Source organism: Quercus suber, unplaced genomic scaffold, assembly GCF_002906115.3.
Source record: "Quercus suber isolate HL8 unplaced genomic scaffold, Cork oak 2.0 scaffold_878, whole genome shotgun sequence".
Taxonomy (NCBI): domain Eukaryota; kingdom Viridiplantae; phylum Streptophyta; class Magnoliopsida; order Fagales; family Fagaceae; genus Quercus; species Quercus suber.
Genome location: NW_027070307.1, coordinates 41,867 through 113,955, shown reverse-complemented (window position 1 = coordinate 113,955; position 72,089 = coordinate 41,867). Strand labels below are relative to the sequence as shown.

Here is a 72,089-nt window from a genome sequence, read left to right as displayed (position 1 = left end):
GAGTTTAGAATATGAGTATCAACATTTCTTGAACTCAATTATTCCTTACCCTGAATTTCTTGATAGTCACTTTACGGCTATTCCTTGACCTGTTGGTAATTTTCCCTTGTAAACAGTTCCAAATCCCCTCTCAAGCTTGCATTCTAATGAGAATTGTTTGTGGCGGTGGTTTACATTCGTAGCTAAATACACTTACATTATTTGTGGTTCCAAATCCCCCCTCTCCAAGCTTGCGTTATTTTATTATTTGGAATTCCATTTTCTCCAATAGATATCTCTGAACTAAGCAATTTTTTCTTATCATGTGTCATTATTACCTTGAAGTAAGGTAGGAAAAAAAGAAGCTAACTGATTTTTTTAATAAAATACAGTAGAAAAATACTAAGTGCCCGTTTGTTTGGGCGTTTTGAGCCCAAAAGTTGCCTTTTTAAAAAAGTCAGGCCAGTTTAGTGTTTAGTGAGTATAAAACGCCAACTTTTTGGAAAAAGTTGCGTTTTGGACGAAGGCATAAACGCACAAAACAATTATGAACCTCTGGAGGTCCACAAAAAAAAGTTGAATGCGCGTTTAAATGATATCGTTGGGCTCTGTCGAAAATACCAAAATTACCCTCGATAAATGGCTTCAGTTCTCTCACGGTCCTCATTCCTCTCATCTCATCTCATCTCTTTGCTCTGCCCTCTCAATAACATATTTTCGAAAAACACAAAAAAAAAAAAAATCTATAACAAATTCCCAAATCAGCTAAGGGAAAAAAAAAAAATCAATCCCTTGCATGGGTGTTACAGACGATGTGCTAAGAGAAAGGGAAAAAAAAAAAGAGGGGGGGGGGAGAATGACTGAAGGAGAACTCTGTGAGTCTGTGGGTTCTGGGAAAAACAAAGAGCAGAAAAGAGTAAAGGAAAAAAAGGAAAGAAGGAAAAAAAAAGAAAAAAGAAAAAGAGTAAGGGTATATTTTTGTAAAGGGAGAAAGGAAGTGCTAAGAGAAAGGGAGAAAGGAAGAAAGGAAAAAAAAAAAAAAGAGGAAGAAGGAGAGCTGGAAACGTTCTGAACTTGGAGGAAGTGTAGGTTGCAAAAGGAAGAAGTAAAAAAAAGGAAAGTGTAGGGTACTGGGGTGGAGAAAAAAAAAGGAAAAAGGAAAAAGAAAAAGAAAAGAAGCGTGGTACGTGTGTGGAGGATAAAAAGAAGAAAAAAGAAAATTGTATACATATTTCCAATAAATTTTAAGGCGGTAGGGTTATTATTTAATATTGGTGGAAATATTTTTTTGAAGAGAGTTGATTTAAGTATGATGAAGGTAATTGATTTATATGAACCAACTACATAAAAAAAAAGTATGAATAAACTCCCTTATAATACATTTGTCATTTTTTATTTACCTCAAACTGCAATTTATAAGTGTTCAACATCAGTTTTTTTCCAAAAAGAACTTTTTAATAATTTTTTACCACAACAAATTTTTAAACATGTACACTTTTTTGATCTATGTATTGATCTTTTGTCTTCATTATTTTAAGAAGAATAAAAAACATACAATCAAACGGTTAGATTTTTAAAATTCACATCTAATAAAAAGATATAGGGGGCGTTCTAGTTTGGAGAAAACATTTTCAATACATGAGGCACTACAAAGATACCACATTACAAAGAATTACTACTGGACTATTTGAATATAAAAAGCTTCTAGTTCTCGTAAAGATTTTGTTGTTGCTTCAATAAATTTTCAATCCTAGTAAAATAATAACAAAAGATTGAAGTGAAAGGATAAAGCCAATTAGGATATAATTATATATTTAAACTAGTCATAACCCATGCTATGCACAAGAACCTACCTATTTGTGAGGTAGAGTACTAAAATAATTTTATAAAATCTTAAATTGATTAAGAAACTACACCATTGCATGATTTGCTCTTGTATAACTTCAATTTGTGTTACAATTTGATGAAGAAGTCATTGATTGAACGTGCAATGGCTTACAAAAAATTTGTCAAACAGTTTAGATATTGCAAGAAAATAACTCAAAATTTCAGATATTAAAATTTCTGAAAGACAAAAAAAATATTAAAGAATCAGATGATTCACTGCTTATAAATTATTGAAACAAAACAAAATANATATATATATATATATATATATGGGGACAATGTTTTTCTCCAAATTAGTTTGAAGAGAGACCTTCTAAACTTGTCTTTTATATATATATATATATATATATATTGAATGTGAATTTTGAAAATCTATCCATTAGATTACATTTTCTTTATGCTCTTAAAAACATGTCAAATTTCGTTCAAATCAGATATTATTTACTACTCGATCAATAAACTTATTTTTTGTGCATAATTTTTTACCACAAAACTTGAAATTTAAACATGTCATTGATGACATAGCTATTGATTTTTGGTCTTCATGAATTTTGTAAGCATAGAGAATATAATAAAAACATACAATCAAACGGTTAGATTTTAAAATTCACATCTAATAAAAAGATATAGGAGGCGTTCTAGTTTGGAGAGAAACATTTTTCAATACATGAGGCACTACAAAGATACCATTACAAAGAATTACTACTGGACTATTTGAATATAAAAAGCTTCTAGTTCTCGTAAAGATTTTGTTGTTGCTTCAATAAATTTTCAATCCTAGTAAAATAATAACAAAAGATTGAAGTGAAAGGATAAAGCCAATTAGGATATAATTATATATTTAAACTAGTCATAACCCATGCTATGCACAAGAACCTACCTATTTGTGAGGTAGAGTACTAAAATAATTTTATAAAATCTTAAATTGATTAAGAAACTACACCATTGCATGATTTGCTCTTGTATAACTTCAATTTGTGTTACAATTTGATGAAGAAGTCATTGATTGAACGTGCAATGGCTTACAAAAAATTTGTCAAACAGTTTCAGATATTGCAAGAAAATAACTCAAAATTTCAGATATTAAAATTTCTGAAAGACAAAAAAAATATTAAAGAATCAGATGATTCACTGCTTATAATTTAATATATATGACTAAACAATAGAGAAATATAAGAGAAAGATAGATTACATTCAAAAGAATAATCCATGGCTATAACTATTGAAAGGAATTAAAAGATTCGGAGCCTACAAATTATAGATAAAATATATGTGTGTGTGTGTGTGTGTGTGAGACTACACAAATTTAGATACTAAAACTTCCAAAATGCCAAAAAAGATATATAATTAAAGAATATGTTATTGAAACAATTCAAAAAATATATGACTATTCAAAAAAGAAATTAAAAAAAAGTACACAAACTCATAATTAAAGCAATAAGTTTTAAATTTTAACGGGTCTAAACTTTAAACGAATCTTATCGATATGTGGCTCTCACTAAAAAATGTTGAGCAAGAGCCCATGTTGAAATAATGAAAGTCATACCTCCTTTTAATATATTGTATATAAGTTTTCTGTCCAAGAAATTAACACACTTTCATATTGTGAGATGAAGCAAAGACATACGCAGTAGCAGCAATCTTAAATTTCAATTATTCCAAACTTTTTTATCTTGTAAAAAAGGCTAAAGAGAGTTTGGTGGTTCATGTACGAAAATTACTTTTTAAAAAAATACATGAAAAACCATAAAATAATTTTTTTTTAACAAAGTAGAGGAGAAGAACTCATACCTCTACTTGACATTAAATATATATATATATTGGGGTTTGCACTGCTTTTATAGTGTTCATGATTAACCTTACAAATTTGGAGATAAATTATCAACATATGAGTTTGAGTTTAAGTTAGACTTGTTTGAGAGATAAAGCAGCCGTTTGGTACATGTGTTTAAACACATGTTTTCAGTTTTTAAATAACATTACATGTATTTTCACACATTACTTTTTCATTCACACGTATTACCAAAAAATACAAACAATGTTACTTGAACAACGTTACCAAACGACTCCAGAGTTTCACTTCTTGTTAAGTTTGAACTAAAAAAAATAATTTTATTTAAAAAAAAATAATGATGTGGCAAACTCTGGAGAGGTCAATAAAAAGTGAAAAACTTCAGCTATATATATATATATAGATGAGTTTTAATGCATCGCGTGTTGTCTTTTAATATTTTTTTTAAAAAAGGCATCACATCCCATCAAAATCCGTCGATTAAGTGTGCTAAGTAAAAAATAGCATTAAGATAAATGAAAATCCGACTAAGTCCCCATTTAGGAGTAACCAATTCACACAATAATAGGATATAAGACAAATCCTAGTTGAATTGAAAAATGTTAGAGATATAAATTTTTTTACCAAAAAAAAAAAATATATATATATATATATAAATTACTGATATGTTTTTACCAAAAAAAAAAATATATATATATATATATATAAATTACTGATATGGTAAGTGATTATTGGTAAATGAAAAATAATGTTAGTAGTAAGCTCAAATGAAAACTAGTAAGAAATCGACCATTACAACAGTTTGTAAAAATGTTATAAAATAGCTTGTAACTGCTACATTATTCTGTTGAAATTGGGGCGTACCCCTTTTATTGTTTGTTATTGGTCGTTTGCTTTGGTTGCGTTAGGGATAAGCTTATATTGGGCAGTTTCTTTTATTATTTAGCTTATTTTTACTACTATTTATGTGTCTCATTGCACTTTTGGTACTATTCACGAGTCCTACAATACTATTTCAGCTAACTTTTAGTTTTGTTTACACTACTTTCAGCAAAAAAATTTCAATTTTAGTTAAATAAGCTATTTCCCAACGACTACAATTGAGTTTTCAGCTAATAAGTTTTCAGTCTCACTTACCAAAACAATAAAATAAAATAATGATCGCAGTTCAGTGAATCAATGTAGTATGAATTACTGCAATTGAGTTTTTTTGAGGTAATATAGAATTGAACCAAGAGCTTTAGTAATAGATTATCTATCTGGCTAATTTAGCTAAATTGGTGAACTTTGAATTCACTTGTAGTCACGAATGAGTTTCACTAAACAAGACTTGCCAAGATTTGTCAGACCCGGTTGATTGCTTTTAAAAATCTAAGTAGGTTACATGTTACGTAAAACTAAGCGTGTATAGGCAAAATAGTATTAGGATTAGCGGAAATTTGACTAAGACCCCATTTAGCCGTAACCAGTTCACACAATACGAATCCATGCTGTGTTTGGGGCATGCCCCTTTTATTGTTATTGGTTGTTTGCTCTATTGGTTGTTTGACTAAAAATGTACCATGAATTACTGTCATGGAGTTTTTCTTAAGTGAGATGGAATTGAAATAAGAGTGTTAGTAATAGACTAGCCATCTGATTAATTTAGCTAAGTTGGGCTGGCTAATTAACCCAAAAAAGGGAACCAACATTAGACTATCTTGTAGTTAGCCAAACAACTGTTAGCTAGCTAGCTAGCTATAGTGCATAGATATAGTCATTTCTAGACCATAGAATCATGCTTGATTTGGGTTTGTGACTAGGTCAATGTGGAAGCTTTTGGTTATGAAAAATATGGGCCATGGATGATGGTTGCTCGACCAATATAGGCTTTATGACTTTTTAATGGACAAAGTTGGATTTATTTGGATTTTGGGATGGGGTTTTGGTTGAGGAATTGCTTGGGTTTCTGGTTTGGTTAAGTGGGGTTTCAAATGTGGTAAGATTTTTTTTTGGGGGCGCCCCGCCCGCCCCGGGGGGGGGGGGGGGGGTGTGGTTGGTGATTTGGCCGCAATTTATGGTGGTTGAGAGTGGTTTTGGGTTTATGGGTTTGCCACTTTGCATGGGTGGTGGTGGTGGTGGTTATGGATTTCTGAGTTTGAGTGAATGGTTGGCTGGGTGGCATGGACAATTGGTGGTGGCTTTGAGTTGTGTGGTTGTCATTGATGGCGGTGAGTCTATGTAATTAATAATGTAAATGCTCTAAAAGTACTAAAAATATGAATAGGATTATAGAAAGTCTTATATTTTCTAGTATTATGGATGTTGCTTTTGAATGATATTGGTGTGTGTGTGTGTAGAGGGACGGATCCAAGTGGGGCTCTGGCACCCGGCCCAATCTTATTATTTTTACTTATTATATTTTCATTTTTGTGAGATTATCTTTTTTTCCTTTATTTAAAAAAAAAAAAAACTTAAATTATTTCTCTTCCTTTATTATTTTAATGAGTTGTTTATAAAAATAGTCAAAAAATAGAACATTTGATGCTGGATATATTGTAAAGTGAGGTGATAAATAGATAAAATAGCTTAATGAGTTGTTTATATTAGTTTAATGAATTGTTTATATAGATGCCTATTTGGATGTCTACATCAAGTATTTATTTACTTACTTTTTTTGCTTATTCTTTAGCTCTCTTTAACTTGAAATCCTGAGTCCGTCTATTTTTTGTGTGTGTGTGTGTGTGTGGGGGGGGGGGGGGGGTTAGCATGGCTTGCACATTAATATTCTTGCCGAATTTTTGACAATAACGTTATGTTATGTTGTACACGATATTTTCAAAATTTTTGGTGTAAACATACTTGCGCAGGGCGGGGCGGGCGGGGCAGGGCGCGGGGGGGGGGGGGTGTTAGCATGGCTTGCGCATTAATATTCTTGTCGAATTTTTGACAATAATATTATGTTATGTTGTACACGATATTTTCAAAATTTTTGGTGTAAACATACCCTTTTTTTTTTATATTAATTTATTAGGGTTATAAATTGTGATGAGACCAAACATGATCACTTTTTCATTCATTAACGGCAACTTGTTAGGTAAAAAAGTATGCAAGAAAATGTTTATATGAAAATTCTAAATGGCTCATAATTGCCCAACCATGAAACTGAACATAAACTTTCTCAAAAAAGAAAAAAGAAAAAAGAAACTGAACATATATTATTAGAAATAATTATTTAATATTCTAAGAATAATGTTTACTTTATTTAGCAAAAAAAAAAAAAAAAAAAGAAAAGAAGAAGAAGAAGAAGAAGAATAATGTTTATTTTTCTCGCATATTAGTGAAATTACAAATAAGATAATTTATGATAGAATTCACTGAATAATTATTGCTTCAAAATATTGAATAATTTTGTTGACATTTGGTTGAGAGAAAGTTCATCGTAAAGAAATGGGTTCAAAAGTTTAGGAAGGTCTAACAATCTAGCAATGAGGTTTGAATAAAGTGGTCCAATTCATGTTACTTTGCATGTCAATATGAGCCCATATTCTCCAATAAAAAGGCACCATGTGTTCACCAACTTTTATTTTTATTATCATCAATACAACCGACTTTTATTTTTAAAAATGCTGTGTTTAAGTGATTACCAAATCTTGATCAATGGAAAAGCAAGCATCACGTCCCCTACAGATATATCCATCAATAAAGACAAAATTGGATTCGCTCAATTGGAGAATGTTTTCTCTGCTTCAACTTATTTTATGTAATTCAATAATAATTAATACGTATATTAATAGTAAGCATGATTAAAATATATGTGGTCTTAAATGTTTTAATTGAAGGAGTGATTAAAATATAAGCCGTCATTTGAATTGTTAGTACACATATATAATAATAATAATATGTGGATGACCCTTAATCATATAATTTCAATGAAAGATAAGGCTTTCCTAAACGGTCTTCTTTTTTTAATCTTAGAGGAAGACCAGGATATTCTAGTGGATGATCATCCACATATTATTATTATTATATAAAAAGAAAAAAGAAAAAACAATTACCATAACAGCACTGTTAGTATGACCTATTAAAAAAATGACAAAATTTAGTTACAAAATTGATTGTAATCTTAGACTATAACTTTACTCAATATCTTTTTATTGGAAATAAATTTTGACAAATTTACCATTAGATTACATCTTCTTCTTATATCTTCCACCACTTACAAAATTTCTAGAAATATAAAGAATTAATAGTTATGTCATCAAAAAATTGTTTAAACTCTAAGTTTTTGTAGTTTAAAATTATATACCAAATATAAGTTTATAGATCATATAGAAAATAATATCCGATTGATACAAAATTTGACATATATATTAAGAGCGTAAAAAATATGCAATTCAAAGATTAGATTTTCAAAATATATAATAATGTTTATTTTATTAAATAAGATAGTAACCTTAGATTACAACTAATTGTGTATCTAAATTTTATCTTTAAAAAAAATAATTGTACTCACAATTTTTACAACATGCATAAAAGAATCATTTAATGCAATATTAAATATAACTTAACATCATTTAGCCCATGTTACTTGTTAACAAAAGCAATCATATGCCAGATAGAGGATGAAGAAATATGGATGGAAATGGTTCCTCTTTCTCTCTATCTTATCTCTCATAAAATATCTCTAAAATTTCACTAATAATATAGTAAACTCTAAATGCTAGAGACATTCAATCCAATTTACAGCATGTCCTTCAACTCCATCCAACACAATGGGGGTTCTCTTTGTTTGACCAGATACAAACAAATACCATTATGTGAAACCAAGGATTCCTATATTAATTTCGCTTAAAGAAAAGTATTATCACTATATTAATAAAATATAATCTGCTTTGATTTTTATTATTATTTTAAAGAAGGCAAAGGCAAACAGAACTAGGAAGAACAGAGAGAGGTCCTAGTAAATTCCATGGTTTGGCTTTTGGGCCCACAGAAGAATTGAATTGAGAACTGAGATAGCCGAAGATCATGCTTGCTTTTTTTTTTTTTTTTCCTTTGAATTAAACTAAAGATCATGCTCGCTAGGAATACGGTTTTTATTGATTAACAGAACATGGTAATGTCATCACCAGATGGCAACTGCAACTCTTCCTCCTCCTTCTCCTCCTCCTCGGAACAAGAATCTTCTTCACTGCATAACTCCCATCATCTTCTTCTCTTTCCTCCTCTTCACCATTTTCATCTTCAGCAAACGAGCTCTCGAGCCCTCTTTCTCCCTCTACACAGATCTCTTTTCTCAACCCCCTCCTCTCTCTTCTCCTTCTTCTTCACCAGCCAATTCCCACATGTCCTTAGCCTCTGCACCACCAACTCCCACACCCATTTCTCAAAACAAGAGCTCTGCACCTAAGAACATCAATGGCGAGCTCTCTGTTGAAAATGGGGAAGACCCAGATGACAAAAACCGATCTTTTGGCGAAATGGATGGTAATGGAAGTGATTCATCCTTAGCCTCTGCACCAACTCACACACCCATTTCTCAAAACAACAACAGCTCTGCGCCAAACAGCATCAATGGCCAGCTCTCTGTTGAAAATGGGGAAGACCCAGATGACAAAAACCAATCTTTTGGCGAACTGGGTGGTGATGGCAGTGATTCATCCTTGGAGGGAGAGAAAACGTTAGAGTGTGACTTGTATATGGGTACTTGGGTGAAAGATGAAGGGTACCCAATTTACAAACAGGGTTCTTGTCCTTATGTTGATGAAGGTTATGATTGCCAAAACAATGGTAGGGGTGACTCCAACTATCTCAACTGGCGGTGGAAGCCTGAAAGCTGTGATCTTCCCAGGTATCTGTGCCACTTTCTTATTTCACTGTTGTTTGTGTTATGGTTCTGTTACAACCAGTTTTAATTTTTAACTCTATTGGTGGCAAATGTTTCTTGAACAATTACCATTTACGCTTATTGATGTTAATGATATGACAAAGCTGGTTACATTGGTCTTTCATTTTTTGGTAACATGCTTAAATTTTACATCAGAATTTCTAATTTTAGACATACATATGGTTTAAAGACGATGCAAGTTGTAGTTTTTAGTCATATTACATTCATTAGGCCTTTGAGACTAATTTGATATTTCGCTTAATTGAATATTGCAATGCTTTATATGCTTCATAAAAATTTACATTGTATCAAAGGAAAATCATCTTGAGTTTGTGCACAAAAATTTCAAAATGTTTAAATCTCTATAAAGATAATCTGGTTTTCTAGTGTGGCTTGGCTTGGCAAGTTTAGTGGCATGTTATTGATGCATAGGTTGAAGGGAATTTCCTTAGACTACTTGATGCTTTTATATGAACTGCAAAAGGATATCAATAATTTTGCATGTATATTTGGATAATGTCTTTGCAGGAAAGGATATGAATCATTATTAAAAAAAAACATTTCCATGAAAAATTTCTCATCAATTTGACTTTTGCTTAGCATTAAAGTGACATAGTCAGGTAATTTATTTGTTTCCAATCAATAAAGTTTTTGTTCATTGTTTTTGGATGTTACTGGTGGGAAGGGGAAAAAACACATTTACTCTTCGAAGAAACCTATTTTCTCAATGTTCTATCAATTGATTGCTTCGCTGATTCTTGGGTCTTGAAGAATGTCTTGTAACTTGGTTAACTGTTCCCATTTGATTGTTGAGAAAAGCTAAGAGTGATTTATTCATATATTTTTACTCTTTGTTATAAATTTCTTGTCATGGTTTTGTCATGTTGCTCATGCGATTCTTCATTAGTTGACATCTTCTTTATGTTGCTAGGGAAAATTCATGTAAACAACAAGAACAGTAGCGTCCATAAGTAGGAAGTGCAAATAAAATAATAACATACTCCTGCACATTTCTGAAAATTGAAAACCAAAAACAGGTGAAGGTTTCTTTCAAAGACAGCTGAGGGGTAATAGCCTTTTCAACTGTCATACCATAGAGAGCTAGCTGTCTCATTAGGGAACTCTTATAGCTTACTTGTATTCACTTGAAATATAATGTGTTGTCCGCAAATGTCCCCATTAGTCTCTTTTATGACATGCTTACTATGGACCTATGTACAATGTTTCTCATAGCAGTCTGCACTGTCAAGGAAGTTTTCAGAAGATTTTTTTTTCTGTTTTGCTTTTATTATATTTACTGTCAACTGAAGGGTAATGTAGCAGAAGGTTGCAAGACCTCGTCTTTAATTATGATTGTCATTGTAATTCTTGAATGGAATCATGGATGAATACTGATTGGTAAAGAGATAACTACCTAGAAGCAACTGAAGTGTAAAAATACTTATCATGCCTTGACAAATTTATTTCCAAATTTATCTACATAGACACATGGATTTCAAACATTTTCCTTCAAAATAAGCTAACTGAAGCAGTTCTAGAAAGTGGAATTATTATAAAGCATTGAAATAAATGCTGCACAAACAAGAATCAAAGGGGTGACCATTTCTGGTGCAAATGGTTCTACCTATGGTTCCATTATGCGATTGACTATATTCTAATCCAAATGTTATATATCAGCATGTCAAGTCTGAAGATTCTTTTTGTCCATATGCAGCTGACATTGACTTTTTTATAACAAGCTCTGAGGTAAATAGAGAATTAGATCATATGAAAGAACTTATGCTCCATTTGACTGCTGCTGGAGAGAATAGAATTCTAACATCTTGTTGTTTTAGGATAAGTAATTTCTTTTCTTTCAGCCCACAATTGTGCATTGTGAGAATATGATTTAGATTGGCATTATAAACTTAACTGCTGGTCTTAAGTGATGGGATGTGTATGGAGCCTGATCTATTGTGTTGGTTATGCCAGGGGTTTGAGGGCTGTACAAGTATTGAGTGTATATCCTGCATTTGAGTACACTTTCGATGCCCCAGGTCCTTTATTGTAATTTCCCACTTGCTTGTAGCATGAGAAATAGGGTGGTATATAAGCTATGTACCCCGTAACTTCTGTTGTAGTCTTCATAATAAAATTGTACCAACCCCATGGACATTACCTTGTTTTGGATGAACCATGTAAATCCAAGAGTTTGTGTGTGTGCATTGAGCTTTTTCATCTAATTTCTGTTGTTCACATCCATAGATCTTAGATTAGGTCTTCTGTAATCTGTTCCCTAACATTAAAATTCCAGCCTCTTCTTAATGAGGGGCATTTTTCATTCTGCTCTTGGAAGTGACACTGAAAATGATTTGTCAGTGTATGTTTACTGCAGTTTTTCATTGTTTCCCTGTTCTTGATAATTCGTCAGATTAATTAGAGGTACGTATCTTTTCTGCATTCATTTTTCACTCGTAGGTTTAATGCAGCAGACTTCTTGATGAGGCTGAGAGGCAAAAGGCTGATGCTGGTTGGAGATTCCATGAACCGGAACCAATTTGAGTCAATGCTGTGTCTCCTCCGAGAAGGGCTGCCTAATAAGAGCAGAATGTATGAGGTCCATGGCCACAAAATATCGAAAGGAAGAGGTTACTTTGTCTTCAAATTTGAGGTAGCTAAAACCTATTGCATTCTCATATTGCTTCTTTATGAGTTAAAAAGACATTTTGCTTTTTTCATTATAGATGTGTTTCTTCTCAAGTATGTTCATATTTCTTAGCTTATTTTCTTAAAAATAATAATAATAAATAAAAAAAGTTACTATCCTCTCTCCCCCTCCCCCTCCAAAAAAAAAAAAGAAAAAAGAAAAAAGAAAAGCATATCTCTGTGCGTGTCTTTGTGTTTTTTTGATCCTTTAGCTCTGCAACTGAGAGTGCTCTTAAAAGTGAATGCAACTTTCTTAATCCTTGGATCAGGAACCACGTAGAGATTTATGCAAACTGAGGGTTTAAAGTGTAAGCACATATTGAATGAAAACAACAAAAGGAACAAACTCCCATAAATTAAAGTGCCATAAATAACATCCACTGCCCTCTCCCCTTGGGGCCAAAAAAAAAAAAAAAAAAAAAAAAAAAAATTTCAAGTGCCATAAATGGCCTCCTCTTACTATGTCTCTCTTCTCTCCTTGCTTCTGAAAGCAAGATCCGTCATTTTCCAAAAAACAGTTTTTCAAGTCCTAACTATTAGAGAGTAAGATGGGCCAGAGTCTTAAAGCCTTATTTGGAGCCATACCCACTATGAACATTTCATTAAAATCAGCTGTATTATCAGGATAATGTCCCTAAATTACTTCTCTTCAATAGTAATTTGTACAAAATTTCAGCGATTTCAACTAATGAAACCTCCATTATATCTGTATCTGTCCCAATGTAAGTTGGAATAAATTGAAACTTCTCAGATCAATAAATGAAAAATTGCTAATGTAACCATTAGGGGAAAAGGTATTGAAGCTTATGGGTTATTAGAAGGAAACGGTTATAAGAAAATGTACAAAGGAAGAACCTTAGTCTGAATAGGGAAGGGAGAATGAACACCCATGTCTTGGACATCTCCTCCTCCTATATATAAGTGATGGAGGGAGAGTTTTCCAAGTTAAAGCCATAGCTAGCATAGATTCCAGCATAACATGTATGTGTTGATCACCAAAGCTCTCTCAGCTCTAGTGCTGTTGAGAATGAAATCCATGCGTCATGCAACAGTGTTGAAATCAGAGATATGTTAGAGACAAAAGTTTGAGAGAGAGAGTGAGAGAGAAGGAGATATTGCAAGCCTTGTAGGGCTTTATTTGAAAGTTTATATTGTCTAAACTACACTCTACCCATTTGTGGTATAGTTGAATTTGATTTTCCAACTTATAGTTTAGAAAAATGGCACTTTACTGACTTGAGATTCACTTTGTCAGCATCCATTAAGTTACAATGTTTAAGGATGCAACCAATAATCTTAAAAAACATAGGTTTATAAAGTATAAATTTTCTAAATCACAGGTTGGTGGACTGTTGCCTTTTCCCGAAGCACGTTTTCTGCCCACTCAAGTTTTGATAGCAGATTTTGACAATACTGACAGGGTGGACATTAATAAGTGAGTAAAGTGTCATTTTTTAAAACCATAGGTTGGTAAACTTTACTCACCCATAGAACAAGTGGGCTAAGTGTAAATTATATCATTGCTCACTTTTTCGTTTTCTATAAGTAAAAATGCTCAGCTTTTCTGTGTCTTTTTAACCAAATTTCCATGTGGTCTGATGCAATGGTTGAAGAGAGAGTTCATGCATCGACCAATTAGAGCACGCTCTTAATAGTTTTACTCTTGTTCTACAGGATCTTCTACCACATATTAATTGACTTATTTCCAGGAAATGCAACATTTACCAGATTAGTTGACCTGGTTTTATTAGTATTTGAGCTTTTAATCTTAGCTAGAATTAATTTATATTTACAACGAAGTGTTACTTTCAAAGGAATCAATATTGCTTAATGGTCATTGTTTAGTCAATTTAGTTGTATGGACTACTGTTGATTGACTGGCACCATTAGGTAATTTACTAGTTTATGAAAATACTCTGACAGGACTACAACTGTACATTGGAATTTGTGAGGTCGCATTTCCTTGTGAAGGAAGGTGTTCGTATTAATGGGCAAGGGAACTCAAATCCAACTCTCTCAATAGATCAAATTGACAAGACAGCTAAACGGTGGAAGCATGCTGACATTCTTGTATTTAATACTGGCCATTGGTGGACTCATGGAAAGACTGCTCGTGGGTATGGCTGCAATCTTAATTGACATATTTTGAGATATATATTTTTTGAAATATGTATATTGACATTTGCTCTCTTAGTTCATTCAATTTTGAACCACGTTAAGGGTATGTTTAGGGTATGTTTAGATACTGTTTATTTTGTTAAAAACTAAAAACTGAAAACAATTTAAAAAAAAAAAAAAAAATTTAGCCACTGTTCATTACTGTTTACTACTGTTTAGCACTGTTTATTTGCCTATTTACATTGTTCAATAGGCACTGGTTTTAAAAAAAAAATGGCTGAAACGTCCAAACGCAAAATGTGGACGTGATCCACACGGTACCTAAATCTTTTGGAATTTGCAAAAGTGTATTTCAGATATAAGATGTGTTTTTCTCATTGATTCTGGTAAAAGGGCATCTGTGGCATATGCTTTAATTTATTATTACAATATTTTGTTACATTTGATCTGCACATAGAAAATGGTTTCCTCTTGTTTTTAACTTGATTTTTTGAACCATTTTGACTCCTTTTTATATGTTTAGAGTATAGTATATCTGAGAAATGAGGGGTAAAGAAAAGGCTTACTTTTGAGCTTGTAGCATAAAAATATAATTTGTTTAGTTACAATTGTATACTTCAAAATATAGAAAGGGTTGTTTATGAAAGCCTTATGTAATTTATTACAGAAGTCCTTTAGCCATAGAGACATTTAATCACATATTCGCACAAATTCCAATTGATTAGTATAGACTCACTTCTTCCTCTAGTATGTTTTTCATGTAAAACGAAAGGAAATTTGTTTGGTTGATGCAGGAAAAATTACTATAAAGAAGGTGATTATATCTATCCAAAGTTTGATTCAGTTGAGGCCTATAGAAGGGCTTTGAAGACCTGGGCAAATTGGATTGACAAAAATGTGAATCCAAAGAAGCAGTTGGTTTTCTATCGTGGATACTCTTCGGCTCATTTCAGGTACATTTTTCTTATTTACTTTCTTCCAACTTGGTTTTTCTGTTGTCTTTGGAACTCCTACAAATGCAATAAATAAATAAATGAAGAATGAAGCACTCATGAGACCTTGAACCGGAACTGAGGAACAGGAAAAAAAAAATCAACTTGACTTTAGGAAATAGGAATACCAATTTATTGCGGCCATTGCTCCATCCGGGGCCACTGATTAATTCCATCAGAATAGTTGTGGCAACTAGGAAAATTGGACATGCCATGATGCACGTCTTGGCGTTTCCAACAGAGACGTCTTGAGGTGGTGATTGGATAATACATTAGTTTTTAGCGAAAAAGCTAATCATTAGTTAAAAAATTCTTCATGTACAGAGGAGGTGACTGGGACTCAGGTGGCTCATGTAATGGGGAGACTGAACCAGTCTTGAGTGGGGCCATTCTCAATAACTATCCTTTGAAAATGAAGATAGTGGAGGAGGTGGTAAAGGAGATGAAAGTTCCAGTGAGACTATTAAATGTGACAAAGTTGACCAATTTTCGCAAGGATGGCCACCCATCAGTCTATGGCAAGAAGGTGATTGCTGGGCAGAAAGTTTCCACAAGGAGGCAAGACTGCAGCCATTGGTGTCTTCCAGGGGTCCCCGATGCATGGAATGAGCTTATTTATGCCACTATGGTTTTCCAACAGATAGGTTCCAAGACTAAAATCCAATGATTACGTTTCCCTTTTATTTTTTATTTTTATTTTTATATAGCTAGAAAAGCTTATTGTAACTTATTGTACACCAGCCAAAAAGTAAGTAAAGAATCGTGCATTACTTTTCTTTATAATATATTAATATTCTTTTATTTTTTTCAAATAATCTTTTGACTTAGAATTTGTTTTGCGTGATTAGCTAGATATTTTCTGAAGAACTATTGGGCATTTAAAAAAAATTATTTTGATAATAATAATATCACAATATTAATTAGTGAAAAAATAATATTACTATAAGTTACTTAATGGAAGTACCATTGTAGAATCAAGATTATATTATTAATGATGGGAGATTAAAATAATTTCAAATAGATGGTCAATATATATATATATTTTTTAAATTTCTTTTTAAAAAATTTTCAATACAAAGTTTAGTCAAAATAATATTTTAATTTTTTGAAACTTTGTTAAAAAAGGATTTTACAAGTAGAAAAATATAATAATAATTTTAGTATATTTATAGTGTTGTATTATGTATAATGTATTGTATTACAACAATACCACCACTAACAACATCAAAGTTTTGGTCTCAAATTTTGAGGTCGGCTATAAATCCTTAATAGATTGACTAGGGTTGGTTACATGTATAATGTATTGTATTATGTATAATATTTACATTCAATAATGTGATGAAAAATACACACAAAAATATGTAAAATTTAACTATTTTGCATTTAATTAACTTATTTGTTGTTAGTTTATTTGTTTAAAGGTGAGACAATTGATTTTAAGCAAATAAGTCGGCTTATTTGGAAAAAGTTTGATTATTTGCATACAAGCCAACTTATTTGTGTAAGGTCACTTTTTATCTTACATTTAAGCAAATTAGTTAGTCAAATGCACATTATTCAATGATTTTTATATTATGTCAATGATTGATACTGTTTTGAATATTTATTCTTTTACTAAACTTAGGTGTGTATGGGTTGGTTGAAGATATTTTTCAACTCGAACCCAACCATTGGTATTTCTAAAATCCAACCCAATCCAATTGGTAGGGATAGGGTTGGATTGAGCTTGGTCATTGGGTGGGGCCATTTATTACACTTAATTTATATATATATATATATATATAAAAGGTTTTCACTTTTCATTCAAAAACTTTTAAGTTTAGTATTCTACAAATGATTGCAAATTACACAATTGAGCTTAATATTCAAACTTCACTAAAACAAAGTTTTGATATACCATAATAAATCAAGCTAATAAATTTAAATTAAGTCCCACAATCCAAAATGAATCAAACTAATGAATCTATAATATATGCATTTGTTAACTATTAATAGCGTAGGTTGGGTTAGATTAGTCGAATTGAAAAATTTGTCAAGTCAAACCCAAACCGAGTCGAACTTATAATAATACTAATAATAGTTCCCAACTCAACCCATCAACTCACAAAAACTAACAGGCATCATGTTGGATTATGTTAAACCAGTTTTGACAAGTTGGTAGGTTAAATACATATCCTTATATTAACGTGTTTTTTGGGTTTTGTTGTCTGGCAGACTAATTTTTCGACCTTGCCTTAAGTCTCAATATATTTGCTCCCTCTTTTTTAAAATAAAAACCTTTTTTCCCCACAAGTATGAAAGGGGAATCAAAATCCAAAATTCTGCTCTTTAGAAAAGTTGGGTGATGGAATTGAGCTCGAAAGCTCTTGACCTTCAACTCTATCCGTACCTCAAAAGATGATAAAATAATGCCTTTGCTTCGTCTTTAAGATATTAAAACTTTCGACTTGAACCATTAAACACGGGTCCACCGGATAATCATGAGTGAAGAATTTATCTTGAACCGTTTAGCCATACTCTTCAAAAACAAAATTAATTAATCAATTAAAAACGGTTTAGTCAAACTGACTTTTGAGTCATTGATAGGTATTTGTGCTTGTGGAAAGGTCCAAAAGTTAATTAAAAAAAATGATTATTATTGTTATTAATTGACTTGGTTTTGTTGCTATACGAGAATCCTGCAATTGCTGTAATTGTCCTATTGTTTCTATTTTAGGTGCAAACTAAAATAGAATCAAAATAACAAAAGTATGAAATGAATACCAGGTGTTAATCATCACATCACATTTCCCACTCATTTTAGATTATAGGCATATATGGTTAATGGGTGCTTTTAGGACATTTATTAATGGACAATTTGAAAAAAGTTTAAATACTAATTTAATGAAAAAAAAATGTCCAAAATATTAGTTGCTGTTCTTTTTTTTTTTTTTTTTTTTCTTCTCTATAAAAGTTTCTAAAAATAATTGTTAAATTAAACTAATACCCTTAGATTATCTATCTCTAGTAAGAAATAGCAAAGAATCTTTTGTTAACTTTTCCCTTATCTTATCTATCCATCATAAAGAAATGAGTGAAAGATTCAAACATGATATAGGAGAGTTTAGAAACTTCAAAATGAATAACGAAGAGCCTTATAACTCAATGCCATAGTCTGGTATTTTCAATAGAAACGTCTAATATTTGAATCCCCTTTGCCCATGTATACCTATTACTTTGAAACTTATAGAAAATTTAAGCCTAAGTTTACCCTTTCATATAATATAAACCAGTACACCTCAAAAAAAAAAAATTATACAAAATAACAAATTAAAAAGGAGAAAAAAGATAACAAAAGAAAATAAGGTAAGGAAGAAGCTTCCTTGCACCACTAGGGTGGAAGGTTGGCCTCTCTTCTTTCTTGGTTGGAGCCTTGAAGCCTCCACTATGGAAAAGATTATGGATAGAAAAATAACTAAAAGTTTCACAATTTAGACCGTTCCCTTATGCCATGATTACCAAGGCAATCATTTCTCATATATATATATATATATATTGTTTGGGTAAGTATATGTGCCATTGGATTTGGAAGAAAGCTTTGAAAAACTATCATTTTTAAACAGCAAAATATTGACTTAACTGTTCACTCATAAATGGTCAAATAAGATGTTGAAACTTGAAACTGCATCCATCACCTTATCCTTATTTCTGACCCCGCGGGGGGGGGGGGGGGGGGGGGTGAAACATTTTCCATATTTTATTTCATTCGTTAAAACTCTATTTACTATGAGTCTTATTAAGGTATGTTTAAATGTTTAACTAGGAGTTATAATTTACATTTTTTTTGAGAGAAAAACATTATACCACACTAAAAAAAGAGTAATACTATAGACACAAACTATTTTATAATATTTTTACAAATTGCTGATGTGACAAATTTTTATTAGTTATAATATGGGCCTATCATTAATATCACATTTTTACTTGCAATAACTATTTGAAAAATACTAAAGTTATATTAACAGTTTGTAAAAATATTTTAAAATAATTTGTGTTTATAGCATTACTTCCAATATATATATATATATGGCTCTCAAAAAAAATTATATATATTGAATTGACTTTAACCTACAAATTAATGAACACTCATTAATAAAATCGTTTAGTATTTAAAGCAGAAGATAGAAAGTTAAAAGATATTCATTATGGTCGCCGTTATGATACCTATTACCTACCACACTATTTACGCGTAGACTTTGCATAATGCTTTGGAGTTTGGAGGCTACATTGAGCAGTCAATCCTTTTTAGGACAGTTGAATAAATGCTCGAGTCAAATTTCACAACTTTAGTAAAGAGACATCTGTGAGTCAAACCTATGGTGCATATGTTAATTTTGTTTTTACTATATGTCTTTCTCAAAAGGGTGCTTGGGGTTATTGCCTTCCATAAATTTAAATAATCACTGCCTCTATAACCGAAAATCTCTAATGGAGAGTACTTTGATTATTTAACAAATGGATTCAAATATTTGAGTAAATTATATTTCTATTCTTTCATTATAAGACCATTAATTAGTAATATTTCTCTAAATTTGAGTAATCATTCTTTTTAAATTATAGAATTAGTTGCAATTGTATAAAAATAAAAAAAAGAATTAGAGTTGCAATTTTTTTCACCATTGGAATGTGAAAAGCTCCAAGTCCACCAATACAAGATATTGTAAGCCTTAACTAGTATAATGTCCTACTCCAAATTAGGGGTGTGCATGATGTATCCAACCCATCAACCTAACAAAACCGACCTAACTCTGACTTTGAAGCACTCTTAATTAATACTAGTAATTTGTTTAAATTTCTTTAGCATCCATCATGTTTAACCTTAATTTACATGTACTTACCACGCAGCCTTGGACAAAATAATTATAAAAATAGAAAATAAAAAGAAAAATTCTCATTTGTTTGTAAATTCACATTTTGTTTTGAGAATATGCAAGTGAGGAGTTCTGATTTCCTTTATTTTTTATCTTATTGTTTCTTTTACTTTTCTATATGATCATTATATAATTTTTCATCATAAATTGACACCATTTATCATCATAGATCGATTTCATAACTCGGGCCCTGATTAAAAAAAAAAGGCATAAATGAAAAATTCCTTAATTACTTTTAATATTTTATTCTCTGGGTATGCTTTTGTACCGAGTTGTCCTCTTGAAAATAGATAAAGGGTCATACAAGGTTGTCCCTTCAAAACTTCCTTTGCTCAAAACCAAGAGTATCATGAGTCAATTTAACATATTCTGACTGTGGATCTAATGCAGTTAGACATTTCACTCTTGTTCTTTTGAACCTGATTGCGAATTGTTCAACAATTTTCTCTGGCCTTAGTTTCAATTTGCCATATTTTCTAGAGAACTTGGAGAAATCTAGGACCTTAAATCCTTTAGAAAGCTTGACTTCCCTATCCACTTAGGGTATGACACTGTTCTTAATACCTAAAGGCTTTGGAAACCATTCAAGACCAACTAATTGATTTGATTAAGCAAACGTATGGTCAAGGGATAAGGAGAAGCACTGTTCTTCATTCCTCGATTATTGTTGCAGCTGTTACCCATGTTAATTTTTGGTTATTTGTAATTGTTTGGTTAACAAATACTTGGTTACCACGTAATATATGCATATATTTTATGTATGCCAGATTGACTATTTGATTGTCGGACACGTGTTATGTCCTTATTTTTCCACACGTCACTTAGCAATAAAATTACCTATAAAATAATTTGGAAAATCATATTACAAGCTTGTCTTTGTATATTTTATACATAGTACTCCCTTCTAAAATTATGTTTTAAAACACCATTTCAATTAAAACTATAAAATTATGTTTTAAAAACTCTATTTCAGTCTATGTGACAGCTTGCGTATGGTGAGTGTGCAATACATGTGTGGCTATCATTAGTTAGAATAATTAGTTGTCTTGCTTTATAGATTAGATAATTGTGGTGGTCACTCAAATCATTTTTGTTGAAATAAAGATATTAAGGTAGCAAAATAGCCTTGACTAGTAAGAGATGAATTTCTAAGAGTGGGTACTAATTGGATCAACATATATCTTTTGTCGTTGAATAAGAAATATTGGATTGAATTCAGCCTAAGACCAAGGAAGGGAAGAGTTAAGGGAAGGGAGAGGGCCACCTCCTCTTGTTATATGACACATAGCTTATTTAATGGATCTGGAATGGACTAAAAAAAAAAAAGATTGGTTAAAATGTCCTGGTCATATGTAATTAGGGTAAATTTTATTTTTAAAGTAACAAATTTGGATAATTTGAGAGCAATACAAATGATTGGTTAGGCTCAAAGTGAATGAGCTAATATTATATGCATCAGGTGGAAGCCAAGAAGAATCACTGAGAATCACATCACAAAATTATGGAGAAAGATACGGGCCATATGGATGGTGATTTCTTAAGAAATATGTTACTATAATTTGTTAAGAAAAAAGATGGCTGCACGGCCAAATTACAAGTAAATGGCTTGTGTAACCTAACCTTAAGTAAATTACATGTATATATACACACACACACACACACACAAACACACACTTTCTTTATAAATCTTCTGTTCAATTATTGATTTTTTTATTTTAAAATATTTTTATAGATAATAGAATTGTTTTTTTTTTCAAGAATTTGCATGATGATGATGATAATGATGATGAAGATATTATAACCATTACAATAATGCAATTAAAGTCACAAAAGTACCGCCGGTGATAGCAAAGAACGAAAACTCCCTTAGCCCATTTGACTTTTAAAAAAAATGAAAAAGACAATCACTTAGTGAAAATACATAAATGACACACAAACACACACACATATATATATAAAGTAAGAATATAATTGGTGCTATTTAAACAAAATAATAAATAAATATTTAAAATACTTTATTTTATGATTTGCGAAATGATGTCACCTTAATTTGTATAATGAAATTTGTAATCCTTAACGTCACATATTTAATATATTCAAAGTTGATTTCACAAATGACATATTTTTTGTGACTTTCTCATGACGACTTTGAGAATTAATGACACCTCAGTTTAGTTATACTAGTCAAACTTCTCTTATGTTAACGGAAATCATGGTCCAATCAATGGTGGAAAGAAATTGTTACTCGAATGTATCAAATGGGAATGATTGGAAAAAAAACAAATGACCAAACAAAAATTATATTTGCTTCTAGTTTAGCTTTCAACTTCAAAGTCTCCATCATTCTCAAAAAAAAAAAAAAAAAAAACTTCAAAGTCTCCATGAAAGTATTTGATATTGTGCCTAACCATCCATTAAACTTTCAACAATTTATTCTACCCTAGTTTCTTATAAGTTAAAAACTTAGGGTACCTCTTGAGGTACTAACCATTCAAGAAATACTTGGTTTGAATCTAAATGACTACGTTTCATTTTGAGTATTCAATTTTATATTTCACCAATTACTGCTTGTCAGATGTCACTTTTTAAAAAAAAAAAATAAAGTAACCAATATTAAAATGGAAAAAACAAAAAAAAAATTAGACACGTGACATTTTATAATTGGTGGAGTATAATGTGAAACGCTCATAATAATGAATATTCAACTTTATACTTCACAAATTATTGTCAGCTAAACGTCATTTTTTAGTTTCCTAAAAAAGTAAACCAAAAAATAAAATGAAAGAAGAAAAATTAGACATATAACATTGTAATTGGTGAAACATAAAATGAAACGCTCAAGGTAATGATCTTTCAACTTTAAGCTCCATCAATTACTGTTTGTCAAGCGTCATTTTTTGTTTTCCTTAAAAAGTAGCAAAATTTTAAAATTAAAAAGAAAAAAAAATCAGAAACATGACATTGCAATGGGTGAAACATAAAGCGAAACGCTCATAAATAAATTGATTTGTAACTGTCTGTATTACACATCGACAAGTATTGTTAAGTTGTTGTTGCTGGAGTCGCACCTATATGGCTATGGCTATGAATGAAGTAATTAGAATCTCTCAGTTTGAGCCATCCAAGCCGCTCTGCAATTTATCATTATTCTTCCGGACCACATCAAAGACGGCCTCATTACCCTTCACTTCATTAGCTTTTATGCTTTTCTCACACGATGTGCACATTGTAAGTGTTGCAGCCTTTTGGATCTGAATGTATAATGGTGATGGTCCAACTTTTAATGATCGTAGCTCCTGTAGTTCTTTCTTCAATCTTTTATTCTCTTCACTTAAACTTTCACAGCATTTCTTCAAGAATTCACAGTCTACTTCTGTTTGCTTCAGCTTGGTTCTGCAACATGAATTTGTCTTTCTTGTTAACATAATTACAAACAAAAAAAATACAAGAATGAACAACATAAAAAATTCATTTATGAAGCAAAATTACCTTGCTCTTCGGTTTTGAAACCAAACTTCCACTTGTCTAGGCTTCAGATTCAATTGCTGAGAAAGTGCCTGTTTCTGTGCCTGCATGTTTTTTCCAATACCCATTAATGCAGACTCTTGAACGCATAAATATATAAATGTAAATTAAATATATATACAATAAATAACACATATGATATGTGCACCCAAGGCAGAAAATTTCATGCACTGAACTTATTGTGCCTCTAGAAATTATGTTAAATCCTAACACAAACTAGCATCCATATGGGATATTTGCAATGCCCGAGGAAATTTCTCTGTGCATCAATATATATATATATATATATATTATAAATATAATAGGATTGAAGCCTATAACATCAACCGTATAATAATTACTCTTGGTTAGCAACAAAAAAAAAAAGTATAATAATTACTCTTTATAATCAGTTAAAACATCATTCGGTTTCTCTTTGGTTTAGTGAGATTTGAATCAAATCATTTTATTGTTTGAGTTAATTGGAATCCACTGTGAATCAATATGTGGGCGCTTAGATTAATTTTCTTTATAATAAAAAAAGACTAATCTTTCAAAAGAAAAATGAAGAAATTCATTGAAAAAAGTACCGGAGTAAGGGTGCTGTGAATTTTGAAGCTATCTTCAAGCAAGGAAGATTGCTCTTTTGAGAGCCTCAGTTTCTTTCTCCCTCCATCCTTCTTGTTGTTAATGGAACCATTTTCCTTACTTGGGTAGTCATGGTCTCTCTCCATTTTCTTGAAACTTGATCTATCTGCCTTATGATCAACGTTCATAGCTTCTTGTTTTGGGCGCAGAGCAAACGCTAAGTCCAAGGAAACCACAGGCTTAGCCTTCTCATCATGTCTCTTTTTCCTCGGAACATAGTCACCCAAGCCAAGTCCGAGACGGAGCTTTGTGTTGCATGCTTCATCATCTTCCATGGTTGAAAGAGATAGATACAAAGAAAAAGAAAAAGAAAAAGAGAGAGAGAGAGAGAGAGAGAGGTGTGAATATAATTTTATCAAATGGGAAAGTTGGAAGGAAATAAAAAGGAGAGGATTTGATAGAGATTTTAAAGAGGGAGGGTATTAAATATCAATCAGTTATTAGTGGGAATTTGATTTTATGAATATTTATGTAATATTGAGTAATTAGTACTAATGACAACTATTAGATGTGAAAAAGAGTAAAAGCATGCGTTAGAATTATGACTCCCTTTAGGAAACCAAAACTACCTTAATGCCATGGCTGCGGCTTTGACTTTATACACGAATTCCACGGGATATTTTTTTGAGCCAACTTTGTCTTTGAGTCCACCATAACATATCTTTCCAAACACTTTCCTATCATAGTGCTTTGTCATACATATATATCTAATTTATAACTTTAAAAAAGAAATTATAAATAGGACAGAATTTTAGTCTATTGCATTTGTTTTGATATGATTATTTTTTATCATTAGTCTAATATACTAATTAATTTTTGGTGTAGTAAGAGTTCAAATCTAAATCTTTTTAATTGATGACAAAATATTTTATTTGTTGAGCTTATTGGAATCTATTATTTAAGTAAGAACTAATATTCTTCTCACCTAAATTCCATCTTTTATAATAGGAAAAATTTAACCGATATCCTAAGAGTATTGGTTTAACAAATGCCCTAATTAAGGGCACCTATTAACAAAACCATTTTTATATATTTGGTTGCCAATCACATTTTCTTGATATTTTAGCTCATGAATTAAAGAGTGTTTACAAATAATCCACAATTATTTCATAAATCAGATATATATATTTTCTTCGATGATGAGTCGGTTCCATGGCTAAGTGAGACTCACATTGTGTAAAAGGGAATACATAAGATGCATTTTTCCAAACAGTCATTTTCAAAAACGAAAATGAATTAAAAAATTTATTAATATGGAGGTGTTTTAATCAAGACTTTTGTTAATGGATACACTTACATACGTTAAAGAAGCATTTAATGGGTCCCTCCCATATTGATAGGTAACAAAATGAACAAAAAAATTAATAAAAATAAAGAGTATTATAATATTGAAAGTGTACGTGGTTTTAGGGACGGAACCACGTACAAACAGAGGGGGCTATGGTCCTCCCAAATTTTTTTAAAATATTAAATAATAGGTATATATTTGAGATTTTAGAAAATAAGCGCATGAGTTTTTCAAAAAAAGAAAAGAAAATAAGCCCATGAAAAATTATATTTGCCCTCCTCGACTTCGAATTCTAGTTCCATCCCTGCATGGTTTGACTGTCCATAAAAAAATAACTCAATTGTAGTGTTTTCCATCCTTATCGTTAACTAGACCCTTTAATCAATAGTTTGGTTTTGGAGAATAATATTAATGGATTGGAAAAAAGGTGTGAAATTAGTGATGATTGTGCGTGAAGACTACTCTTTTTAGAATTCCTACGTGAATGCACGCGAAGCTCTTGTCCCTATTCATGCAGTTGTAGTTGGACCAAAGAAATAACGTTTTGTTGTAATTTTGAAGAAGATTCAACTAGAAACGGCAGAAGATGATGAATGATCATTTTGTAAACTGCCCAGTCTTCTTAGCATTCAATTCCTTCTTCTCCTTTTTATTTTTATTTTTATTTTTTTGAGAGTCCCTTCTTCTCTTGAATATGTCATTCTTGTTCCTCTTCTTTTTTTGGTCCTATATGGTATTTATTTATGGAGAGAAATTTATACAAAGTAGCATCTTATTTATAAAACCTCATGGTCCATTCCCATACTTCTCATATACTAGTGAAAGTTTGTAACAAGTATAGATATTTTGATAACCCAAAAATTTCCTATCACATCAATAGTTTTGTAATCCAATTGGTTGGAATCTCTTAGTGTTTTCAACCGAAATATTCAATGTTTAAATTTCCTCTTCCCCAACTATATATCGATGTATAAAAAAAAAAAAAAATTCCTATCATTGTTTGAGAAAAGTGCAAACTATGACCCGGTTTGGATTAGCACTACTTTTCACTCAAAGTAAAGTTGCGTTTTCAGTTTTATTTTTATTTTTATTTTTATTTTTATTATTTTATAGCAGCCGGACTTATTGACTTTTAGGAGACAAAAAACACTGTGCGTATACTGTACGTGCACTGTTCACACAATATTTAATATTAAAAGTAGGCTCCACAATACTATTCACACATTTAAAAATTATTTTGCTACAGTGTTTTCAGCAACAATCAGTTTTTAGCAACTTTCAACAACAATAAGTGCTATCCAAACGGACCCTATATGTGTCTTATATCCCCATAAATTATTCAAGTTATAAAACAATAAAAAGTTCAATATTATAACTTATATAGCTGAAATCTACCTTGTATATGCCTGATATATGACTCACAACGCAAATTCAAGGGTGGATAAAAACTTAATCTTTGGCTACTAAAATATTAAATTCGAACAATATATCTTTTAAATTTTAAGAATAAAAACAATAATAAGATTCAAGGCCAACTCTTAGGCTAGGCCATTGTCTAAGAGCCCCAATCAAGGCCAACATATCATAATATATAATTTCATATATAAACATATATAATCATAATAAATATTTAATGGTAAAATATATAGTTCCATGTACAATAGAAACGATACAAAAATACAATAAAAATAAATATCTATTATTAATAATTACCAATTTACCATTATATTCAAATTTCATAGAAAAAAAGAGGAAAAAAAATCATATTATGTTAAGCTATATGGTAAATAACCAAATTAATTTAAGAAATGTGTCAAGCATTTATATCTGTCACTCCAAAAGAGGAACATTATTTAAACCTCTTAAAAATCCAAAGACATTTCAATTCCAATAAAGTCAGAATGTGTGTTATATGGGGTTTCCAAATAAGGAAGCTGTATCAGTATTTATTATGTTGCTTACACCAGATACTATGTTCACACTAATAATTATTAGTATTAATAGAGAATCGGGAACTCTGTATATTAAACTTAATAAAACTCTCACATTTTTTTACAATACTTGGAGTCTTGGACAGTAAATTTTGCCACTTTCTTCTATAGAATAAAATATTTTTTTTTGGAAAATTGAAACTAGAAGTGTGAATTTAAGAAAATAATAAGTGGACCGCAAGATTTGAAACTTGTGACCTCGAAGGTCCAATGGTGGAAACATAATATTTTTTGTTTTTTCTATATTCTTCAAATGCAACTTTTTCTTACTATTTGTTTTCAAAATTTGCAGTCAGAGCAGTGGTCATCTCTGCCATCAATAACACGTTTGAAGCTGATTGGGATTTCTCCAATATTATCATCACTATTAAACCGAACCATTTCTCAGTTTGATTTTTGTGACTTTTTTATTTTATTTTATTCTGTTTAAGACAGGCCGACTCTTTGGCCCACTTTGTTGCAATTTGGGTTACCTCTTGCAATACCGAAAGGCCCACTCTCTTCTGTCATTCTCTTCTTGTTATAGATGGGCTTGTACCTTTGGTTTTTTTTATTTTTTGTTTTTTTTTTATTTTTTTATTTTATTAATATGACAAGATATTTTAAAACCACACAATTTTTCACAACTATCTTATTTAGCAAATTGTGGCTAGTTGTATGTCTCTTTTTCGTATGGATCCATTATTTTTTCTATATTATTCACAGTCAACCACATAAAAAAGTTGTAAAAAGAGGTGTGTAAAAAGGTGCAACCTTAGATTTATTGTAATATAATCTCATTCTTTTACTTAGGAAAAAAAGAAGCCTCCTAAGCATTATAGAACCAATTTGGAAAACAAATCGCATAGGAAAAATACTTGTATGTTTGGGTCAATCTTTATGTGACATGTTTTTTACTTCTTAGTTCTTACTTCTAGTGAAAAATTGAAACTTCTGCACATTAGTTAGTAGTGACTGGCTCTCTCAGGATATTAAAAAAAAAGATAGTAGTGACAGGAAAACAAATTAACTTATTTACTTATTTCTCAGAAGTGTGAATTTAAAAAAAAATAAATTAATAAATAATTAGGAATGTCAATTAATAAATAGAATTTTGAGGGAAATTATGTCATTGGCCCCGATGAGATGAATATAACTGCTTACGGAATAAACAAGTAGAACTTTCATTTATAAAACATTAAAACGCGAAAAATAACAATATTCTATAATATATATATATATATATATATTTTTAATTTTTAACATATGCCCACCATTGACACTATTTATTTTTTTTATCATTCACAATTTATCACTTTCATTGTTATGAAAAAAAAAAATGTGTACCTACGCTAATTGTTGAAAAATCAGCGTCTTCATACTCTTGCACCCATTCCAGAAATGGGCCACTTGAAATCTACCAATTAAATCGTGTGAACATCGAGGTGCCTTCATAGGGTACCAATTAGTGTTTGGCCCTTTCTTCTTAAGCTTTGATGTAAGACGCCCACAAATGTAGGTACGTTAAAAGTGTTATTTGATTGACAAGAAAGAATTTTGCGGTAGCTTTGTCTTTAAAGAATTGGTTAAATTATACTAAAACCAGATACAAAATACAGACGGTACAAACCACAACACAAACACTCAACAGAATAACTGCAGAACGCAACCAACACGGACAAAAACAAAACATAGCACAAAATCCTAAAGACACAGAACAAACTACTGTTCCTTCGACATAGAAAAGAAATATTCCACCAATGTTACTGAGGGAATTAAGAATTTTTTTTTTCTTTTTTCCCAGTAGCAAACTCTATGATTTTAATGCAAAATGGCCTATCTGATAAGATTTTGCATTTTAACACCTTTGCATTTCTTGAATAGAAAGTTGGTAACAGAAGCAACCTTGACTAGCTTAGATGAAGAATTGGGTAATTGTAGAGTACTTCATGGGACTCACTATTTATGGCTAGATTAAGTAAATTTATGGTGAGACTCACTGTTTATGTGAAATATGGAGTATGCATTTATTTTACTCCCAAAATATTATATAATTTTTCAAAGAATTAAAAAGCTCCTATATAGGTTATTAACGTTTGTATTGAAATAAAATTACAAGGTGTCATACTGTCATCATATGGACACAACACACATAGAGAGGCCTAACTACTTAAAAGGCTTGGAAAAATCAATAATTAGCACGTGACAATACGTACTTATTCTTCTCACATAATAGTGAGTTCGACTAAATAAATTAATAGTAACATTCAATTTTCATGTGAGATGAAGAGTATATATTCATTTTATTCCCAGAATTCTATAATTTTCCAAGAAATTAAAGCTCCTATGTAAATTATTAATGTTAGTACTAAAATAAAAATACAAGTGTCATCATTGACGGGGACACAACACGTGGAGGGAGGCCTAACTAATTTAAAGGCTCGAAATCATCATGATTAACATGTGGCATTATTCTTTGAAGGATGCAGGTAGCGAAGTAAAATTCAAACAAAGAAGTTAGAACCTAATTTGTAGACCGACAAAGTTTAGCTACAAAATTAGTTACAACTTAAAACTACAAACTCATTTAATAAAATAAATATTATAATATATTTTGAAAATCTAACTGTTGAATTGCATATTTTTTATGCTCTTAATACACATGTTAAATTTTGTGTCAATCGGATATTATTTACTATATGATTTATAAGTTTATATTTTGTGTATAATTTTAAATTACAAAAACTTGCAATTAAAAAAATTTATTGATAACATAACTCTTGATCTTTAATTTTCTTGAAATTTTGCAAACATTAAGGATATAAGAAGAAGATGTAATCCAATTGTGGATTTGTCCAACTTTACCTTCAATAAAAAGATATTAAGTAAGTTTGTAAACTAAGGTTACAACTAATTTTGTAACTAAATTTTGTTCTTTGTAGACATGGCAAAACAAGTAGGTCGAGTCGGGTTCGGGTTGCAGGTCAAACAGGTTACATGTCAAATCGGGTCATTTTAAGCGGGTTAAAAACATGTTCGAGTAAATCAGGTTGTGGGTTGGGTTGGGTTGGGTCAGGTTGACCCGTATTTTTCACATGAATTTATTTTATTTTATTTTATTTTTTATTTTTTTTATAAAGAAAACAATATGTATTTGCCATTTGAAAAGTTATGCAACAAATTACTTGATATAAAATGTATTATTTTGAATTCACCACTTATATTAAGAATGAACTCAGTTAAACTTATTAATACTTATTTAATAATTTTAATATTATACATATTCTAACATTGCTATCTAAAACAAAATAACACAAAGATAAGTAAAACAAATACACAAGTTTTATTTTTACACAATATCAACATCCCAAAATATAAAAAAAAATTATAAATGACTTATTAGATAACTCATTTGATAAAGAATAAAAACATATAAGAAATTTACAATCTTGAAAATTAATTTTATAATCTATTATTAATTGTGTTTGACACTCTATTTTAATTTGAGATATACATTAAAGTTTGATTGCTTACTTATTTATACATGGTCTTTTTTATGAATATCATATCATTGTTAAGCAACACATACTCTAAGAAATATTATAATTTATTTTGGACATAAATTGTTAAAAAATAGGTCTAAGTATTCATAATTTATGCTAATTTGATACTTTAACTTCACTAGTTTCACACTTGTGGATGTTTCTCACACATATCTACAATTTTAAATTTATGTTTTTAACTTTACAGATATCTAAAAATCTTTATACATTACAGAATGCTCAACCACATGCATTTATCTTTCAATTAATTTGCATGCAGTTATGTAAATGCATCAATTGTTTCCTTAAATCTCACAATAAACAATTAAATCAATATTGTCTTAATTTTACTTTTTTTTTTTTTTTTTACCAAAAAAATAAAGTTTTAAAAAACTAGTTCGGGTTCAGGTCTGGTAGCGGGTTGGGTTGGGTTGACCCGCAAAAAAACATGGGTCGGGTCACGGGTCAACTCGTTTTTGCTTTAGGTAAAAAAAAATCGGGTTTGGGTCGAGTATTTTTCAGGCCGGATCAAAAAATTCTAACCCGTTTTGCCATGTCTACTAATTTGAATTGGAAGATAGGACGACTAACAAGTTTTCTGATAGATTAAGGATGACATGCCCATGGTCTAAGTAATGAGAAGGTATTTGGTATCAACTGATACCATGTCAACGATATTAAAATCTAATAAGTGTGAGATATGTTAGTAAAAAATAACTAACATGCTCATGTTAGTGGATAGCTATTTTTGCACAAATGTGTTTCATTTATTAGATTTTGATATAGATAACGTGGTATCATTTAATATAAAATATTTTTTCCTAAAAGTAACTAAAGATAATCATCAAAACCTCAAGTATAAATAGAGTCTCTCATTGGCCACTGAGAGAGGTGGCCTAGTGGTCTTAGTGTGAACGCGGGAGCACTAGGTCCCATGTTCCATTCCCAATGGACAAACTATGAGATTTTTGTTTGCAACTATCCCTAACTTCTAGCTCTCTCGTGGGGCTATGATAAGATTTGTGGTCACGTCCAATTATATTAATTATGGCTCAATCTTACACTCTTTAGCAGGGGGTGCCCCTATTGTCATGCCCAATGAGGTGAGTCACAATGGTCGCCCCCGCGCTCCTTTTTCAAAAAAAAAAAAAAAAAAAACTCATTGCAAGCAAAAGACACAAGCACTCACATCTATACTTATTACTCTTGTTATTCTTGGAATAGGATACTTTGTTATCTGATTGGTGTGTTAACGCAAGTTATTTTATTTTAATTATTGTAGTTTAAATGCATCGATGGTAGTTGTTTTATTATAATTTTTGCCTCACAATGTATTAATTTGTTTTCTTTAATTTTGTCTTTTTACTGCACTTTGCATCAACGTACTTGATTTAGTAACGTCCGCTTCATTGAGGCAATTACCGACCTATAACCCTTTGTAACGAAGTTAAATCGTGATATTAGAGTGAATTGAGGCTAATCAAACTTGTTTGTTTGCTAAATCTTAAACTAACCATGAGCTAACTTAAGGTTTTAAAACTTACACAGTTACACTACAAAGTTAGGATTACCTGCAGTCTAAGCAAGATTAGGATTAGTTTTCTTGCACCCAAAAGTAAAATTAATTACAATGAACATATACTAGAATTACACAACAAATTTGAAAGCTTGCTAAAAAAAGAAAAAAGAAAAAAACTTGTCAGTTCAATCTTTTTTAAAGAGCGAATCCGCAATTTTAGACTCTGTTGGGGGAGGATTTGCCTGCTTCAGCTATAGTTCAATAATATTTTCTCCCGTCTCTCATGATGTCATATTATGTTCAATCTATCAGTAATTCCATGCCACTATAGCTGACAATGAAAATGTACAATGGGCCATGGCATCGTTGAAAGAATATTGAAACCAGTCATTTGTACGGCTAGCACATAAGATTAAGCACACGACATAGGGAAATCTCATACTCCTTTCATATGATATAACAACATTATTAGAAAGAGAAATTCTCAAAATATGTAAAGATTGATAATAATTGCCAAAAAAAAAAAAAGTCCCGATTAACAAGTTTCAAAGTGCATTGTGGTTAAGGTTGAGTTTTATTATTGCATTTGACCAACTTTTCTAGGGAGTTGAGCCACTTTCAATTAAAGAAGTATTTGTTTATTAGTTTTTGTTACTTCCCAATGTAATGTGACTCATTAAATTCTTCGTTAATGAGTGCACTTTGCCAGATTGTCAAGGGCCAATACTTGAATTGAAATGTGATATTCTATATATTATCAGATTCATAAAATAAATCTTAACTATGAAATGAATTCATTTCAAACAAAATGGAGAGAGAGAGAGAGAGAGAGAGAGAGAGAGAGAGAGAGAGAGAGAGAGAGAGAGAGAGAGGGAGGCTGCCAAAAGATGACATAACCCGATGGAGTCCATACTGATGAGGACAAAACATTGATCAATGATTTAATCGTGACCGGTTTTGTTTGTCGTGGAACATGCACATGAAATCAATTTTTTCAATTTACCTGGCCAAACAATGCCCAAAGGTGAATATGAATTGGTCCACTTTAATACATCAAGAGTCCCCCAAGAGAGTTGATTTGGAAAGAGCATGGGACATTGCTTGTGTTCAGTAGGGCTCAGAGTTTTGGGTTGGCCTTGTTTCTCTCTCATTTTCATTAGCATCAGAATCATAGGCATGGGCTCAGACATGTTTCCCCAGCCCCTTTAAGCAATAATAGACTCTCTCTCTCTCTCCCTCTCTCACATGTTTTGCTCTTCTATATATACTCGGCTAAGATTTCTGCCTATTTTACTCACAAAGTATTAGGAAGTTTATATTTTAGCTATATAAATAATGAAATCTTCTTCTTATATAATTTTCTTGTGCGTCCTTACCACCATTTTGTACCTCTTCCCTCTGACTATCAGCACCTCCTCTTCCACCGTTTTACTCCAAGAAAGGCAGCCCATGAGGAAATTGAGCATGTTTATGACTCATGACAAGCACAAATACCACAAAATCAAGGCAAGTTATATATTCCCTTTTGATGTTTAGTGTTTCAAATGGTTTGTCAAAAGAAGCACGATGAAATTATTTGATGTAGATATGGTTCTAATTGTTTTCACAAACATGATCATCTCCACTTCAAAAGGAAATGGTTCATTTCATGGTTAAGATTTTATTTACAGGATCTAATAGTATATAGAATGTCACATCATTTAAAATTTAAAATAATAACACTCAATACAATTTTAGAAAATTCAACATTGACAAGTTAATAATACCATTCAATTCAGCATAATGGAGGATGATTTAGTAGTAGTGGTTTTGAAACTATGAAAAGCATAACCAAAATTTTGTTTAGATTCATTGGAATGGAAACATTGGAAGATAATGTTTCCAATTTTAATATTTAATTAAAATGAATTGAATGAAATATATGAAAAGTATCAATTTTTGAACTGATAAATTTATTGTCTGATTTCAACCTTACTAACATATCGATTTGAATTATTTATGTGTCATATGTTGCAAAGTCATAACACAAATGATTTATTGAAACAACCATTTTATTTTTCTTATGGACATGACTTGGATTGAATGCTCCATTGTATTGGACCTAAACCTTGCCCTTTTCTTATTGCTCAAAGGAACCATGTATTAACAAGCAAATTACACTTAAAAATTGCTACTTAGATCCCTTGATTTTAAATTCTTACATCAAATGCAATCTTCAGCTTTTCATTCCACTACTCTTCCCTGATTTGTTTACATTTGAATCATAGTACAAGAAGCATTAATGGTCTTTGAAATGCAGAATGTTGAAAAGATGAAAGGATCTACCATCCAAGAAGGTTCCATAGCAAAGAAAAGTACAAGCAGCGGGTACAATTTGGATGAGCTTGTCTACCAAGTTGATTACCATGGGGTGACAACACATCCAACTCCAACGCCTAGACACCCTAAACCTTAAGACTGCTTATTCTCTTTTATGAGGAAGTTGTGTAATATGTCTGGATAGATTAAAAAAGTAAAGACAAAGTATTTACTATTGATATTGTTTTTTTCCCCCACCTTGAAATAGGATATTGTTTTGTGCACTTTATCTATGCAAGTTTGTAAATTAAAGTCGTGTTATGAATTTAAAATGACATCTTACATTTAATAATTTCTTATCTACACGTTAATATCAATAAGGTTTGAATCCTTCCAAGAAATTTATCAATGGAAAAAATTGTACCCATGAGACTTTATTCAAAACCAATAAAACTAAGGACTGCTCTTCAAATCCTTTTTCTTCAAAAGTTCAAATACTACTATAGTTCCATTCAAATGAACCATTATGATATTTGAATATAGATTTAGATACTTGAAAATCCCAACTTCAAAAACCTACAAATTTTATGAAACAGCTGTATTATTAATCCAAACAAGGAAAATCAATATTGAAAAATTCTCAAACGACAACTTTGCATATAATCTCACTTAAAAATCTTCTCATCCAAACATTGCACAAGTGCCCTTGCAAAAATATAACATTGTCCAAAGCAGACAAACTTGAATATTACATCTTCTTTAAGTTCAATGAATCAATGTAACGTTGCCATTTTTCTCAAGTGACAGAATTAGTGCAGCCATAAGTCAATGAATTTTGTGTCCAGTAGCTTACAAAAACAACTTTCAACAGAAATAAACGTCCTAATACCATTTTCAAAATTTCAATAGGGAAGTGTCCTACCATCAGAATAATCAGATATCAGATCATAAGAAGTTAATAAGGAGGGCAAGAACATTCTGTTTTTATTTTGGCCAGAGAGGTAATAAACTACCTTTGCCAACGGCATTGGCTGCCTTTGGACACACTCCTTTGCCTAAGGATAGCAGCGAAACCTGTTGAGAGAGGAAAAAAGAAGAAGAAAAAAGTGCACAACATCAAAGAAGAAAGTTTGAAACATAGGTAAAAGAAATCAAGATGTGCATTGCAGTGAAATCATTCCATTCATATATTGCTTTCTGGCCTTCCTGTACTTGTCAAGCAGCAATTTATAGCAATCTAATACATCCCCAAATAACACCTCATCACAAAACCTAGACTTTACATGCATAAATGCTTCTTCTGCCTTGTCTTTGTGTTCAACGCATAAAGGGAATAACTTAGAGGCCTCCATTAAAGAAAAATTCCAATCATGTCCAGTAGTTTCTCCATCTGCATTGAGAAGCCGGAGCCATCTGATCCGTTGAAAGGGGTCTTCATTTTTCTGCATTGCAACTTCTATAGTCCTCAGAGAATCCAAAAACCCGGACTCTGTATCGATCTTATTAATCAAGTGACTGAAAATGGTTTTCTGATTCTGATCAAGCCTATAACTGGTGTCTGATGGCAAAGACATTGCACCAACCAAACAAGCCTTCCGGAAGTTAGGATCAGAATCTCCTATTTGCCCAATTGCAACATGCAAGAGATTCACAGAAATAACATCAAGAAATTCTAACAGAGACTCAGAAGAAGGGGCATCCTGAGGTTGCCTTTGGTTCCAGCAACAAAGTGCAACATGAGCAAATCCTTCCCACCTAGGTTAAATAAAAGAATCAATATAGGGATGATAAAGCACAGTTATATTTTACAGCACATTCAAGTTCAATGTTAATAAACTACAATTTTTCCAAAAAGCTTAAGCCTATTGGAAAGGGTGCACACTTAACCATTATTCTAACACTTCCCGTGGGCTCAAAGTCCCCCTCCATAAGTGGGACCCAACTCAGAATTTTTTAAGTTTTAAATAGGAGGTAGAGTGGATATGGATTCAAAGCTTACAACCTCCCACTCAAATACCATAATAAACTACCACTTGCCCCAAAACATTCAGCTGATAGGATAGGATAAATTAATTTTTTACTTTTATTCTAAGAAATGTAATCTTACAAACCCCTTAAATGTAAAATCAAATCCAGCTCTTAATCATATCAAGACCTACACTTTTATTTTGCTTCACATGTTTAAATTTTTATTTTTAATAAATAGTAGCCGTAAGTCTGTTTTGATCTTTATCGTGGTTGAAAGTGATATCATAGCAAACTTTCTATGAACAAATCATTTGTGGGCACAAGTATAAACGATTTCACATTGTCAAGCACAGTTGACCTCTAAATTCACTTATGTCAATCCTTTAAATAATATAATCATAAGTGAATTAGCCTATACTAAAATAATTCAAATCCCATCACTTTACGCAAATAAACTCACATGTCACATGTACACAGGTAAACAGACAAATAATGCAGACCATTTCAATATACCATGTAAAGTAGATCACTATAACATCTTGGAGATGATTGGTATATGCTTGATTATTACCCTATTATATTTTAAAGGCAGACCATAATTCAGCTTTCCAAAGACATTGGGTCCTAAACCCTGTCTCTATGTCTCATAGAGATATAAATGTCTATATGACAGAACTTGGTCAAGGACATGTGTCAGCCCACATGCACTGTTCTCAGCTTTTTACTCTATCATTATAATCATTAAGAAGACACCAAGATCAGTATAAAGAATTTGAGAAAAAAACATTGAAATGAATAATGATGTGCATCAATGAACATTCAAAAGCAACCTCTAGATGGATGTTTCTGAGAAGTAGTTGAATAATGAGATACTTATAAAGCAGAAAGTAAAATTAAAAATGGTCCCACAAACATACACTCAGCAAAGAGTTTTTTTTTTCTTCTTCTTTTTCCTTTATTTTTCTTGGAAGAGATGGTGGGGGAGGGGAGTGCATTTGGTAACGAGGACACTAAGACTTGGGGCGCATTTTATTTATTTATTGGGAAGTAGTCCTTTAATATTGTCATTCATGAGAGTGTTGGTGGTTCATAGTGTTTGGATTGCAATAGATGGGCTAACCCATGTGTTAAAAAGAGCCTAGATCCATGAATTGACTGACTGACCAATCCAATTGAATCCTTTTTTGTGGAGTGGACCAATGGACATGGCAATGCTAATCAGTCAAAGATGACTGTTGATATCTAAATGGATAGGGATACCGACATCCAGGCTCAAGCAATTCAATCATTGATTGATTATTTTGGAATCCAAGCATGGTCACCAAACAGAGTGACCCAATATGATGTAATGACCAGAGATATCTAATGAATCATGTATAATGTCTACCAGGAGAAAAATATAAGCATGTGACCGTGGCAAAGTAACCAAGGGTCACTTTTGCCCCCACAACATCAATAGTTATTGAATCATAAATCACATAAGAGCATAAATTCCTGTTCATTGAAATCATTTATTGTCATATCATATATCATTTCACCTTTTTTTTAATAAAAAATTAATTAATAGAACAGTATATAGAAAACAAAACACTAACTTTATTATGAAAGAGGCAGGAATTGTGTTTATTTACCCAAAAATAATGGGTAGACCATCATCTTTTTCATACTTTGCAGTTAGTAAATAAATTAGGATTTGTATAAGATATGCATAAATTGATATCAATAAGTAGATTGTTGTTTCTCAAAAAAAAAAAAAAAAAAAAAAAATTAAACTGATAAAGATTTTTTTTTTTTTTTTAAAGAGAAGAAACGTGAAATGTCTAAGAAACTTTTTTTTTAGAAGAACCGTCTAAGAAACTTAAAGATGAAAAAAAAAAAAAAGGTGGTCCATTGATGCCTATATAAGGCGAATTTAATTGAACAATTTCCCTAAAAAAAAAAGTGAAAAGAAAATTCACAAAGAGAAAGTTATCAGAAAATTCAAGCAGCAAAAAAGAAAGTTCTCAGAAAAGAAAAAACTAAAAATGGCGGGTCCCCCAGGATTCCCAACTGCTCCACTTCGAATGCCACCCAAAACTCAAAACACTTTGCTTTGAGTCCGATGCATTGCAGTTGCAGAAGAACAACAAAGGTGAGTTCTCCTTCTCAGCTAGCCTTCACTTTTCGTGTATTCTTGTTTTTGTTTTTGTTTTCTCTTCTTCTATTATGGTTATAAACTTTTCCATGCATATTAATTGAAAGCTATGGTGAAACCGATGAAAAACGGCCTTATCTTTAATGGGTTTCTTTGTTTACAAAAGAAAGAGCAACCCCAATTGAAAAGGGGATTGCTTTTGCTTTGATTTGCATATGCTCACTGCTTACAGATTGTGGTGATTACTGATTCAGATGTGTTTTATTGGGTTTTCTTAGAATCTTGTTGACAAAAATATGGCATGGAATGGAAAACGAATCTTCTTTTTGAATAAAAAGTGAAGATGGGAAAGCCCTTTTGCTTCCAATTCTATTTCCTAAGATGTTATCTTGGGTTTTGTATTGTTGATTGGATTCTTATTAATAATTAGTCCGGATAAGTGTCGATTGTGAAAAATCAATAAATATTTGAAAGGCAAACTAAGGAAGTTTGTTCTTTCAACTTGGATGATTGATACGGTTTTTTTTTTTTTTTTTTTTTAGGAGTAGTTTCTTACTGGGTTTTCTTTACACGCTACTGAAGGAATTTCTTTTTTGGCTAAATCTCACAAGTTTTTATGAATCTTAATTAGATTATAGGCAATTGCCCATGTGTGATTTTGCAAAATTGGATTTGGATTGGAATTTCAGTATTTAAAGCTCTGTCTTTTTCTCTGAAACTGCTATGGTGAAAATTCAAATCAAATCCAAAGTCATTGGCATGTAAAGCAACCAAATATGATCTTGGAACTACGGATTCCCTTTCCATGCATCCAAATGAAGTCTTACGATTGTTCTTAATGGCATTTGCTTGCATTTGTTTGGATTTATCCTTTACAACGAAAACATGGTTGCAGGTAAACAGGAACTACAGGGGAAAATTCTCATTGCTCATATCAATATTTGGCCAATGTGAGTCCTTCCACTTTCTATATAACCTATTTCATGAATGCTAATATGCTTTAGGAGTGATTGCAAACAACAAGAATTTTATATGTTCATGAAGTTTCCAATTATGCTAGGTTTGCATTGTCCATATCTTGCTTTGTCTCCCTGTCAAAGATAATTGCTAGTTTGTACACAAATTGGGTCAATTTTTTTCTATTAGTAAGTTACACTTGCATCCAGTGGGTCTTGAACCCACGACTTCACACTCCACCTTCCTCTTACAAGGGAAAGATGTGACATTTGAGTTAGAACTCATTAATTATTTTTGCCTTTAGTGTATTGATTTTTTTTTTTTTTTTTGCATGGTTGACTATCCCTCTCTATGTTGCTGGGAGATTGAACCATCATCTGATCCCCTCCCAATCAAATGATCATGCTCAATCTAACTTCTGTTTTGTAGACTTGAGTTCTTTTTACAAATTTGAAGAAAAATTCTAAAGGTTCAATTGGTTTTATAAGTCCATTAGATGGAATTTTTTATGTCCTTGATTTGTTGGGGTCATAAGGTTAACAATGTGTTTGGAGAAGGTTTACACATGTAACCAAGAAAATATTTCCTTATTAAGAAGAAGAAAATGCAAAAGTTTCTAGGGTTAATCTACCTTTTTGATATATGGGAAAATAGAAAAATTACAGTTCATGGGCAGGATTTATATTGTTGATAAGATCAAATTTTAGAAGAAGAAATTGTAACTACATGTGCATAGCAACCTCATGAAACTGAATCCAAGACTGGATTTGAGTCTGAAAACCGAAGTGTTTGGACTAGAAATTCTTCCAAGTTTTTCCCCATATGAGAGCTGAACATCTAAAACCAGAACAATGCTAAGGAGCATAAAATATGCTCACTTATGAGCCCAGTGGTGGATCCTACATAATGATTAACCAAGAGAATAATACGCCACTTAATGGCGTTATACCATTTGGTCAGCTACACAAATCCTTTAATTGTCAATTTCATCTTTATCAGTGGTTCATTAAACATGATGTGTTAATTTATCTATCATCCTAGAGCCTTTTCAAGTGGTAAGTTATTCAAACATATATTCTGTCACCAAGATTTATGCTGGTGGTCAACCTAGGGCATGGGCCAGTTGTGTAAAAAGTTAGGACATTAAGCATACATGTGGGCTAGTAGCATTCTTCAAGTGGCTCAGGAGAGATGCTATCACAGATTCTTTAATTTTTTAAAATTTATCTTGGTAATGAAAAAACTGAGTAATATAATTAAAATTAAATATAAAGTGCATGAGAGCCATTATATATATGCTTACTAACCTTGCTAGGATAGTATAAGTTACACCTATAGACCTATAGTATAAAAGTACAAGGCAGTGTGGTACTCAATTGTATGGGCCTACTTGATATATTCCAACAATCAACTTGAACTCAAGATGGGTTAAGAGATACCGAGTTGGATATATAATTGCGAAAGCAGCCTAGTGGAAGTGGTTTAGTAAAATGTTGGTGAGCTGATCAAGAGAAGCAATTGAGTGAATCTGTAGAGTGTCCTAAAGGATATGATGATAGACAAAGTGATAGGTCATTATTGTTGTGCAATAAAACTGCGGATTCAAACCAATAACAATAAAGACATAGATAAATCAACAAGCATACACACAAAAAGTACAAGAATCTATGTGGTTTGGCATATTGCCTACATCCACAAGGGGGTGACAAGGAGAAAGTTCTGCTAAGATATTAGGGAACTATAATAGTGGTACAAAGACTCTCTCAATAAACTTGAAGCTTAGATACACTCAAAGATCTTTCTTACACACAACAAATACTAGAGAAACACTATTTTGTGCCATGACACGGCACTCTTTCACACAAAACAAACATGACAAGTGGATTGATTTATGTCGTGACTTTCACTCACACTTCTTAGAACAATGAGAGGTTGAAAATAATATGGACTGCTTTTGCAAGTTGAATTTAATCGTAATTTGACTGACTTGATGGTAATTCAAGCCACACCCATTGGCAATGCTCAATATGTTTAGTTTGGTTATGAAAGATATCATTATGGACTATCTAAATAGCACTTTGGTTGTCACGGTGCAACAACCATCGCAACCAAAGAAGCGCATAACGAGCGTCATGCAGGGCACAATATGTTATGAACCTAAATAAGGTAAATGGGATATCTGGGTGGCTAATTTGAGGTAGCCAGGCCTCCTTGAGAAAGAGAGAGAAAAGAGAGATTCAAGAGACTAAAATGTGCTTAACATTTCATGATGCCTGATTACAATGAATGGAAGCCATTTATATTAAGGCCTAGTTGAGTACAACGGCCAAGATTGGCCTAACAACCTCTCTAACTAACTGGCCATTTGGCACTAACTAACTAACAAACTTCTAATTACATACATGCTTAATTGTTTTAACACACATGACTAATTGACTGAGCACATGCTCACATTAGAAGGCTAAGGTTGAACAACAATAAGTAAGGCCATATGCCCAGTCAGCATTAGCGTAAGAACAAAGTAGAAGAGATGATTGTAAAGAGAAGTATAAACTATGTTGTGATTTGGGGCTAGCGGAAGCGCATTCATATGAACAAGAAAATAAAACATCCACACAAGACAACAATATTTAATGTTTGAGCTTGAGCTATAGCTGTCATGAACTTACTACAAAGTGAGCTTGGGCTTGACGAGTAAGATTTATAAAATAACAATTTTCGATAGAGCCACTTAAAAGAAGCAACTTTTCCCATGTTTTACTCAAGGCCTTAATGTTCTCCTACAACCAATTCCAAACCTAGAGGAAGATGCTTGCGTTTGATAGATCAACCTCATAGTCCTCGTAAATACCACTTTTGGTCTTTTGAGGTAATTAAGGAATGGTTTATCTGAGACAGGTATAAACTTTACAATCCAACCAATTGGCCATGATACAGCTGCAATCGCAATGCAAACGCCCCACTGTAACCCATTCAATTTCTCTGTATTTGCAAACTTCTTTAGAAATTCTACCATCACAATTTGAAGAATAATTGTTATCCCCACAATTCCAATAAAAAGTTTGTTCTTGTGAATTCCTTTGAAAACATTCTTCTTCTCCATGCTTCTTGAATTGAACTCATTAAAAACTTGGCAGAGAACAAAAGTGTTGAAAATAATTGTATTGTTTACCTCTTTTGTAGTATTGAAGATAGACTCACCCTTGAACTGTAAAGTCAACAGGACTGATATCTGGAATAAGGCTTGAGCTAAGAGGTTCCTCCACATAATATTTGTTATTAGAGGCCCTGTCCGACCCACGGGCAACTTGTGCATTAGTTCATCAGTAGGACGCTCTGTAGCAAGGGCCAGAGCTCCCAGTGTATCCATGATGAGATTGACCCATAACAACTGGACTGTTGTTAGGGGAACCTCTCCAGCGGAAACTGCTGCAATAAAGTTGATTACAAGAGCTGCAACATTCACAGTTAATTGAAATTGGATAAATTTCTGGATATTATTATAAACACATCGTCCCCATCTTAAAACCGTGGCCACTGAGGTGAAGTTATCATCCAAGATTACAATATCTGAGCTCTCCTTAGCCACTTCAGTTCCTTGAATGCCCATGGAGAGTCCTATGTCAGCTTCTTTTAAAGCAGGTGCATCATTTGTGCCATCTCCAGTGACTGCAACCACATGGCCTTTCCGTTTCAAGCATTGTACCATTAGAAGCTTGTCGAATGGGGATGACCTTGCCATGACACGGATCTTCTCAACTTTCTCCATTCTTTCTTCGTCCGTGTAGTTTCGAAACTCCACGCCTTCTACCACTTCATTTAATTGATGACTCTGCTTTAGTATACCGCATTCTGTAGCTATAGCTTTTGCTGTGAAAACATTGTCTCCCGTGATCATTTTGATCTTCACTCCAGCGATTCTGCAAGCTTCCACAGCTTCGTTGACACCCGGTCGGCATGGATCCTTGAGACCAACTATCCCTAGCAAGGTTAAGCCATTTTCTTTTAGTCGTTGGTTCGTCCTCTTGTCATCATGGCATCCCATTTCTTTTTCTGATATTTGCTTATAAGCGAAAGCAATGCATCGAAGGCTACTAGCTGCCATGCCCTGGATTATTTTCTCGAACTTATTTCTAGCTTCATCTAGGGAATTTGTATTCCCACTACTTTCACAGAAACTTGAACACATTGCTAGGATTAACTCTGCAGCTCCTTTCCAGTGCACATGGATGGTGTTATCATCCTTATTCTTTATTGCAACCCCACTTCTTTTCTTCATGGAGTTGAAGGTTTCAACATGGAGAACTGTATAATCTTGCTTTAACTTTTCCACGTCCATACCCAATCCCAAAACAGCCCAAGATAGAATTGCTTTTTCGGTTGGACTACCAAAAATTTCTGGTTCAGATCCAGATGCAGGTTTGTAGATAGAACCAGTCGTGTTTAAACCAACTCCTTGGTGGAATAGTGTAATAACGTTTGGTGCAATTACAATCGAAGAATCTTCTTCAATGGATTCTTCACCAAGCCAAAACTTGGTCACTTTCATCTGATTCAATGTCAAGGTGCCGGTTTTATCGGTGCAGATAATTGTTGCTGATCCCATTGTTTCACACGCTGAAAGTTTCCTAACCATTGCCTGATCAACCATCATTCTCTTCATGGAGTAGGCAAGTGTGAGTGTGACAGCCAATGGCAGACCTTCAGGGATTGCCACCACCACGATAGTGACTGCAGTAGCAACAATGCGCACAACTCCATTGATTACATTATCTAAATTTGTTTTGCTACCAAGGTACTCTGTCTTCCCATTTTTATCTTTTGTGTTGCCCGTGAAATAGCGAATAAACATGATTACAAGGACTAGTAAAGCAACTGTAAGGCCTACCTTTCCGATAGAAGTGCTTAATTTATCAAGCCTTGCTTGTAAAGGTGTCTTTTCATTGGTGTCATGAGATATTGAGCTCATCATATTACCCCATGCAGTGTTCATGCCCACAGATGTAATGAGCATTCGACCATACCCATCTGCCACCTTTGAACCAGAGAGCAAGAACGGATTCCCAGTAGAATCTACTTCCACATGATCACTCTCTCCTGTCATGCTTGACTCATCTATCAGCAATGAGTGGCCATCTATGAACAATCCGTCAGCTGGTACTTGATCACCTGTACTTAAAAATGCAACATCTCCAACAACAATGTTAAAAATGGAGATTTCTTGGCGGCGCATGTCTCTAAGAACGTCTACTTTGATGTTGTTGGTTAGTTTTGATAACTTGTGGAACTGTCTCTCCTGTCTGAAGTTACTGAAGGCAGAGACTACGATAACTAGAAATACTGCTGCAAAGATACTTCCACCTTCGTACCAGCCTTCTTGCACCCCATTTTGTTTGATGCCAAAACCAAGAGAAATGGCAGCACAAACCAACAGGATAAGGATGGTGGGGTCTTTGAAAGCATCCACCACATGAAATAGGAGCCCTTTTGGAGGCGGCTTGTGGTATGTGTTTGCACCAAACATTGCACGCCGCTGGCTGACTTCTTGATCGTGGCCATGAATCCCATTCTCTAGACTTGTCTTGAGAGCAGATGCGACACCTTCCACACTGCCAAAACTGTGAAGAGCTATAATATCTCTCTCTTTCACAATTTCTGTGAGAGTAGTTTGATCAATGTTGGGGACAAAGGAACATGGAATAGCTATTATGTCCTTTTCCTTCACAATTTCTGTGAGAATATTTTGATCAATTTTGGGGACAATGGAGCAAGGCACGTGTTCAATTTCAACATGGTTGGAGCTGCATGGTTCAATATCAAGAGTGGTGTATAAGTGAGCCTTCAAGATGCTAGAATTATCCTTGTTTCTTTTAGGCCCGATCTCTTTGGTAAGGAAGACCATGAAACGGATAGAAGAGATTGCTAAATAAGCAATGCGCCACCGCTTATGGGCTCTGGTGATGGTGGCAGTAGCTATGGTAAACAATGTGCCACAACCATGGTGCACATCGTGGCTTCCTGTCATGGTTTTTGTCTTTTTGTAAAAAAGTAGAGAAATATAACCCAATTGAAAACGCCAGAGGGTGCTAATTTAGCTACATAGCTACAAGACTTTTGACGTAAAAATTGGTGTTAGAATTTCAAATTGAAATTGGGAAAGGATATGAAATTAGACCAGAGCAGGAAACAGTAAGGAAAGAACTTCTGTCTATATCACAACCTAATTGTGTTTTATAGGCTGAGCTGTGGAGGCACGAAGTTACTAGGTAGCTTCCCAGGGAACCTTGTACACTACTCTCTAGTCTTTTCTTATTCCATTTAGTCAATTAATTTCTGGAGGCCGCCCATGTTAGGCTATTTAGCAATGTGAAAAAAAATAAGTACTTTCATTTATTTTGGTCGCATGGCAACGAGATTGCAGGCTTGTCTTGAAAGTTGTAATCGATGCTAAATCATTTCCGTCAGAGCAATGATAGATACAAAATTTGACAATATTTTTTACAACAATTGAGTTGACAAGCTTGTTATGGTACTCATTGAATTTACCAGTCACATATTTTTTTTAATCTATTGCTAACAATCTATCACATTAAAAAGTGTTAAATTTTCTCTTTTTTTTCTTTTTTTTTTCTTTCTATTATCGACATCATGTAGAGACTTTTCTTTTTAACTTTTCTCTTTTTTTCCTTTTGGTGGTCAGAATTGATGGCTTAATAACTAGTAAAATATCGTGGTGGAATAATAAATTTGAGTTTGAATTTGAATTTTTTTTTTTTGATAAGTAAAATGAGTTCGAAATGCCTACACCAAAAAAATAAAAATCATATTAATGCCTTAACTTTTTTTTTTTTGGGAGAAGATTATAGAATAAAATTTGTATACATTATAAATTCTATTGTATCTATGTTTAAAATAAAAATGAATAATGGTTTTATTATTATAAATTAATAATAAGCGAGTATTATTGTTGAAAGCGGCAAAGGAAAGGAAATGGTCCATAATCATAGGTTATTTTCTTCCATAATTTATTTCATGATCCCGAAATGTGGGAACCACAGCTGTCTCTGCTGACTTTTTTAGTTTTAGACAATGGTCCGGTACCAAAACATCAACACGGCCACGTACGGATCCTTTTCATAATGCAAACTTCCTTCATTGTATAGCCGTTACCGACAAAGTTGCCATATTTGACCACTATAATTTCACACCGGTCGACCATCTAGCATAATTTTTAAGAGAAATGTTAACAAGCACCTTGCTGTATTTGCTAAAAATTCTTTAACGTAGGTCTCATTTAATAAAAAAAATTTAAAAGACATAAAAGTAGCTTCACAGTTTATTTTAATATATTTTTTCTATTATAAAGCTAACTTCTCAGTTTATAAAACTAGAAAAAAATAACACAAAACTTAAAAAAAAAGTCAAAAAAGTTGTTAACGGACACCATTAGGAAAGTTGTTCCATCCCTATGTAATATGTCCGTTAATACTATCCAAATTTTAATAATTTCAGTAAAGTTGTTTAATACTCTCAATAAAGTTTCTTCAACTATACCACTGCACACTCTTGGTGCGAAGGTCACTCTACAAGTATAAATGCTTGTGAGAAATGTGGGAGGTAAGGGCCAGAGTTCAAGTCTCCAGGAGGGAGCTTTACACACATTTACATTTAAATTAGGCTAGAGTAGAATTCTATCTTGTATTAAAAAAAAAAAAAGGTTTTTCAACTGTGACAGTAAAGGATCAACAAAATACATCTAACAGCACTGCCTTTTTATCTAATTTTGGAATGCCACTCTCAAGCTTTTCATTTTTTTTTTTTTTTTTTTTTTTTATTGATTGAATCAATGAGCTGGTTGATTCAGCTCAATATAGTTTGCTTTAATCAAAACGATTTAAAGCTAAGAAGCATGGACACAGACATGACATAACGCCATACACAGACATGGACACTACACAACACTAGACATGACAATCCCTGAAAAATTAGGATTACGACAATTTATTAATTAATATGTATCTTTAGATATATTTTATTTATTTTAGGCACACTTTATATTTATTTTTAGTTTTTATACTAAACAACTATTAAAATCTTTAAGAAGATATCTAAATCAAAGAAAACTTTATGATGAAAAACATATATTTTTTCTCTCTTGACACATTGAGGATACACAAGCAGAATTGTCCCCAACGTGTTCATGGATTTTGGGGTGTCTACTGTCCGCTTCGTAGGTTTACTAATCATACTAGATTCTCAATTGAACCAATTGATATGATTTTAAAACACTGCTTACACTTATGATTGGTTAAGACTTCCATAGCTTGTGCTTTATATGTTGCAAGAATCAACATGTAATTGATACCAATTACCAATTGATATTTTTAAGTTAAGATTCTCAACTAGGTTGATCAATGAAGCCTCATTCCGAATTTGCCTTAATGTGTTTGTCACGTTGTTTAGCGTTTTCAATCCTGTAAGTATAGCTAGTCACAAATATGTACTCCAAGAGTTAACGGGTCAGTCAATATGTTTTGCGGTGTGTGGGCAGATTTGCAGAATAGCTTGCGTCTTCGTCTTTTGGGTTACGTTTTCACCGTGTGGGGCACATTTGCAGAATAACTTGCATTTTCGTCTTTTGGGTTTAGTTTTCACGCTTGTTCAACGTGCTTCATAAAGAAAAATAAACCTAAGAAATATGACAATATACAAAATGGATGTGATGGCTCCCAATTCTACACAAGAAGTGTACGTAAAGGAAGTGTTGCACAGATTCCACAAGGAAGTGTTGCATAGCTATTCCAGATTCAAACATGTGAGTTCATCATGTATGAGTAATGTTACGTATACGAGTGGGTGGATGGATGAGGTAAGTTGGATAGGAAAGTAGAATGGATAGGATGGATAGAAAATTGGGCGGATGGAAGAGGTAAGTAGGATAGAAAAGTAGTAGGAGAAAAATATTATTAATTTTTATTGTTATTATTTAATAAGAATGATAGAGAAATGAGCGGATGGAAAATAAACATCATGTTCCATTGTTTGTTGGAGCCTTGGAGGAGTGATTTGAGAAAGGAAAAACGTCTTGAATGATAATTACAATTAAACCTTTACATAGAAGTAATCTATTATATTTGCTTTGAAAAATCAAATGTTCAATAATGAGCTTTGTTAACATTATATTATTATTTTTAAATAAAAAATAATTAACCATCCATTTTGTTGCCTTACTGAATATATTTGTATGATACAAATGTTTAAAGATTTGTTTAGCTATGTTATCAATATTATAAAAAACCCATATACATCAAATTAACAATTTTACCAACAGTCTTGTAGTTTAATTACACTTTCTAGTATTTTTAATGAAAATATTTTGGATTCAAATTCTCTCACCCTCAACTATTGATGTATATATAAAAATATAAAAATAAAAAAATCGAACCCAACCCAAGGTATTGGACTGAGTTGGGTTGGTTGGATTAGTAGATTAAGAGTAATTCTTATGTTCTTTAGGAGCACGGAGAATAATGCTTTTTTTTTTCTTATTCATAGTGAGATTTACTAATTAAATTCATGGGAAAAATTATTAGGTATTTTTGAAATACCATAAATACGTATTTCTTTCTCTTACATGAATGGTGTGACCTATCATGAATTTAATTAGTGAGACCCATAATTTATGTGAGAGGAGAGAGTAGGTATTTATGGTATTTTGAGAATACACATTAATTTTTTAATTCATGGTAAGATCACCATGAATATGATCTTACCATGAATATGAAAAGGATGACATAATTTTGTTGTACATTCTTATGCGGAATGTGGCTTGTGTCTAGTAAGAGTTTTCATTGGACACGTTGAATGGTGGATATATGTTCACTCTTGAACATGTGTCCGTGTCCAAATCTAGACGCATGAGAATGGATGCACGGAAAAGCGGTGTTTAAACTATCTATTTCTCTGGGTTATGCAACCATGAAGTTTCTGTGTGGTTTCGAGGAACAATTCATTCAAACGGCAATAAATGAATGATTGGCAAGAAAAATGTCACTTTGGCTTGTCAACCTGTGTCCATCGTGATCCTCAAGGCACCACCAACACAATTATCGTTGTCATTACCATTGTCAGTCAGTCAATCATTACTAATTCAAAAAAAAAAAAATTTCTAACATGAATTGCACGCCATATCATACGTCGACATAACGTTATGTCGACATGACACTATTTTGAATTAGCTCCGTTAAAAAAAAAACTACATTAATTTCCATGGAAGGTGCAAGGAAGTTGCAGTGACGGCGGCTCTACTCACGAGCTATCGATCGTTACTATAATGTGGACTTTTAGCTTTAGACGTATTGGACGGGGTCAATGTTCACATGAAATGAAATTACTTGGTATTTTTCTTGGTTACCTAGTGGGCACATTATAATGTTGTCTGTCCAGTCGACAATGAGCTTTTTCTAACTTGTGGTTCACGGTCCATCAAAAAAAAAAACTTGTTGTTCACGGATTTTGACATTTTGGGCCAGAATGATGCATAAGTTAAGGGTCGCACCCATGTGACTTTGTAAATTACGAAGTAGTTGTTTTGGAAAATCAGTTCCTGACAATGTTACAGACTGGGCAATGAATGAGATGGAAGAAAGGACTGGTTAACGGTCGTAATTAAATACTGAAAAGAAAAAGGGAAAGGAAGAAAGAAACTTTGAGAAGAACGAAAGGGAAAGTCCAGTGTTTCACATTATTATTGTTATTATTCATACTTATAGGATAGCACAATGCACAAGCAAACTTTACTTTGTATTTGGTTATCCACTTTCACAATATGGGTCAAAAGGCCAAAAAGAAGTAAACTTTACTTATAAACAACTTTTTTTTTTTTTTTGATGGAACCAAACCCACAAAATAAACAACTTTGATTACCAAAAAGAAGTAAATAAACAACTTTTAAAAAGAATCCCTTTAATAAAAGCTTCTTGCATATCTTGAATGTGAAATCTTGCGTGTGAAGTAGCTTTAGCTTGTATGCAATGTGCATTTTTTTATATGTTTTTCTTATCTCTTAAAGGTCTGTTTAGATATTGTTTATTGCTAAAAATTGTAAATTGAAAAATACTGTAGCAAAATAATTTTTAAATGTGGAAATAGTGCCGTGAGACCTAATTTTAAAGAAAAATTTGTTAAAATTCATACTTGCAGGTCTAGTGAACAGTGCATGGAACCCACACAAAAAACACAGCCCATTCACAAACGTAGATGCATTTTGTATCCAAACTAACACTTATTATATTTTATTTTCAGTCATTAATTTCTATTAAAATCTGCTGGAATTAATAAATCAAGTTATATTATATAATATCATAACTTTCACCTAAAACGCGCATTTAATTTTAAATCTAGTAAAATCGTTTGCATCAACTAGGATGGTCCGGCTCAAATATGAAGGTTCCCTCTTTTTTTTTATTTTTTTTTTTATTTAGGATTTTAAATCTTTGGTAGGGGGAACATCCTTTGCAAAGTGTGAAACCTGCTCATAACTTTGGGCCATATGACTGCCCAACCACACAAGCATATTGAAATCTATGGATTTTGATTCTCTCTATTTCAATTTAAAGACTGTTTAAAGTGAGATAAATCTAAGATTTAGATTGTGTTAACTCATTTAAAATTGGGTCAGAGCCATCAATTTTGGAAAAAAATTTTATGAAAAATTGAAAAAATTGTCAAAATAGTGAATTATTTTTTAGTTTTTCTATAAAATGTTTCTAAAAATAGTTTACTAATATATGCCTTAAAGATAAACATTAGTAAATCTCTTTAAAATTTGATTGTGATTAAAATTTTATAGTTAACAGTATTTAATGTCGGTACAATCTAAACCCTAGATTTACTTTAAATCATATCCAAAAACCATCATTCAACTATTTGACAGAGTGAATGTAGGTTCTCGTTTTTATTTCCTTGCACGAGTTAAATAGTAACAGAGGACTTAGTCAAAATCTATCATTCAAAGATGTGATGGAAATGACATATAGGTCCTTATTTTTATTTACTTACACAAGTTAAATGGTAGAACTGAGCATTTAGTCGGATCATCCATGTTACAGGTTCTTGGAATGAAAAAACAAAAAGGGAAAAAAGCCACCTTAAAAGAAAATTATTTTCCTTTTATTCTCAATGACAAAGAGATTATTCTCAATGACAGATTTAAGAGGACATAAATCATAATATAAGTGCATAGTGGGTGAAGCAAAGAAATGTATTAAGAATATTGTGTGATTGTAAAATACTCTAAATAGAAGTGATCCATTGCATTTTGGTCTCCTAAATTTAGTGTAAAAGAAAAATATGAATTTCTTAACTTTTTGGTTGAGATATGACAAAATTAAGTATTTTATTTTCCCCTTTTTAGAGAAAGAAAATTAAGTCACTTTAGTCTTATTATATTATAATATTTCACTTAACTGAAAAGAAAGAGTTAGAACAAGAGCCTGGGTTGCGACAAAAAATATGCACACATCTAAGGTCTGCCGTTGATGCCAATTAAGGCAGCTAGAGGGATACACGAGAGCAAAGTTTATAGCTTTTTATGGTTTTGTCCTTCAGAGTTAAAAATAAAAAACAAAACAAAAATTAGGTAAAATTCCTTTTCTAATTTGTCCGCTTACCGACCAATAAAATTTTTGCCCATACGTGCACCTAAAAGGCTGCTTTTCAATGTCAAAATCACATCCGTCCCATGCACCGATAGATCTAATGTTCAAGGCGGATAAAGTGCCAATACTAATAATTGAAATATATATATATATATATATATATATGAATTAACTTGATATTTTATTACTAAAAGTAGATTTTAAGATGTACTTTGAATAGATAAGTGGGTTTCATTTAGCTCAATTAGTAAAGTTTTTGATGATTGAATAAGAAATTTAGAGTTCAATTCTCTATCTACATCAGAAACTTATTAGTGTTTTGATATGATGATAAAGAATTATTATCAGAAGTGGACGTTATAAACTAAAACTATCTCNTATGCAAAATGTAACTTATATATGTACACTAGGGTCTAGGGGCAAGGATCCCTTATTTGGGGGGGGGAAAAATCTGCATGAGAGGGGTTCTCATGTTTTAAAGGGAACCAAAATGAAACATAGTAAACTAAAGATTAAATTATTGCGTTATCGTTAAAAGTTTAAGATTGTTTCTATTTTGGCTTTCGAGATTTCAAATTTCCCATTTTGACATTTCATGTTTGATATAATTTTTATGGTAACTATGGCGTTCATTAGTTCATCTTTGTTAGGAGTCTAACCATCATTTGTTAGATAAGTGTTTAGGCATTAAGACATGTCACCCATATTTTGTTAAAGGTTGCTATAAGCCATGTCTCTATTAGTAATCATCAACATCATCACCATGTGCAAAAAACCAAGACGTGGCTTTTGGTGACCATAGCAAAATATGAGTAACATGTCTTAAACTTTTGATAACTAAACATTAATCATCTTTACAGTCAAATTACCAATGAAGATGGATAATAAGAACAATGAAAAAGAAATTAAATGTGAATGACTAAAATAAAAAATTTGAAACCTCAATGACTAATTTAAAAACAAATCCAAACTTTTAAAGGCAAAGTCTAATTTATAGGCTAAATAAAAATAAGGCAAATTACACATTTTAACCTTAAATTGTCACTTCGAACACATTTAATCCCTTAAACTATTAAAAACACACACAATTAATCTCCTAGAGTTATAACTTTGTTTCAATATCCCCTACCATTTATTTCGGTGTTAAGTTTGATAGAAATTAACATTGAAAGAACAATTTGCCACTCTCCAAAATAAACAGTTGAGGGATAAATTGATTTTCAATGTTAAATTTTGTTAAAGTTAACAACAATACAAGCATCAGGGGGTTATGTGTAATGCATTTCTAAAATTGGGTGGATAATTATGTTTTTCAATAGTTAAAAGACTCAAGTGTAATTGGGTTAAAAAATATACAGAGAAAATGGCTAAATACCATTTATTTTTTAAGCATTTTGCAAAATAGTCCTATGTAAAATTTTCAAAAAACAAAATTAAGTGACAAAATATATATATATAACTTCACCTTTGACATTAGCCAAATAGTTTGAAAATAAAAGGACTGCTTGGATAATGTTGAGTTCCATATTAAAAAATATATATATATTTTGCTAAATATTTTTTAAAAATGGCCGTTTGGCTAAATAGTTTGAAAATAAAAGTAAAATAGCCATTTTTCCCAAAAGTATAATACCAGCAAACCCCACGCGGGAAGCACCCTACTTGATTTCTGCAAAAAGGGAAGGGCCCTTTCGGTATTTTGCTTCAAAAAAGCATTAAACCGTTAATAACCAAAACAAAAATCTCAGTGAAGCATAACAAAGCATCACGCAATCTCAACGAAAGCGCCCTCGTCAGCTTTAGCTTAGCATTGAAGGTATTTTGCTATGGTCACCAAAAGCCACGTCTTGGTTTTTTGCACATGGTGATGATGTTGATGATTACTAATAGAGACATGGCTTATAGCAACCTTTAACAAAATATGGGTGACATGTCTTAATGCCTAAACACTTATCTAACAAATGATGGTTAGACTCCTAACAAAGATGAACTAATGAACGCCATAGTTACCATAAAAATTATATCAAACATGAAATGTCAAAATGGGAAATTTGAAATCTCGAAAGCCAAAATAGAAACAATCTTAAACTTTTAACGATAACGCAATAATTTAATCTTTAGTTTACTATGTTTCATTTTGGTTCCCTTTAAAACATGAGAACCCCTCTCATGCAGATTTTTCCCCCCCCCAAATAAGGGATCCTTGCCCCTAGACCCTAGTGTACATATATAAGTTACATTTTGCATAGGTAAAATATTAATTGTCCTCCCTCTCTCATCATTTTCTTCCTTGTCCCTCCCATTTTTCTCTCATCTCTTACTCAAGAATGTTGAAGGCAAAAAGCATCTACTTTGTCTTGCCCAGATCCGCCTTGATCTTGTCTAATGTAGGTTTACCCATGGTTTTAAAATTTGGACCAAACCGGCTGGTCCAACTAGTTCAACCAAAAATCGAGCACTATTCCAATGTGGTAAAAATCCCAAAAACCAGTGAAAACCAACCAAAAATTGGGTTAAACCAAGAATTGGAGGCAAAACTGTTTTTTTGCCCCAGTCCGGTTTTAAAATCATGGGTTTACCTTGACCCAAAAGGACCAAAACAGAACGGGGCAAATTGGGCAATAAAAATTCAACCTTGTACACCATCCCATTGTTACTCAAAACGTAGGTTAGGAACTGGATTCAAGCGCTAATTTGAATTTTTTAATCAACACATTTTTAACAGGCATTCATTAAAAAAGTGAAGTTGTGGATTAAAGAGTTAAGGAGTTTTTAATTAGAATAGTTCGGATGACATAGTCTGATTGATGACTTATAGATCTTTTTTTTTTTTTTTTTTGATAGGAGATGACTTATAGATCTTATTCATGCATCACTTACCAAAAAAAGTTCTTAAATATATATATTATTCAAAGAGTCTTAATATTGTACAGGAATTACAAAATACACAGAAGATGTATACCATATAATCTGTACCGATTTTATTACAAGGTAAAAAAATGAAGCCTAGACTCTAGTAACCCAAAACATGGTTTATTCTAATTTCTAACTTCAAATTTATGTGGACTATCTGGCTAACCAATAACCATGATGGAAATTACCAGCATCTATATTTCGTCATCATCAGTATAATAACACCATATTCTATTTATTTACCCCCCTCCACCCAAAAAAAAAAAAAACTGCACAATGTATTGCAATAAAAAAATGGGAAGGAAGTTGGGACATTGACAAGAATTGGGGAGGTTTTCCATTTTAATTTATTGAATAAGATCAATTAAGCATCATCATCCTTGCAAATTCTTCATAGCTGACTTGACCGTCACCATCTAAATCAGCCTCTCTAATCATTTGTTCAGCCTCTTCCACTGTCAGTCTCTCCCCCAAATTTATCATTACTTGTCTCAACTACATTACAAAAATGTCTTAGTTTAGTTAAGGTATAAGAACTAATCATATTATTTACATTTATATAAAGATAAACTAAGAAAGATATAAAGCCCAGATCAAAAAAAGAACAAAAAAAGAAGAAAGTCTAAGAAAGATATAAAGCAAAAATTATTTTCTAAAAGAATTTGTGATAGCTCCAAAAATGGAAAGGAAAAATAAAAACTTAAAAAGCCAATATATGGAAAATAAAATAGGCAAAACTACAGTTATATTTTTTTAAAAAAAAGTTATACACATATAAAAACAAGCTCTACCACATACATGAAGGTGGGGAGTCTCACCTCATTAGCTGAAATATATCCATCTTGATCCCTGTCAAATACTTTGAATGCTTCTTTTAGCTCATCGGCAACATTTTCCTATTAGAATCACATCCTCGTCAAAATCTTAAAACTACTTAAGAAATTTACTAACAATATAAAATCAAGCCCCAATTACCACTCCCCCACCCCTCTCAAAAAAAAGAAGAAGATCTTATATACCTTCATTTTTCTTGCCATAATATTCAAGAACTCTTCAAAGTCTATTGTCCCACTTCCATCAGCATCAACTTCACCAATCATGTCTTGAACTTCTTCTTTTGTGGGATTTTCGTTCAATGATTGAATTATTGTTGCCAATTCTTCCATAGTGATGTAGCCTTCAAGTGGTGAAGTCAAGATTTTAATTAAGGGAGACAATATTAAAAGATAGTGTTAAACCTTAAAAGCATAAATAATTTAGAAAATGTTAAATAATATAAGTAACAAAATAAAATAAACAATTAACCTTTTTAATTGTCATACAAGAAATATAATTTTCTTTTTCTAAAATACAAGAAATATAATTAATGTAACTGCAAATTGAAATGAGATGGAAAGTTTTTATTTATTTGAGTGGGGGTCTAGGAGATTCAAAGGGTGCAAGGTGATTTAGGACTAAATAATCTAATTATATCCATATTCTTCCTAATAATAATTAACTGTGGGTATATATTTCATGTAGTAAAAAGATATAAAGAAAAATAGTTTATATATATTAATTTGAAAAATTAATATAAATATAAGAAATTTTTAAATAAGTCATTTGAATTCTTAAGAGTAAATTGAAAATTTAAATCAACATAGAAGTATTAAAAAAACTGATGATGTAATTGAAAATTTTCAGAAAGTTCTATATATGTGTTGATTTCTTTTAGGAATTTATACGTTGATTTCTTTTAAGAATTTATACAATGCCTAACCTCTTTTTCTTATGCTCTCAATTCTCTCCCCCCATTATTCCAAATATGGATTTATTGCAGAAAACCCCAATGGTTCATTCGAATCGAAGTATTTGAAGAGATATATTTATATATCGACTTTAGTTTAAATAGATTAAATAAAATAAAAGTATATATAATATAATTTTATTAATGAAATTAAGGGGTAATTTATATATTAATAATGGATTTGAAATGATTGGGATGCAAGATATTATTTCAAAATTAACACACAAGCATTTCTATTGAAGCAAGTTCTCAAAGCTCAAATCCATTATATATGGTTAAAATCCATATAAACTATTTTGTAATAGTAATTCTTTTTTAATCACTTACTTTAAATCCTTAAATTCAAATGCAACACAAAAGAGGTATTGGATTATATAGATTAAAAAAAAAACAACGAAAATATAATATCAGTTTTTATTATTATGTTAATAGTAAAACCAATAAAATTTAGAAGACCTTTTATTATTATTATTATTATTATTATAACAAATTGGCACCCTAGGAGGAAAGGAAATTTCTAGTTTATATAGGAACACATATGGGAGACTATATATATATATATATATATAGGTTTAAGTTACACTTAGTATAACTCTAAGTAATGTTATACCATCCAATTTTAAGAATCCCACCGAAGAATTACATGTTCTATGTGTGCTTAACATGCATGCCAATTTTCATGACAATCGGATGTTATTTATCATGTGATCTATAAAATCATCTTTTATAAATTATTTTAAACTACAAAAACTTAAATTTAAACAATTGATTAATAAACTGACTATTAATCTTTGATTACTATGAAATTTTACAAGTATAGAAAGTATATGAAATAATGTAGTCTAATAGTAGATTTGTCAAAATTCGCATCTGATAATACGTTATTAAATGGTATAATATCGCTTACAATTACACCAAATATAACTTAAATCCAACTTTTATACATACACACGTGTGTGATGGAGACAAAAGTGGCCATTTATTAAGGAAAATATATCTTTCATAGGGATTGGACATTTTTCGTGGGACTGGGGTTAATTAGGGGTCCATTGTCACTATTAATCTTTGATTACCATGAAATTTTACAAGTGTCGAGAATATATGAAATAATGTAGTCTAATAGTAAATTTGTCAAAATTCGCATCTAATAATACATTATTAAATGGTATAATATCGCTTACAATTACACCAAATATAACTTGAATCCAACTTTTATATATACACACGCGTGTGATGGAGACAAAAGTAGCCATTTATTAAGGGAAATATATCTTTCATAGGGATTGGACATTTTTCGTGGGACTGGGGTTAATTAGGGGTCCATTGTCCCTTCTAGACCCCTAAAGCCGTGACTTCACCCATGACTTCGACGTCACCGACAATTCAACAAACTAATAGTCAAATTAGACTAATATAATTACACAAAATATAACTTGAATCCAACTTTTATATATACACACACGTGTGTGATGGAGACAAAAGTGGCCATTTATTAAGGGAAATATATCTTTCATAGGGATTTGACATTTTTCGTGGGACTGGGGTTAATTAGGGGTCCATTATCCCTTCTAGACCCCTAAAGCCATGACTACACCCATGACTCCGACGATACCGACAATTCAACAAACTAATAGTCAAATTAGACTAATAGAACATGTCCCAATTTTACACCCAAACAGAAATATTCAACTGTTTTCTTCTCATTATGCTTGTTTTTGGAAGCATTAAGCCTATTTGATTATGTTTTCAGACATTTGTGTATTCAGAAAAAGGACAAACAAAAAATATTACAAACAATATATTTCTCTGGTTCTTCAGGAAAAAAAAAAAAAAAAAAAAAACTATGGTTTGTTTCTCTGAACTGAAAACATAAATTTTCCTATTTCTACAAAAAATATTACAAACAATATATTTCTCTGGTTCTTCAGGAAAAAAAAAAAAAAAAAAAAAAACTATGGTTTGTTTCTCTGAACTGAAAACATAAATTTTCCTATTTCATCATATTCTTTGAAAAATAGGCTGTTTTAAATATAATTCATTAAAAAACAGATTTCGAAACACATTTGAGAATTGGTACTAGTTTTATATCTCCGTGAATTAAGAAACAAGAACCAAACGGCTTTATTAGTAATCTGGCATAGCAAAACACAAATAAAAAAGATTGGATTCTTAAACTCTCAAAAATAATGTAACACGAAGTTTTATACAACTAGAACCTGAACCACACAACTATTAATTGCAAAGCTCATTTCCTCAACTATATATCCTCTACGACATGAAAGAATTATTATTATTTTAAATCAAACATATATACATCAATTGCTAGGCGCTAAAGTAATTAAGAACAAAGATGCATTAAAAAAAAAAAAGTTTAGCTACAAGAAAACACACCATCGGAGTCCTTGTCGATGAGACAAAAGGCCTCCCGGAACTCGGCAACCTGATTTTCTGTCAATGTATCAGCCATGATGAGTTTGATCTTTGAAACCCTAATCAAAATTGAGAAAAACTGTTTTCCAGGGTGAAGAAACTACAAGGAAGAGTGAATGGCAAGTATGATTAAGTTTTAGGGAAGAATGCCATATAAACAAGTTTTTCATTCAAGTGAGGTGTGCATTAAATTATATTTTTGAAATAGTCAAACACGCATGAGAAAATTTCCATTCAAAAGCTGGAATTTTTCTATAAGTCGGTCTCAACGTTTGAATGGTAACATTTTTCAACTATACAGCTGTTGGCCCGTACTCAACGATAGTCAGCTAGACCATGACTTTCATTTGCTCCTTTTTTGAATTTTTCCAAACGTTTTGCTATAGTCAAAATTCATGGAGTTGAATACACTCTTAATTTTATTTCTTCTCATTCTTTTCATGTATCATTCTTCTTTTGAAGATTGAAAAACATAATATGAACATAAAATAGCCCCCATCTGAAGGAGAATCACGCAGAGACAATGGTGAAGGTTGGTCGTTAATTTAGATCATGTGACGATTTTGTTGGAACAATATTTGACTATGTTCTGTGAAAAGAAAAGGAAAAATGTTTTAAACCGAAAAAGTTCATTATTTTAGAAATCAATAATTGATCATTGTTGATTGTTTAGTTTAGGAACGAGTTTATTTTTCAAAACAAGCATGCTGTGTGAGAAATGTTTCAAAATGCATGTTGTTGATTAAGACGATCCTCTCCATTTGTGAACAATGGGTCACCTCTTCTAGATGATGACTTGAAAGATCTCATTTATCATGAGATTCTCAAAGACAATTCCTCATCTTTCATAGGGATTTTACGTAGGATTGTGGAAGGTAGATCGGATTGCAGATCGTAAGATCAGATCGTGAATCGTAAGATCCTACATTATTTGAGAAAAAAAAACAAAAAATACATATTGTTATGTTAAATAATCACATAAATTATAAATTCATTGATATAATTACCATATATCACTACATCAATTTGTAAGCATTATTTAAATAGGCCAAAACTCTCAAAATGTGACACTCTATTGGGATATTTTTTTTATTTGGATCCAACTAACACTTTCTACATTAGAGTGGAAAGACTTGGTCTATTGGGATTTTATTTTTCACTTGGGTTCAACTGAGCCTTTTATCAAGTTAAAGAATATTACAAGAAACCAAAGTCGTTTGGGATCGTTAGAATTGTATGATCCTATTGATCCTAAATGATCGCAAAAATCCTTAAAAGATCCGGATCATTTTGGACATGTGGGATCATAAAATTGTAGGATCGAAGGATCCAAATTGGAATTTTGACAACCATGCTCTTGAGACAATGTACCCTTTCTATGACAAAGTTAAGTGGTAACCCATCTCCATACTTTGACCACCCACCTTAAGAAAGTCTAGGACAAACTCCTTATGGTCAGTTTGGATAGATGAGCCCAAGCATGTCTAAGCATGAGTAACGAACAACATCAAGATTCCAATTATTACATCTTGCTCACATCTCATTATCAAAGAATTAAATCCCTAAAAACAACCCCCATAAGGACCATAATTAAAGGGAACCATTACAATGAAGCAAGCCATAGATACTATCTTCCTCTTTTTATTGATCCTAACTTAAGCATTGGAGAATTTTAGGTTGACACCATAATCTTCTTACTACACGCCCTAACCACCCTTCCTTCATCGTCTCTGATTAGAACTCCCACCCTGGTGGCATTTTGTGCTGCAAACACTGTACCATCAACATTAATCTTATATCGTCCTTGCTGTAGTGGACGCCATTTTGGTTGCTCCTTTATCTGTGCTATTGCTGGTTTCTCACAAAAAACCTAATATTCCCTCAGGTACTCCAAAGCAGAATCTACCACGACCCCACTGCTTTTCTTTTCCCCTTCATTTCTAATCTTATTCTAGTTAGTCCACATTGCCCATGCTATCATCATTATCTTCTCTACATAATTATTCTCCCATTTCACCACCATTGTCACGTACCATATGAGGTCCATGAATGAAGAAAACTGTAGGATCATCTATCTAGAAAATAGCTTAGACATCCTCTAAACTTCCTTTGCACTAGAGCAGCTCCAGAATAGGTGAACTAAGGATTCCACTTCAGTTTGACACACCTTGCAGTAGCTATCCATCAAAACCTTTCTCCTTTTGAGATTTTCTTTTGTGGGCAATATGTCTTTGCATGCCTTCCACGCAAAATGCCGCACTTTGTGAGGAATATTCATACTCCACAAGTATTTCCAAAATTTCCTTTGGTTACTGTCATTCGAAGCACTTGCTATTCCACCCTTAGGTACCTCCTCCATTGCAGCCCAATAAGCACTTCTAACACTGAATAACCCCGTCGTAGTTAGAGCCCATATTTGCTTGTCATCCTGCGGATTATAGCCAAGACCAATTCCACCTATGATCTCAGCCTCATGGGGTAAGAAAACTTGTCTCAAAACCTCCTGTTTCCATGTTCCACTATTGGCATCAATCAACTCCTTTACCCATGCTTCCTCATGGAGAGTAGATAGAGGAGAGGTGACCCTAAATGATGAAGGAGTAGGAAACCATTTGTCCTTCCATATTCGGATGCTCTTTCCATTCCCCACTTGCCATCGAAGACCCTTCCAAACCACATCCTGTGCAGCCATTATACTCCTCCATGCATAAGAGCGGTTTATTGCCCATACTTGCTTCTACAAAGTCACATGTAGGGAAATACTTCGCCTTGAAAACCTTGTTCAATAATGAATCCCCACCCCTTTGTAATCTCCACCCTTGTTTTGCCAAGAGAGCAAGATTAAACTGCTTCAACTGCTTAAACCTTATGCCACCTTTAGCTTTTGGAGCACAAAGCTTGTCCCAACTCATCCAAGCCATCTTCCTTTCATCCTTACATTGACCCCACCAAAAATTTCTTATTAAACTTGTCATTTCATTACACAGTGAGTCAAGGATTTTAAAACAACTCATGATGTAGCCAACGTCTGTGTTGATCAAGCTTTTGATCTAAATGATTCTGCACATTTATTGCCATATATAGCCAAAGCATAAAATTCATTTGTGAGGACCAACCACCAAGTTTAGGACCAAAAGTTTATTTTAAACCTTCCATCTATATATATATATATATATATTTTTTTTTTTTAAACTTTCATCCCATTTATATGTCCCTCGAAGGCTCAAAGTATTTTTTACTTGCTTGACATTTTTTTTTTTTAATTGTATCAACATATCTCTAGCTGTCTAAATTTAAAGTTAAATTAGATGAAAATTATGGTTTTTCTCATCCAATTCTCTTTTCATATATATATATATATATATTGGACATTTTATCATCCGACTACTTCATGAATTATCATTTTTTCCACTTTCTCAATTAGTTCCATAAAATGATCAAATGAAAGTAGAAAGAAAAAGAAAGGCCTTACTTGAAAAATACCTTGTTTTTCACTTTTTTTTTAATTGGAAAGAATCAAATCAAAATCCTTTTCGGACTCCTATAAAAAAAGAAAAAAAAAAAAAAATCCTTTTCAGACTTATTCTGGCCATAAATGTCGCTTTAATAACTGAAAGTTTCGTTGTATCAAATATCAATACCAAGAACGCGTGGCAAACATAGAACCGATCACCTGTGTAAAAGTCTGCTCCGCAATGTATTGGATTCTTCCTCCAATACTTCTTTCTTAAACATTTATTATATATATATATATTCCCAGAAAATAAAAAATAAAAAATAAAAATCTCTGTGAAATAATGAGCTTAGCTCAGCCAGTTAAACCCTTCACTCTCAAATCTCTATACAAAGCTAATTATTTCGGCCACCGAGTTTGAGTGCGAGATTTCTCCCGAGTTCACTCAGTCCGACTCACTACCCAATCAAGTTAGTCTCTGCAAACGATTTGCTCTTCTTCTTCAATTTTTATTTATATATTTTTTGTGGCTTCTAGGTTTTTAATTCTCTGCAATTTTGTTAATTTTTTTTTTTAGTTTTATTTTTTATTATTGGCTTTCAATTCTGGACTGATTTTGGTCCGATTCGGTGTATCATTATTATGCAAATTGAGCTTGTTTGAGTTGAGGCACAGTTTGATTTGGGCAATTAGGGTTTAGGGTTTTGTGTATTCTGCTGCAATGTGCTTATTAATTGCAAATATTTGAAGATTTTAGCAGTATTTTGAGAAATTCTCGAATCTTAGCGATTTTGTATTCGAATGAGTTGGGGCACAACTTGATTGGGGAGATTAGGGTTTAGGGTTTTGTGGGTTCTGCTGCAATGCGCTTATTAGTGACCTTGATTTGAAGTTTTTAGCTGGATTTTTTTAAATTCTTGCATCTGAATGGAATTTTGTATACAAATGAAGTTTCTTAGAGTATATATACTGCTTCAATGAAGAATTAGGGGTTTTACGGGTTTTCTTCGAATACTTTTATGTTCAAAAAAAATTGCAGTAGTCACCAGTATGTTGAATTCTTTCTTTTTGAATTTAATGAGTGATTTGTGAATAAGCTTGATGAAGTCTGTTAAGCTTGAATGAATATTTACACCATGTATTGGTTTTAAGTAGAATTTCCAAATTTTTGAATGATTCTTTGGGTTGTCTGTTTAATTTGGATTGTGTTAGATAGATATCTGGTGAAAATAGTATTTGCGAAGTTTTAGTTTCAAGGAAATGAAGACCTTTGTTTGCATTAATGTGCTTTCATATTGCCAATAAGCTCCAGCTCAACTGGCACGTCCTCTCCTTATAAGTGCTAGGTGGAGGGTGAGGTCATGGGGTCAAAACCTATCAAGTGTATTTGTAAATTACCAACAACAACAAAAAAGCGTGCTTTCATTTTCTATTTATTCTGTCATTTTCATGTCTCTGAGGCAAATGTGTTGGTTGTTTTGTAAGTGAATGTTATATTTGAAGTGTTACTTGGGTGCTGACTTTTAAATGTCTACCTTTTTGGGAGTTTACCAATGAACCATCTCATGAGATCTGTAAACTTGAAATCTACATGATTAGAATTTGTTGGACCACTTGAATTACAGTTTTTCTTGGGAGTTCTCAACTTCTACTTCCTTCTTTACTTGAAAACAGGTGTTGGTTAAAAATCCTGCTTGAATTTTCTAAAAGGTATCTCATATTAATGATGCATTCCAAATTTTTTGTTTTTGATGACCTGGAACCTCGTCAAGGCAGGGCCCTTTAGATCCACCTCTGGAGATTAGACCCAGGATACCTGCAATCTCCCGCAAACCACAGGTATTGAGTAAGTGAGGGTGTGTTATGGGGGATTGAACCAAGGTACTCTAGCTGGAGTGGGATTTGTCCGCTACCCTAACCAATCGGTCCACACACTCGCGGGACATTCGAAATTAAAAGTACTTGAGTCATTTTTTATTGTTAAGTTACACATGCACTTAGTGGTTCCTGAAGCCACAACCTCTATGGGAGGAGGAAGTGCTAGCTGAGCTGTAGCTCATTGGCACTCATATCCATGTGAAAGGGAAAATTATATTGAATGTATTGTTTGAACTTAGCTATGATATAATAGGTGAAAATATTGGATGATGTGATTTCTGTGTAACAATCTAGTGTGTTTGACATAAAAGAATTAAATGATGGCTAACAAACCCAGAGTAAGAAATGGATTATTTTGGTTATGTAGTGTTGCAATATATATGTTGAATATAGTCTCTCTTCTTTTTTCCCCAGCATCCTTGAAGCAAGTAGATATGAGTGAGAAAAAGAACCCCTTTGTATTCTTAGATGTCTCAGTTGATGGGGATCCTGTGGAAAGAATTGGGATTGAGGTAATAAGATACCACAGAGATCTCTTTTTTGCTTGATGTTTTATCCTTTTTTATTTTATTTAATTAAACGTACATTTAATTTTGAGATAAAGTTCCAATCCTTTATTTTAAATTGTGCAGCTTTTTGCTGATGTTGTTCCTAAGACAGCAGAGAATTTTCGGGCACTCTGTACAGGTATCATTGAGGTTTTCAATTTTTTATTATGATTTTAAGCAGTCATTCCATGGTCATGTATGGAGGTGAACAATCCATCGTCGAAGTCTAATTAGTAGTTACCCCATCTACTAGGGTTGTGCCCTAAAAGAAGTGTTTTGAGTAATATTTTGAATCTTGGTATTGTGCTGTTCTACTGTAGGAGAGAAGGGCATTGGAAAGTCTACTGGGAAACCCTTGCACTTCAAGGGATCATATTTTCATCGAATAATTAAAGGATTCATGGCCCAGGTATGTAATATTTCTTCATTATAGACCATCTTCATCATGAAAAATTACTTGCAATGATGCTTGTTCCTTGACATTTGGTGGTGAAGACTCCGTTTAGTAGTTTCAATCTTATAGAGTTATACAACTTACGGTTAAAATTGAGGTTGTTCATATGCCTTAATTTTTCATGTTACTGTCTCCCCCGATTACTCCTCTTTGAATGTGAGAACAAGATTTCAGATGATGCTTATTGGTTATTCAACAGGAATAGAGAAATTGACCCATATACAAGCTTCGATATGTTTTTAGAAATCACATTTCCTATGAAACAGAAGCATGGCTGGCTCCCCGTTCTCTGATTTTGCAATTTGCTCTGTCTACCTTGTCAGTGTCTAACTAATACACCATGTTTATTTTTGTAAATGGGAGCACGTAGTCTGCATTAAAGTAATCTCTTGTGTGAAATTTGTTTATCTGAGAGATGACAGTTAAACTACATTGAATCATTTGAATTAAAATTGCATAGAAATGAATGATGCTACCAGACTTGCTTGAATTAGAGCACGGTGATTCATCCATTCATCCTATCTCTGCAGTACAGGGAATGTTATACATCATCATTTTTATTCTTTAACATACATCTGATCATACACAAATCTCCTGTCAAACATATATCTGATCATACGCAAACTGTTCACATTTCTTCTGTTGTCCTTACAGGGTGGTGATTTTTCAAAGGGAGATGGTATGCTTTTCGTTCCCGTGATTTATATCTTTTGATTGATGCAGATTCTTTGTTTAACTTCTATATTCATGCCCAGATTTGTAAGGAACAAACTTTACTTGGTTTGCAGGCACTGGTGGAGAAAGTATATATGGAGGAAAATTTGCTGGTAATCTTTGTGTTTGATTGCCTTTTGCATTTGAGCATGTCTGATGTATTGGTTTCATGATTAATCATTCCAATTGGTATTCTATTAACAGATGAGAATTTTAGGCTGAAGCATGATGGAGCTGGTTTTCTCTCAATGGCAAATTGTGGTCCAAACACAAATGGGTCCCAGTTCTTTATAACCTTCAAGCGCCAACCCCATCTTGATGGGTATTTGACATATGCTTGTGTTACTCATATTTTTGTGTCATATTACCTCTTGCTCATTACCACCTAAGCTTATTTCACCTGTTCGCTGCTGCTTTTCATAGTCCTGGAAAACTATGTTAGGATAATAATATACAATTGCCCCTGCTCTTCATTGTAAACTATTGGGATTTTTATTCTTGTAATAATAATATTTTCTCATGTAATTTGGGTAGGAAACATGTTGTTTTTGGAAAAGTTGTCAAGGGATTGGACCTTTTGAAGAAAATTGAGCAGCTGGCAACAACTGTGGGGAAACCTGCTGGACCTGTGAAAATTGTAGATTGTGGTAAAACTAGTGAAAGTAATACTCAGGATGCAGTTGGAAAAGAGAAAGGTAATTCTAGGGTTATCATTGTTTGGTTGCAAGGATTTTGTGATTCACTTTCTACTTTATCAAACAGCATATTGGGCTTTTATTCTATATGTATTGCTGTATGACATCATTTTTTCTTTCAGGGAAAAAGAAAAAACCAGTGAAGGCTCCGTCTTCTACAGATAGTTCTGAATCTTCTGATGAGCAAATGAGAGGAAGACACAAAAAATCTTTGAAGGACAGAAGAAAAAAAAGAAAAAGGAGATACTCTTCATCTGATTCCTACAGCTCTAATACAGAATCTGATTCTTTTTCTTCAGATACTGATTCAGATTCATCACTATCTGATTCAAGTTATTCTAGCGATGGAAGGTATAGGAAGAGGAGGTCTGCAAAAAGAGATAAGCACCAGCGTGGGAGGAAAAGGAAGGATGGGCGAAGAGAGAGAAAGAGAGGCCGCCGGGACAAACGATCAAAGCGCAAGTCTAAATGGTGTGGCTTATGCTTAATTACGTGCAGCCTTTCTTCTTAGTTTCCTTTGAAATGTCCTGATTGATTTTTCCATATATTCATAATGGTCTTTTTGGCAGGAGTTCGGAGAGTTCAAGTGATACGGATAGCGAGAGTACAAGCATTAGCAGCAGTTCTGATGATGAAAAGACTGTTTCTGCTCGGAAAACTGGTAACTCAAAACATGTTGAAAATAGACCACCTAGAAATCTTGGTATCCCCCCACCTGTCCTTTTTCACATCTCATTTTTGGTTCATAATTTATGTATGTTTTTATCTATGCCATTTAGATTAATGTGATACTGCAAAATTTGAGTGAATTTCATCAACCCACTTCCATTTACATTGATGTTGCACAGCCTAAACTCCTGGGTCATTGTGATATTACAGATACAGGAAAAAAATCCTTAACCCCTCTCTCAGTAAAAGAAACAATTGTTGAGCAACTGAAGGATCGTGAGATCAGGACCAGTAGGGAAAACTCCTCACATGAGGAAGGTGAACTATCTCCAAAGAATGATGAACTTTTAAGCAATGGCCATGGAAAAAATGCTAGATCTGATAAACGTGCTAATCAGCAGTCCTATTCAGATGACTCGAATAGATCCAGGTTTATCTGATAAATGTGTATTTATGTTTTCTCTTCATCTTTAACATTTTATTTGTGTTTGACCATCGCATATATAATGGGTTCTTTACACTTCTGTAATTACGCTGACAAAGTTTCTGTGAATATTAAAAATTAACAGGAGTCTGACTCCCAAAAGAATGACCAGAAACAGCAGCAGTCTAAGCCCAAGTCAAAAAAGAATTCCTAGTAGAAGTCCTGATAGGAAGTCTGGCGAGCAAAATCATGGAAGGTATTCAAAGGGTCCATTGGGTAGTCCTGCACGCAAAGCCCCTGAACCTTCTACTTCCAACCATGACAAAGGTGTGTTGAGAAACCCTTCTCCAGATGGTGCTTCAAAACGCGTCAGAAAAGGGCGTGGCTTCAGTGACAAGTACTCATTTGCACGTCGTTACCGTACTCCATCTCCAGAGCGGTCACCTCGTAGTACCTATCGTTATGGGGGAAGAAATTTTTATGAAAGGAACCGTGATAGGTAATCTCAACTCAATGTCATTTAAGTTATGATGAACACTTCCATTATCTCTCAAGTTTAATTCTTTTTGTGTGTGCGTGAAGGTATCCAAGCTACAGAACTTATAACGAGCGCTCACGTCACAGAAGTCCACAGGGAGGCAGAAGCCCACCAAGGTTCTCTCCCTCTCTCCCTCTCTCTCTCTCTCATACATAAAGAGTATCATAGGTTGCGTACTTTGTCATAGAAAGATCACATCCTATGGTTTTTTTAGTTATTTCTGCATATATTTTTTTTTGTGTTACGAACAAGGACATGTCTTTTCTTTGGGGTACCATTTTGTACACTAATTGTATACTTAGGCAGTACCCCTTTTGGCAGTTTCAGTAATATTATTACTGATCAGTGAAGAATCTGAAAACAGCATGAAGGTCTGATTGATGTTCTCTTCTTCTTAATTTTTTTTGCTCTCTGCTCTTTAGGTTGTAACCCACACATTTTCTTGTCAATCAAACACACAGAAAATGCAGGAAATAATTTTTTTTTTCTTTACTTTTCTTTTACTCTTTCTGTCAATCAAATGGATCCTTAAGGGTGTTTGGCAAAGCACAAAATTGGTTCAGTCTGGTTCTGAACCAAACCTAAAACAAATACTAGTTGAACTTTACATAGGTTTACGTTTATATGCAATTTATCTAAACAAAATAATTGCAGTTCTGCCTTTTTACAGAAATAGTTTGTACTATTTTAAATGCAAAAGTAGCAAATTTACAACCAGTCCATATGTCTTGAAAGAGGAATAATTGTATATTTCTGGACCCCAACTGGCACTAAATAATTAAGCGGCCTGGCGTAAAGAGTGTCCATGGATGAATTTTAACTCACAATAGTGTTTCCGTTGCACCAATGGCAAGCAAGAATATTTATGATCAAAGTGAAAAAGCCATTTATTTTTAATTGGTTTGTTCCTTAATCCTGTAGATTATGCTATTTTGTTCCCAGCAGTCTGAGGTTAATCTACGTTTCCTTTATCATGTAGATACCATAGTAGAAGAAGTCGAAGTAGGAGCATTTCTCGCAGTCCAGGTGGTTATCGTGGCCATAACAGGGACTGTAGCCGGAGCCAGAGTCCAACACGCAGCCCGAGTCCAATAGATACACGACCACCTATAAGTGAGAGATTGAAATCTCGTCTCGGTCCTCGAATTGATGATCAGCAGTCTCCAGCTAGAGGAAGGTTGAGGTCCAGATCCATGAGTCATGGCTCCTCACAGTCCAGATCTCCGGATGCTTCACCACAAAAGCGTCGTGACAGAAAGATCTCTGCCTCTCCTGGCAGGTCTAGATCAAGCTCAAGCTCCCCATCTGGACAAAGAGGGTTGGTTTCCTACGGAGAAGCCAGTCCTGATTCAGGGACAAGATAACTTCTTGTGGTATCTAATTTGAGTATGGAATTCTGGTTCTGGGACAAGGTCATGGAGTGATTTCAAGGATCTAATCTGAGTAAACCTATCTCCTTAGTGTACGGAATTGATTGAAGGGAATGAGAGAAACTATTCCTTTTAATTTATCCTTTTTTTTTTTTGTTGGTGCTGAATTGTAATTGAAATAAACATAAGCTCCCCTGGTCATATTTTTGCTCCTTCCCAATTTCAATAACATGTTGGAAAACTTGGCTGAAAACTGGAAGAACTCAACTGATATGTGAAACTTTGTCCAAGTATGGATGTTTGTTCATGCTTTGCAAAGTTTTTGGTTATTTGGTCAAGCTCAGACGATATCAAGGGAGTAGGGACCTTTAAATATTTAGGGTCCTTGGACAGTAATGCTGATTTACGTCTTGGTGTCAAAAATGAACAAATGTCATCTAAGTAGAGACTGGCTACTGTAAACATTGCATGTTTCAACCAAGTCTATTATCTCGTTTTTAAATTTTCATGAATCTAAAAGTAGAGTTTGGCTCGAGTCCTGTGTATTGAGCGGAAGCTTTGCGCTCAAAACTATACATGATGTTGTGGGTTCCTGTGAATTTAACTGGTGAGATTTTTTGTCATTGGATAAAAAGACCTAGGTTCTAATTTTGCCTGTACAAATTACAAAATCTATTGGTATTTTGATCTAGTGATTAAAAGTAAATCACCGTAGATTATATATACATACATATATATATATCATGTCACATCAGTAAAATATTATTTCGCTATAAAATTAATAATAATATCATTTAAATGATGTGAATTTATTCATGTTTAGATTTGTGAATTACATCATTTCTTTGGATAAAATGAATTATTTCTATTTAGGAAATGGAGATGATCAATTATTCAATCATCATCATCAACATCACGTACTTTTATTGATTATTGATCAGAATAATGTTCCAACCTTAGAAATCTTTTTATCTTGGGGAGGTTGGGGGGAGGGAGGGGAAATGGATATCTAAATACTTTACCACATTTCATTGGGGGTCAATTGAACATGGAACCAATAATAATAAGTTGGGAAATCACATTTTATGAAACTATGATCAAGCAAACAATAGTTGAAATAAAATTTTCATCCCTAAAGTTTGGCCAAGTTTAATTTCAATCCCCAAAACTTTTAAAAATTGCAATATTATTATTTTAAAATATAGAAAATACCATTTATTTTAGACTGCCTAATTTTTAACCGAATGTTTTCATTTCAAAAATTAAACTTTTACTCAAAAAAAAAAAAAAAAAAAACCTCTATTTGGAATTGACTTGTAATAAATTAGTGTAGATATATGTTTGAGTGGTGATACTAATGACGTTTATATTTTCTGTAAGGACTCAATTTGAATTGAGTATTGGGTTTTCAGCCCAACAAGCCCAAACAATACATTTATAGAGAGTGGGCTGACAGGCTTAGGTGCTGGCCGTTGATCACCATGCCCAAACTTATTT

The 72,089-nt window shown here is 32.6% G+C and overlaps 5 protein-coding genes across 7 annotated transcripts; 2 read left to right on the top strand and 3 right to left on the bottom strand.

Annotated features, from left to right (window-relative positions):
• The first annotated feature begins 8,533 nt into the window (after positions 1-8,533).
• Positions 8,534-16,128, top strand: LOC111997646 (protein trichome birefringence-like 5). The gene is made up of 5 exons (XM_024029760.2): positions 8,534-9,491; positions 11,985-12,177; positions 14,136-14,329; positions 15,125-15,283; positions 15,647-16,128. Exons 1-5 carry the CDS (start codon positions 8,773-8,775, stop codon positions 15,987-15,989), a joined length of 1,608 nt encoding a protein of 535 aa, XP_023885528.2. The 5' UTR covers positions 8,534-8,772; the 3' UTR covers positions 15,990-16,128.
• A 7,071-nt stretch (positions 16,129-23,199) lies between these two features.
• On the bottom strand, positions 23,200-24,779 carry LOC111997626 (homeobox-leucine zipper protein HAT14). The gene is made up of 3 exons (XM_024029741.2): positions 24,327-24,779; positions 23,722-23,801; positions 23,200-23,625 (listed from the first exon to the last, which is right to left on the bottom strand). Exons 1-3 carry the CDS (start codon positions 24,657-24,659, stop codon positions 23,340-23,342), a joined length of 699 nt encoding a protein of 232 aa, XP_023885509.1. The 5' UTR covers positions 24,660-24,779; the 3' UTR covers positions 23,200-23,339.
• Positions 24,780-42,296: 17,517 nt separating this feature from the next.
• LOC112034244 (calcium-transporting ATPase 12, plasma membrane-type) lies at positions 42,297-46,433 on the bottom strand. The gene has a single exon (XM_024067052.2). It carries the CDS (start codon positions 46,083-46,085, stop codon positions 42,822-42,824), a length of 3,264 nt encoding a protein of 1,087 aa, XP_023922820.1. The 5' UTR covers positions 46,086-46,433; the 3' UTR covers positions 42,297-42,821.
• A 9,162-nt stretch (positions 46,434-55,595) lies between these two features.
• On the bottom strand, positions 55,596-60,029 carry LOC112034261 (calmodulin-like protein 11). Its single transcript, XM_024067074.2, has 4 exons — positions 59,810-60,029; positions 56,652-56,809; positions 56,451-56,528; positions 55,596-56,127 (listed from the first exon to the last, which is right to left on the bottom strand). The coding sequence occupies exons 1-4, from the start codon at positions 59,883-59,885 to the stop codon at positions 55,993-55,995; spliced, it is 447 nt and encodes a 148-aa protein (XP_023922842.1). The 5' UTR covers positions 59,886-60,029; the 3' UTR covers positions 55,596-55,992.
• Positions 60,030-63,611: 3,582 nt separating this feature from the next.
• Positions 63,612-71,127, top strand: LOC112034236 (peptidyl-prolyl cis-trans isomerase CYP63). Of its 3 annotated transcripts, XM_065768018.1 has the most exons (15): positions 63,612-63,772; positions 64,977-65,141; positions 65,595-65,692; positions 65,813-65,867; positions 66,049-66,137; positions 66,837-66,861; positions 66,971-67,009; positions 67,101-67,218; positions 67,431-67,591; positions 67,714-68,062; positions 68,161-68,294; positions 68,471-68,690; positions 68,830-69,183; positions 69,267-69,338; positions 70,202-71,127. In XM_065768018.1, the coding sequence occupies exons 3-15, from the start codon at positions 65,615-65,617 to the stop codon at positions 70,584-70,586; spliced, it is 2,079 nt and encodes a 692-aa protein (XP_065624090.1). In that variant the 5' UTR covers positions 63,612-63,772; positions 64,977-65,141; positions 65,595-65,614; the 3' UTR covers positions 70,587-71,127. The 3 variants fall into 3 exon arrangements, with proteins under 3 accessions (XP_065624090.1, XP_023922810.1, XP_023922809.1); XM_024067042.2 differs by lacking the exon at positions 64,977-65,141 and having other exon boundaries at positions 68,161-68,252; XM_024067041.2 differs by lacking the exon at positions 64,977-65,141.
• Positions 71,128-72,089: the final 962 nt, after the last annotated feature.

What these genes read in the sequence shown, in the direction of transcription:
- LOC111997646 (XM_024029760.2), top strand. Translation starts at nt 8,773, where the DNA reads ATGGCAACTGCAACTCTTCCTCCTCCTTCTCCTCCTCCTCGGAACAAG. An exon ending in GAAAGCTGTGATCTTCCCAG is followed by an intron (nt 9,492 to 11,984) that starts GTATCTGTGCCA and finishes TTTCACTCGTAG; the next exon opens with GTTTAATGCAGCAGACTTCT. An exon ending in TACTCTTCGGCTCATTTCAG is followed by an intron (nt 15,284 to 15,646) that starts GTACATTTTTCT and finishes CTTCATGTACAG; the next exon opens with AGGAGGTGACTGGGACTCAG.
- LOC112034236 (XM_024067041.2), top strand. Translation starts at nt 65,615, where the DNA reads ATGAGTGAGAAAAAGAACCCCTTTGTATTCTTAGATGTCTCAGTTGAT. An exon ending in GATGACTCGAATAGATCCAG is followed by an intron (nt 68,691 to 68,829) that starts GTTTATCTGATA and finishes AAAAATTAACAG; the next exon opens with GAGTCTGACTCCCAAAAGAA. An exon ending in GGAGGCAGAAGCCCACCAAG is followed by an intron (nt 69,339 to 70,201) that starts GTTCTCTCCCTC and finishes TTTATCATGTAG; the next exon opens with ATACCATAGTAGAAGAAGTC.
- LOC111997626 (XM_024029741.2), bottom strand. Translation starts at nt 24,659, where the DNA reads ATGGAAGATGATGAAGCATGCAACACAAAGCTCCGTCTCGGACTTGGC. An exon ending in TTCACAGCACCCTTACTCCG is followed by an intron (nt 23,802 to 24,326) that starts GTACTTTTTTCA and finishes AAAAACATGCAG; the next exon opens with GCACAGAAACAGGCACTTTC. An exon ending in TTTCAAAACCGAAGAGCAAG is followed by an intron (nt 23,626 to 23,721) that starts GTAATTTTGCTT and finishes TTCATGTTGCAG; the next exon opens with AACCAAGCTGAAGCAAACAG.
- LOC112034261 (XM_024067074.2), bottom strand. Translation starts at nt 59,885, where the DNA reads ATGGCTGATACATTGACAGAAAATCAGGTTGCCGAGTTCCGGGAGGCC. An exon ending in TTATGGCAAGAAAAATGAAG is followed by an intron (nt 56,529 to 56,651) that starts GTATATAAGATC and finishes TGATTCTAATAG; the next exon opens with GAAAATGTTGCCGATGAGCT. An exon ending in GATATATTTCAGCTAATGAG is followed by an intron (nt 56,128 to 56,450) that starts GTGAGACTCCCC and finishes TTTGTAATGTAG; the next exon opens with TTGAGACAAGTAATGATAAA.
- LOC112034244 (XM_024067052.2), bottom strand. Translation starts at nt 46,085, where the DNA reads ATGACAGGAAGCCACGATGTGCACCATGGTTGTGGCACATTGTTTACC.